Below are 72,089 nucleotides of genomic sequence, written 5' to 3' on the forward strand. Positions count from 1 at the left end.
AAAATTATGGATATTGAAATTAAATGCACAGATACCGCAAGGTATGAATTATAGATCAGATCTAATGTTTTTTTTATTAAATTATACATATATGCTTGCATTTATAATATTATATGCATGTTCTGTTTCTGTGCATTTATATGGCAAATCTATTACATATATAAAAAATTTATTTTATTTTTTTTTTCTCCTAAGTTTACATCTGAATATTCTATGAGAATTTTTTGCACGCAAATCTTTTCTAAGTAGGAGTTAATATCCTAATTTGTATATTAATCTATCACACATGTTTAGGGGTGGTCACCGTTTTTATTATAAATGTGTTGTTTTTTAATTCATTTGTATACTGACGAATAAGGGGCTGTGTCCTCGAAACGCGTCCAGTTGTTCCCCTCCTAGGGACATGTTGTGATTTTTCATTTTGAAATAAAAGGATTTATCGCATGTGGCACCGGATTTTACCTTCTTTATATATCCTTGCAAGTGTATGCTGGACACTAATCTGTGAGCCTGGGATTCCTGTGAGTATCAGGTGATATGAGCGAATTATCTTTTTTCAGTCTTTTGCTTTGATGACTGCTTTGCACACTCTTGGCATTCTCTTGATGAGCTTCGAGAGGTAGTCACCGGAAATGGTCTTCCAACAATCTTGAAGGAGTTCCCAGAGATGCTTAGCACTTGTTGGCCCTTTTGCCTTCACTCTGCGGTCAAACTCACCCCAAACCATCTCGATTGGGTTCAGGTCTGGTGACTGTGGAGGCCAGGTCATCTGGTGTAGCACCCCATCACTCTCCTTCTTGGTCAAATAGCCCTTACACAGCCTGGAGGTGTGTTTGGGGTCATTGTCCTGTTGAAAAATAAATGATGGTCCAACTAAATGCAAAGCAGATGGAATAGCATGACGCTGCAAGATGCTGTGGTCGCCATGCTGGTTCAGTATGCCTTCAATTTTGAATAAATCCCCAACAATGTCACCAGCAAAGCACCCCCACATCATTACACCTCCTCCTCCATTGGTCTAATGTCCATTCCTTGTGTTCTTTAGCCCAAACAAGTCTCTTCTGCTTGTTGCCTATCCTTAGCAGTGGTTTCCTAGCAGCTATTTTACCATGAAGGCCTGCTGCACAAAGTCTCCGCTTAACAGTTGTTGAAGAGATGTGTCTGCTGCTAGAACTCTGTGTGGCATTGACCTGGTCTCTAATCTGAGCTGCTGATAACCTGCGATTTCTGAGGCTGGTTACTCAGATAAACTTATCTTCAGAAGCAGAGGTGACTCTTGGTCTTCCTTTCCTGGGGCGGTCCTCATGTGAGCCAGTTTCTTTGTAGCGCTTGATAGTTTTTGCAACTGTACTTGGGGACACTTTCAAAGTTTTCCAAATTTTTTGCACTGACTGACCTTCATTTCTTAAAGTAATGATGGCCACTCGTTTTTTTTTACTTAGCTGCTTTTTTCTTGCCATAATACAAATTCTAACAGTCTATTCAGTAGAACTATCAGCTGTGTATCCACCAGACTTCTGCACAACACAACTGATGGTCCCAACCCCATTTATAAGGCAAGAAATCCCACTTATTAAACCTGACAGGGCACACCTGTGAAGTGAAAACCATTTCCGGGGACTACCTCTTGAAGCTCATCAAGAGAATGCCAAGAGTGTGCAAAGCAGTCATCAAAGCAAAAGGTGGCTACTTTGAAGAACCTAGAATATAAGACATATTTTCAGTTGTTTCACACTTTTTTGTTAAGTATATAATTCCACATGTGTTAATTCATAGTTTTGATGCCTTCAGTGTGAATGTACAATTTTCATAGTCATGAAAATACAGAAAAATCTTTAAATGAGGTGTGTCTAAACTTTTGGTCTGTACTGTATCTAATAAAAATATGAAGGCTGGAGACCAGCACCCGTGATGTCATCACAGGGGGTATGTGGGCAGGTCTCCCCTTAAAAGCATCCACGGAGCATTGATCAGCACTTATGTTGGAAGTTACATATTTTGTGTAGTACGGGTCACATTCGCTGAACGGCATCGGAGTGCTTCCCTCCAACTATACTGAGTCGTCCCTGCGAACTGTATAGAGTAAGTTGAGAATTGGAAGACAACAGTAATATGTTGCCTGACAAAGTGTGGTGTCCATTTTATAAGATGTTACTATCCCAGTCAGGAAAATATCCAGAAATGGAGTGGAAATCAAAGGTTCACCGACAGAGAATTTTAAATTTAAGGAATAAGAATTCAAATACAAAACAAATTGCGACACTAACTGGGGGTCACCTCTCCATACCAAAAGTACATCATCAACATATCTACCAAACCAAAAAAATGTGCTCAAAAATGGATTATCATCAGAAAAAATGTAAATTTCTTCCCACCACAACATGTACAGAATAGCCAAAGATGGTGAGAATTTGTAGCCCATGGGGGCTCCACGTACTTGTAAATAATATTTAGAATCAAACATAAAATTGTTGTGGGACAACAAATATTTTATGTTATAATGAACCTTTTTAAATTCACAGAATATCCACTATATTTATTTATGGTGTTGAACGGCAATGATGGCCAATGCGTGAGGGATGGAGGAATACAGGTTGACAACATTGCTGGTGACAAACCTATATTCTTCCTGCCACACGAACCTGTCAAAAACCCTCAGGACAGACGTAGTATCTTTCACATAGCCTGGTGTTTGAATAACCAGAGGATACAAATGTTCACCAGCCATTGGCTTAAATTCTCATTCAATGAACCCATACCCGAGATAATAGGGTGAAGGGTGGTGGGGGGGGATACCCATGTTTGTTTTGGGGAGCCCATGAAAAATGGGTAAAATTGGATAATCAGGTAACAGCCAGCGTTGAATTTTGTTATTAAACCCCGACAAATAAATGCCTTCCTCCACAATAGTGGACAACATTGTTTTATACAAATTGGTAGGATTCATAGAGACCACCGGAGCAGATTTCCAATATCAACAGTTCTAATAGCACATACTCCGGGGCATCAAAACATTTTGTGTCCATACGTAATACTGATCTCAAACATTTTTCTTTCTTTGGTCTTGTAAACGTTAATTATCCGATAAGGGGTGGGGAAACAGACAGAAACACCTTAATATGCGTGAAGCCTTCTGGATCTGACGTGTAAATACTAAATACCCTTCGGGTAATGAATTTCCGCAGTGACCTGTCTTACTTCTATTGATGAAATCCATACTGGTTTATTCCCAGCAGACATCTATATGGTGACATTCCAGGTTTTCTGAATTTATTTTGTGTTTTTCCGGTTATTATTTGCCGGTGTACTTATTTGCCTTTCTGTATATTGTGCTATCATCGCTGATTCATCTTCTCAGAACGCACATAAATGATGCAAATATCTTAAAGATTTTTCAGCAATGACTGAGTATTTCCATTGCAATGTTCTGCAGCTTATTTATCTTCCATTTCTCATATATTTATTTTTGTCCGTTTTTTCGCAATATAATTCAATGATTTGTTTTTCGTTGATACAGATAGAAATTCCCGCTACATCCACAGCTTCACGATTAAGTTCTGCATCAGATATTTGTTTTTGTCAGTTTTATTATAATGTAATTACCTGTTTTTCGTTGATACAGATAGAAATGCTTGCTCCATCTAGAGCCTCACGATCAGGTTCTCCATCAGACTCTATGCAGACGTCTCCCATTGCCATTGATCTGTTATACATCCAGCTCTTGGATACAATGGATTTGTACGCTCCATCTAATCTGATTCGCCATTACAATTCTCCACAGTAATCTGATTCGCCATTACAATGCTCCACAGTAATCTGATTCGCCATTACAATGCTCCACAGTAATCTGATTCGCCATTACAATGCTCCACAGTAATCTGATTCGCCATTACAATGCTCCACAGTAATCTGATTCGCCATTACAATGCTCCACAGTAATCTCACCAGTGTTCTGTACTTGTTCTCGTCTGTTTTACAATGATGCATCTATTTGCCTCCCGGTGATATGACAGATAATGCTCGGTATATCTGCGGCTCTATGATCCTTTGCCAGGATATTATACTTTGCACCAGATCAGATGCGGGTGGATTTCCTTGTAAATCTTCTACTATGTAATCAATTTTGATTTGCATATTTTTTCCCCCTTTATATGTTCATTGTTATAGGTTTATAGTTTCTCCATATTGGATATTGTGCATATTATTTTATATTATATTTTTACGTGTGTCAGATCAATAAGAACAATATTTCTATTCACAATTTAGACATTGATGCGTTTTCTCTGTTTATTGGACATTGTTATTGCGATGCTCTATATTGAATCTATCATCCATCCCATGTATACATGTTCCTGTCCCTCTATAATCAGTATATCCTCCCACCTTCCGTTGCTATAGTTGATGGCATTTGTGATGTTCGGACCCTGTGATCTCACACCTGTACACTTAATCCCGGTGTTGTGTTCCTATATGGGATAATCCCCTGGCAGCTAACACTGGTGGTCTTCACACAAATGTCCTGCAATAAACAGTTTATATACAGAGGGGGATATGGATATGCATGAATAAGAGTATGAGGTGTAATTCTATCTTATTTTTCACCATCATGGTGTTTTGCATTTCTGGCTTGTTGTGTGACGCTTGTAATGATCATCTTGTCTGTATTTGATCTCGTTGTCTTCAATGTGAACTGTTGCTGGGATTTTCTTCACACCTTTTGCATATGTAATTGATTTCTCATTTCATGTCATGTGGCTCCATTGTTCTTGTATATATATGACTTGTCCTTTTCTAATCTGCTATAACTAAGGACACAACCCTAGCGCCAGAAACGCGTAAGAATTTTACATTTTTTTTTTTTTAAATGATCCAATACATTTTTCTCATATTTTACCTGTTGGAGTGCCGATTTTCTCCTTTTTGTTTCCTTCATATGTCTGTGCTCACCAGCGGGACCGGCACCCTTCAGTGGACTATCTTCACCCTGTTTGGATTCAGCGTTGCAGCTCCCTAACCCTCCCTCCTGTTTCTTCACAATATTTTCACACGTGTCCTAGGCCTCGGTGTTCCCCATACAAACTTGATGTTAGAATTGTTGAGTCGGGAGAAAAAGGTCTGAGGAACGCAGACCGGAACGGTCTGAAATATATAAAGAAGATCTGGTAAAATGTCCATTTTGATCACACTAATACGACCAAACCAGGACAAGGGTTTCAAGTTATAATTCATTCGATATTTTACCATTTGTTCAAGGATGGGGGATATAATTTAAAAGATACAGGTCATCCAAGTTCCCCAGAATTTGTATACCCAGGTACTTAATTGTGTCTTTTTGCCACTTAAAGGGGAAGTTAGAAATTAGTTATTGTGTCAGTTCAGGGTTAAAAGTTATGTTCATGGCTTCTGTTTTAGAGTAGTTGACTTTAAAATTGCTTACATGGCCGAGTTATTCGAATTCCTTTATTATAGAGGGAAATGAGATCATTGGGTTTGAAACATAGAGCAACAGGTCGTCTGCATGTAGAGCTAGTTTATAGTGATGTGAGTTTATAGTAACTAATATCTGGATTTGTATTTAATGCTACCGCTAAATGTTCCATCACCAATGTGTATAGGAGAGGTGATAAGGGACACCCTTGTCTCGTCCCCTTTTTAATAGAAAATGTGTCATATAGAAGGCCGTTTACCCTATCACTTTAGGATCAGTGTAGAAGGATCGAATTTTAGATAACAAGAAAGAGTCCAACCTAATTTGTGGTAGGGGGCTCTTCAAGAAAGTCCAATGCACTGTGTCGAACGCTTTTTTAGCGTAGGCAGAAACAAGGCACATTGGGATCCCCTGTTTTTTGCATGTGAAATTAACAACGTTTTATTTTTATTATCACGAGCTTCTCTGCCCTTAATGAAGCCAACCTGATCGTTGCTGACAATTGAGGGTAGATAGTGGGAGAGCCGTGTTGTAATCATTTTAGAGAATATTTTGACGTCTACATTAATTAATGATATTGGATGAATATTAGGGCAGGTATTTGGTCCTTTTCCAGCCTTTGATGAAACCGTTATATGAGCCTTAAGTGATTGGGGGGCAAAAGGGGAGTCTTCTGAGATATCATTGAACACTTTGGCTAAAAATGGTAATAACTGGGGGGGAAACATGTTATAAAATCTATTATTGAATCCATCTGGCCCAGGGCTCTTCCCGATAGGGAATGATTTAATGGCCTGTCCTATCTGTTGTTCAGTGAAAGCTTTGTCTAGGGTCTCCTGCTCAGGGGTCTGTAAGGAAGGAACGGCAGTGTCCATAATATATTTGTCATTTTTAGTTTCAAGAATATTAGGTGGCATGTCGTGGTATTGTCCATGAATATTATATAGCGAACTATAAAAGAAACTAAATGCTTCCGCTATGCCAATGGGGTTATGAATTTGTTGTCCGGGTTCCCCTTTTATTTTGGATACGTATGTCCTTTACACGTGTCGATGTAACCTCCTTGCCAATGAGAGACCACATTTATCTGTGAATTCGTACGAGTACCTTCACATGTGATCTTGGCATTTTGTATACGTTTGATCTAGTAAAGACCTTCCCTCCTTTATTTTTTTCAATCAGATCATTTTTATTTAACGAAACAAAGAAAGACCAACATTTCTTTTTTTAAATAAACTTTGTGACAAAAAAAAGAAAAAGAAAAACCAGTAACAATACAAGAACCGGTTTACAATGATATAAATCCCAATATCGCTCTATAGTACAATGGTTTGGAATAGTAATTTTACATTTGTACATAAATATCTGAATACTTCCTGACGGCTTATTTTTTTTCCTATTGAGACATCAAAAGAAAAAGAATATATCTAAGAAGATACGCACTAGGATAGGGGATGGAGTGCCATATATACCAGTATTGGGCATGAGGCATGCATTGCATACCAGGATGAGCAATTGGGTGCCATGCATACCAGGTTTCTGAGATGAGAAGGCCATACATACCAGAATTGGGATGAGGGGTGCCATGTATACCAGGATGAGGGATGGGGTGCCATGCATACCAGGATGAGTGGTACCATACATACCAGGATAGGGATGAGGGGTACCATGCATACCAGGATAGGAATGAGGGGCACCATGCATACCAGGAAGAGGGATGGGGTGCCATGCATACCAGGAAGAGGGATGGGGTGACATGCATACCAGGATTGGAGGATGAGTGGTGCCATGCATACCAGGATGAGGGATTTGGTAACATACATACCAGGATTGGGATGAGGGGTGCAATGTATACCAGATTTGGAATGAGGGGTGCCATGCATACCAGGATTGGGGGATGAGGAGGCCATACGTACCAGGATTGGGGGATGAGGGGTGCCATACATACCAGGATAGGGATGAGGGGTACCATGCATACCAGGATGAGGGATGGGGTGCCATGCATACCAGGATTGGGAGATGAGGGGTGCCATGCATACTAGGATGAGGGATTTGGTACCATACATACCAGGATTGGGATGAGGGGTGCAATGTATACAAGATTTTGAATGAGAGGTGCCATGCATACCAAGATTGGGGATGAGGGGTGCCATGCATACCAGGATTGGGGATGAGGGGTGCCATGCATACCAGGATTGGGGTTGAGGGGTGCTATGCATACCAGGATTGGGAATGAGGGGTGTCATGCATACCAGGATGGGGATGAGGGGTGCCATGCATACCAGGATTGGGGGTGAGGGGTGCTATGCATACCAGGATTGGGAATGAGGGGTGCCATGCATACCGGGATAGGATGGTGGGGACAGGATGGAGGCAGCAGAAATACCAGGAGGGGGGCAGCACATACTAGCATGGGAGACTATATACCAATAAAAATGCTTGCCACCCGGGCATAGAATGGGTTCAATAGCTAGATACAATATATAGGAGCATGAGCTGACCATACAGCAGTTCCTACCTGAGATGTAGGTTGCCATGTAGGCAAGTGACGGCTAATTAAGAAAAGGACTATATAGCTATGCATATTGTGTAAAGGAGAATAATAGGTATAATCCTTTACGTCTGGATGTAGTATCCTCCATACATCAACCGGTTGAGACCAAAGCACAATTAGCAAAGCTTTTGTTTGTGTTTTAGATTGGTGACTCCAGCCCAGGAACGCGTCTAAAATGGATCCAAGACAAAATTAAAGTCACCTCCAATGATGATACGGTCCTCCGCAAAATATTTTAGTTTGTTTAAGTAATGACGGCATGTCTTAATTTTGTCACAATTAGGGAGATAGAAGTTTTGGAGTAGATGGAGATCTTAAAACACATACCTCCTCTCCGTGTCAGACAGAGTTTCTACAATAGTATGCAGCAGTGATCTGTGGCGGCCTATACTCAGCACCTTAGCCTTCAAAACTGCATTTTTCTGGGACGCCAAGATGAATAATATCTATTAGTAACCTGAGGTACAGTATATGATCGCCTCTAAAGTGTGACTCCTGAAGAAAGAGAAAAGACGGATTTTGGTAAGACCTTACCTGTAAAATTCTTTTCAGCGAAGGAAGGAAGGGAGACACAGATCCATTACTAGTGGGGGTTGGCGGAGCCCCACAGGATAGTTCACCTCAGATTTAGAAAAAGTGACAACCGGCCCCTCCAGCTTAGGATCCTCCTACTCCCATGTCCGTACACAAGCTAAGGAAGAGCAGACAACACCAGCAGAACAACACAACCCCTTCTGAAAATTCAGAAATGTGAGAGAACAGGTTATGTATAGAACAGAAAGAACACACAGTCCCAGGCACTACTCACTGGACCTGACAACTGCGATGAGCTGGCAATGCTGTGACAGAGCCCTAGCGCGCCGACCCCAGTCCCGATGACCGCCATCAGAAGGGAGTCGCGCCGCATCTGGAAAACAATGCACTTCTGCCCTGGGAGGGTGCTGTGTCTCCCTTCCTTCCTTCGCTGAAAAGGATTTTACAGGTAAGGTCTTACCAAAATCCGTCTTTCAGCAGCAGAAGGGAAGGAAGGGAGACACAGATCCATTACTAGTGGGACGTCCCAAAGCAGTCCAGAACTCAAGGGTGGGAAACAGTGGCAGAATCGCCAACCCCCCAAACAACTTAGGCAAGCGCGCAACAAGCGCCAAATCTAGATAAAGATATAACCTAAACCAGAGGTCCCCAACCGCCGGTCCGCGGACCAGGACCGGGCCGTTGGGGTTTTTCAGCCGGTCCGCGGCGCCGCGCCTGGTCAGAGCTCGCTCTGTGTGGATTTATAATGTTTTCTGCCATAGCCGTGACAGCTCGCAGCTCCCGGCAGAGAACATTATGCAGGACGGGGTGGGGCGTCGGGCGGGTCTTAGTGACGCGGCCCTCCTGCACAGCATGGTGTGTTCCTGACGGGGTGGGGCGTCGGGGGGGTCTTAGTGACGCGGCCCTCCTGCACAGCATGGTGTGTTCCTGACGGGGTGGGGCGTCGGGCGGGTCTTAGTGATGCGGCCCTCCTGCACAGCATGGTGTGTTCCTGACGGGGTGGGGCGTCGGGCGGGTCTTAGTGACGCGGCCCTCCTGCACAGCATGGTGTGTTCCTGACGGGGTCGGGCGTCGGGCGGGTCTTAGTGACGCGGCCCTCCTGCACAGCATGGTGTGTTCCTGACGGGGTGGGGCGTCGGGCGGGTCTTAGTGACGCGGCCCTCCTGCACAGCATGGTGTGTTCCTGACGGGGTGGGGCGTCGGGCGGGTCTTAGTGACGCGGCCCTCCTGCACAGCATGGTGTGTTCCTGACGGGGTGGGGCGGCAGGCTCTCCTCACTGACACGCCCCCGGCAGAACATGTTATGTGGGGCGTGCTGGGGCAGCAGACTGGCTTCAGTGACGCGGCTCCCGGTACCAGTGTTCAGTGTGTAGCGCTGCTAAGCAGCAGCGCTGTATACACTGACGCTCAATGTACAATGCTGCTACTTAGCAGCGCTGTACACCGAGGTCGCGCCAGCATCCTCCCCATACAGCTCCACCCCTCCATAACCCCACCCCCATATGACCAAAGCCCCGCCCCCACCCCCACCGGGCCGTGGAAAACTGGTCTTGCTTAAAGCCGGTCCCTGGTGCAAAAAAGGTTGGGGACCTCTGACCTAAACCACGGCCGCCTGCATGCCCTGCGTCCCAAGGCCGCATCGGCGGAAGCACTCATGTCCACTTTATAAAATTTAGTAAAAGTGTGAACGGAACGCCAGGTAGCCGCCCGGCAGAGCTGCGCTGCCGAGGCCCCCTGACAAAAAGCACACGACGAACCAACAGCTCTCGTGGAATGAGCTCGAACCTTAACCGGACAAGGCTCGCCTTTGAGCCAGTACGCCTCCAGGATAGCCGAACGTATCCACCGAGCTATAGTGTCCTTGGAAGCCCGCTGACCACGCCGACGACCAGCAGGAATCACAAAAAGAGAGTCCGACTTCCGAAACCCTTGCGTGATTGTAAGATAGAACTTCAAAGCCCACACCAAATCCAACGAGTGCAAGGCCCGCTCCTTTGGACTCTTCGGTTTCGGACAGAGGGAGGGCAACACGATGTCCTGATTGACGTGGAAACGCGACACCACTTTAGGCAGAAAATCGCAACGGGTACGAAGCACCACGCGATTCGAGTGGAACTCCAGAAAAGGGGGCGAGCAAGACAATGCCGCCAACTCAGAAACCCTTCTCAAGGAGGTGACCGCCATCAGGAAGGCCACCTTCCAAGAAAGCAAGTAAAGCGTAGCTGAATCCATAGGCTCAAACGGCCCATGCTGAAGAGCCTCCAAGACTAGATTGAGCCGCCAAGGAGCCACAAACGCCCTCCGAGGTGGAAACTGACGTGCAACCTCGCGAAAAAACGAACGCACATCTCTGCGTGAGGCAATAGCCTTCCGAAAAAGCACGGATAGTGCAGATACCTGACCCCGCAAGGTACTAACCGCCAGACCCTTGGCCAAACCATATTGCAGAAAAGCCAAGAAGTTGGGAATGGAAAAAACCCTCGGGTTCCTTGAAGATTCAGAACACCATGAATAGAAGGCCTCCCAAGTTCTGTGATAAATCCTAGTCGTAGCTGGACCTCTGGCCGCTTGCAAAGTGGCAATGACCTCGGCCGAAAACCCACAAGATCTCGGTCTCAAGTGCCACGCCGTCAAACGAAGAGACTTCAGGTCCGGATGGCGAAAAGGCCCTTGGGTTAACAGGTCCGGGCGAAGAGGCAGTGGAAACGGAGGCGCTGCCAGAAGAGACACCAGCGTTGAATACCACGCCCTCCGCGGCCAATGCGGCGCCACCAAAATCGTCGAAATTCGTTCGAGTTTGATCCGTCGTATCACCAAAGGAAGTAAGGATACCTGCGGAAATACATAGATCAGCTCAAACTGGTCCCACGGGGCCGCTAGAGCATCTACCGCCACAGCCTCCGGGTCCCTGTACCTGGACATGAACGTCGGGATCCTGGCGTTCAACCTGGATGCCATCAAGTCCACTTGGGGAGTCCCCCAACGGGAGCACAGCAGAGCAAAAACTTCCAGATGAAGGCTCCATTCTCCGGGATCCACCTGCTCGCGACTGAGGAAGTCTGCCGTGATATTCAGCACTCCTGGGATGTGAATCGTGGAGATGGCTGGAACCCTGGACTCTGCCCAAACTAGAATCCGAGATACCTCCATCATGGGACTGGAACTCCTCGTCCCGCCCTGATGGTTGATATACGCGACAGCTGTCGCATTGTCCGTCTGAATCCGGACCGGCAGACCGCTCAAAGAGACCGTCCAATGTCGGAGGCAGAGGAAAAATTGCTCTCAACTCCAGGATGTTGATCGGCAGAGACTACTCCTCTGACGACCCGACCCCCTGAACCCAGAGATCTTTCCAAACCCCCCCCCCAGCCAGTCAGGCTGGCATCGGTGGTAATGACAGACCACAGTGGGGGTAGGAAGGATTTCCCCAGGGATAAGGCCTCCGGACGCCACCATCCAAGAGACTCTCGCACCCTGTGGGAGATACCAACACAGTGATCCAGCGAAGCCGGCGATCGATCCCAACGGGTCAGAATAAGATCTTGGAGACCCCTTAGAGTAACAGTTCTCTGATGGGACCTGAACCCAAAGTTCTATGTCCTACAGCCAGTGCACTAACCACTGAGCCATTAACTCAGGTAAGTGAAACCTGTGTTTCATGAAGAAATACCCAGGATCGACTGAGATCTGAACTCAGATCACTGGATTCAAAGTCCAGAGTGCTAACCATTACACCATGGAACCACCGAGACTGGATTAGAACTCATGAACTCCTGTTTACTAGACAGGCGCATTAGCCCAGTAAGCCACTGGAACATCACATCGGAGGATTCAAACTCATGAACACCTGTTTACAGAATAGGTGCCTTAACCCAGTAAGCCACTGGGACATCACTAAAAGTGCTCAGGGGATTAGAACTCACAAACACCTGTGTACAAGGCAGGCGCATTAACCCAGTAAGCCAATGGAACATCACGGGTATGAGATTGTGCCAACGGTACCGTAGCCGCCAACATCAGACCCAGAAGGCGCATAAACTTCCGAAGGGACATCGCCCTCGCCGACCTCATAGCCTGGACATGGTGACGAAGGTTCGCTTGTTTGTCCGTAGGCAGGGAGGCCACTGCCCGTACCGTGTCAAAATGCATCCCCAAGAACAGGATTGACTGCAACAGCTCCAAAGACGACTTCTTCCAATTGATCAGCCACCCGAAGTCCTCCAGGTGCTGAAGGGAGAGATGGCGAGCCGTCACCGCCTCCTCCGCTGTGGGCGACACAATTAACAGGTCATCCAGGTAGGGGAGAATCGTAACTCCTTGCCTTCGAAGGAGCGCCATGAGTGGCGCCAGAATCTTTGTAAAAAACCCTGGGCGCCGAGGCCAACCCGAATGTAGGGCCACAAACTGGTAATGGGCCTGACCTATGGCGAAACGCAGGAAGCGCTAGTGAGCCCTGCCGATAGGGACATGCAAATAGGGGTCGCGGATGTCGATCGACACCAAGAAATCGTACTGCGACAGGGCCGCCCGACAGAGCGAAGAGACTCCATATGGAATTTCCGGGTCCGGACATGAAAATTCAATTCCTTGAGTCCAGAATGTGGCGAAACTTGTCCTCCTATTTGGGGACCACAAAAAGGTTGGAGTAAAACCCCCTTCCCCGTTCCTCCGGCGGAACCGGAACCACCACACCCTGCTGCAGAAGAGGGTCGACCTCCCGCAGCAGTGCGGCAGCCAGCTTGGGCTCGGACGGGATGCGTGACTGACGAAACCTGTCCGGGGTTCGAGAATGAAACTCTATGAAATTGCCTGCCGACATAACCCGCATCACCCAGGCGTCCGATACGTGGGACGCCCAAATCGACCCGAATTGTAGCAGGCGACGTCCCACCCGAGAGCCCTCGAGAGGGTTCCTGGGGTCAGTCCGCCTTAGCGGGCTTCTTGTCAACCTCCCGTTTGTCCTGACGGAAATTACGGGATTTCTGGGTGGTCTTCTTTCCGGAAGACGAAGGACGACCCGATTTCCAAGAGGGCTGACCGAACCGCCCCCTGGGCCAAAAGGACCGACGACCCCTACCGGCACTTGACTTGCCAGACGTAAAAGCCGCTGCTTTCCGCTGCGGCAAAGCCGTATCCTTGGCCTTGGCCTTAGCAATCAGCTCCGTGAGGTCCGAACCAAAAAGCTGACCGCCCTTGTACGCCAGACTCAGCAAACCTTGTTTGGATACTGCGTCTCCTCTAGCGGGTCCTGTAGACTAGCCTTCCCTTTGAAAGGAAGCAAAGAAAATTTGCTCAGCTGAGATAATGGTACGCCCACCTCAGGAGAAGGGACCGAATTAGCTATCGTCTCCGTGGAACAGGGATACAGGGCATCAAAAAACCGCAACCCCTGGAAGCATTTATCAGGGCACAGGCGTTCTTCTTCCACCGCCTCGTTAAGTTCATCGTGCGCCGGCAGAGCCGAACGAGCCCGACGCGACTCCTGATACAGCCGGACCGACTTGCCAGGCCTCGTCGCCTCTTCAGACAGCTGCTTCCCGCATGGCCCCATAAAAGCGTCCATGCGGCCCGAAAGCGAAGCCGAGCAGCAGAGCTTGTCGGTGATTCCGAGGCCTCCAATGCGCTGCGCGGAGGAGACAGCGCCATCACAGGCCTGTGGCGCTTCTTGCCCCGCGACGCCGGTTGGGACTTAGGTGATACCCAATGACCCAGGAGTTCAGACAGACTGTCAATGGAGAGTGAGAGCGCCTCCACTTTAACATCACTGAGGGTACAGTAACCGGGGATGTGTGGTCTGCAAACACAGCCTGTCACAAAAAATATACCAAGCACTGAAGGGTTAAAGCTTCTCCTTAGGGAGAAAAGCTACCCTAGCCCTGCAGACCAAAGGTTAAGTGCCTTGATGAGGCCAGACCCCGTCAGAAGGGGTTAATGCTGCTGACCACGCAATGCACCTTAGCCTCAACAGGACCAAGGAGAGCGTGCAGCAGAGAGACCGCAGCGCTCTGCGCTGTAATAGTGGGTAAACAGAGATGACTCACCAGCTTCCTGGAGTCTGTGTGTGAGAGTGGAGAGCAGGGGGGAGGGAGAGAGAGAAGCACTGAGCTCCGTGAGGCAATTGAGAACGAGGAAGGAAGGAGGGGGGTGGGGGCTGCCCAGCGCGTGCTTTTTCCTGACTGCAGAGAAGATGGCAGGCAGCCAAGAACATAAGTCATGCACCCCCCCATTAAACTAACGGAGCCCGCGCTCCTCTGTCCCGCCCCTCCCCCAACGGCAGTGGTGATGTGCATTCCTAGTAGTACACTGCCTGTAACAACAGAAGATGCAGTCACCATACTGACAGTAACAGTGGCTACCGCAGCCGCTGAATCACACACACATACAGGGCACTTACCCAGCTGAGCGACACAGGGACCCCCAGGGATGTGTGGTGCCGTGGCCCTTGCTCCCCCCCCACGGCGGAGCGCGCAGGGACCCCACATGAGCGGTGTGCGTCTCCGCCAGGGAGCGCCCTGTATCCCCCGGGGCCAGCAGGGTTCTGCGGGGACCTCCTTATGGGGTACGCAGATCTGACAGGGGAGGGTCAGGGGTCCCAGCAGCGCTGAGACCCCCTGAGACCTCTAGACCACGGGGGGTCCAGGTCTCCTGGTAAAAATAAAAAATTCTTCTGAGGAGCTGCAAAGGCAGCGACTATCCTCTGCGACCGCAAATTTTAGACTGAGGAACATGGGAGTAGGAGGAGCCTAAGCTGGAGGGGCCGGTTGTCACTTTTTCTAAATCTAAGGTGAACTATCCTGTGGGGCTCCGCCTACCCACTAGTAATGGATCTGTGTCTCCCTTCCTTCCCTTCTGCTGCTGAAATGTACGTGCTGTTTATGCCTATGATAAAACACTTGAGCTCCTTTCTCTGGAACATTAAGTCCTCTGACATTTAATGAACAAGTTTTGAGTTGTGCCAGATTATATGAAAAAAGGGGGAATCGAAGAGAGAAAGGTTAAGAGAAAAGAGGAAGTATAGACGGTAGATAGTAACGTCTACCTCTCAGTGTCTAAGAAGTATAGATTATAAATATATCAAAACAGTAGGAAATTGCGAAACGAGCAGATCCCAATGCAAGTCCCTAACTGGGGGTTGTCTCTACAGGCGCAAGTCAAACTTTCAGTCCTAGAGTTCCTATTAGGTGGAACCATAGAATATAAAGCAAGTAAAGTAATACAGCCTGATATTACAGTGGTATCATGTGAACTCAACTTATATCCTGGTCTAAGACCTTATATGAACTTAGACATTCTATATAGTGGAAGAGTGGCACCTAATGCTCTATTTAGATATATCTAATTATATGCTTAAAGAAATAAGTAAGCATCTGCAAACTGTCTCTCATCAGGGAAGACCAGATTCATTTCAGGAGCTCATATGATTGGCAGGTTCCTTTCCCATCTGGTTGCATCACCATCAAGTTCCTGATCCATTGAACACCTTCTGTGATGTGCTGAAACTCTCTGTGGCAATGGTGGAGCAGGTGGCCAGTCAGATACATGGAATGTCCAGGGCATCACAAATAGGTCTCATGTTGCTTGGATCTTTGAAAATATACAGCTGGAATGGGTACCCCCAGGAGTACATCAGGCCATTTTCCCGGATGGCATCAAGTAGTGGTTTCAATACCCTTCTTTTAACAAGTGTCATTCAGGATAGATACAGTACAAAGCAAAAGTTTGGACACACCTTCTCATTTAAAGATTTTTCTGTATTTTCATGACTATGAAAATTGTACATTCACACTGAAGGCATCAAAACTATGAATTAACACATATGGAATTATATACTTAACAAAAAAGTGTAAAACAACTGAAAATATGTCTTGTATTCTAGGTTCTTCAAAGTAGCCACCTTTTGCTTTGATGACTGCTTTGCACACTCTTGGCATTCTCTTGATGAGCTTCAAGAGGTAGTCACCGGAAATGGTCTTCCAACAATCTTGAAGGAGTTCCCAGAGATGCTTAGCACTTGTTGGCCCTTTTGCCTTCACTCTGCGGTCCAGCTCACCCCAAACCATCTCAATTGGGTTCAGGTCTGGTGACTGTGGAGGCCAGGTCATCTGGCGTAGCACCCCATCACTCTGCTTGTTGGTCTAATAGCTGTTACACAGCCTGGAGGTGTGTTTGGGGTCATTGTCCTGTTGAAAAATAAATGATGGTCCAACTAAACGCAAACCGGATGGAATAGCATGCCGCTGCAAGATGCTGTGGTAGCCATGCTGGTTCAGTATTCCTTCAATTTTGAATAAATCTCCAACAGTGTCACCAGCAAAGCACCCCCACACCTTCACACCTCCTCCATGCTTCACAGTGGGAAGAAAGCATGTAGAGTCCATCCGTTCACCTTTTCTGCGTCGCCCAAAACACGGTGGTTGGAACCAAAGATCTCAAATTTGGACTCATCAGACCAAAGCACAGATTTCCACTGGTCTAATGTCCATTCCTTGTGTTCTTTAGCCCAAACAAGTCTCTTCTGCTTGTTGCCTGTCCTTAGCAGTGGTTTCCTAGCAGCTATTTTACCATGAAAGCCTGCTGCACAAAGTCTCCTCTTAACAGTTGTTGAAGAGATGTGTTTGCTGCTAGAACTCTGTGTGGCATTGACCTGGTCTCTAATCTGAGCTGCTGTTAACCTGCGATTTCTGAGGCTGGTGACTCGGATAAACTTATCCTCAGAAGCAGAGGTGACTCTTGGTCTTCCTTTCCTGGGGCGGTCCTCATGTGAGCCAGTTTCTTTGTAGCGCTTGATGGTTTTTGCAACTGCACTTGGGGACACTTTCAAAGTTTTCCCAATTTTTCGGACTGACTGAACTTCATTTCTTAAAGTAACGATGGCCACTCGTTTTTCTTTACTTAGCTGCTTTTTTCTTGCCATAATACAAATTCTAACAGTCTATTCAGTTTGGGGGCCAGGGGTCATGTGGTAAGTGGGTCCTAACAGCCTTCCTGACTGGTAATAGCATGTAACACATGATTTGACAATGCTTACACCGCAAAATGAGGTAGTCTTGCTTGATTCAGTGAGGTGACACTAACTGGGGTTTGAGATTTCAGCACAGGGCAACTGTGTACTAGGTACAATGAGTACTGATAGTTTGCAGCCTGTATCTATGATTTCACTTGGAGCATAGACTGAGACATGTATATAATGGTGTGCTGCTAAACTGTGACTTGTTGCTTTTTCTCTGCCTGCTATTTGCTACCTCCCGTGGAGAGGGGAAGATAAAGCCCTTCTGATCACTAAAAAGACTGGTGTTAAGCCCCCGTCTCACATAGCGAGATCGCTAGCGAGATCGCTGCTGTGTCACGGTTTTGGTGACGCACCAGCGACCTCACCAGCGATGTCGCTATGTGTGACACTTTGCAGCGATCAGGCCCCTGCTGTGAGGTCGCTGATCACTGCAAAGTGTCCTGGACCATTTTTTGGTCGTTGCTCTCCCGCTGGTCAGCACACATCGCTGTGTGTGACCAGTGGGAGCAGCGATCAGGCTGGTAACTATGGTAAACATCGGGTTACTAGGGGCACACGCGCACCTAGTAACCCGCTGTTTATCATGGTTACGAGCCTGCTACAGTGAGCGGTAACCTACCGCTCACTGTAGCAGAGTGGTAACCATGATAAACTACTGGTTACTAGGAGCACGTGTGCCCCTAGTAACCCAATGTTTACAATAGTTACCAGCCTGCTCCTGCTTCAGCAGGCTCGTAAGCAGGAGCAGGACATCGTGGAAAGATTCTTTCCACGATGTCGCTGCTCCCCTGATCATTGGTGAGCCTGCCTGTTTGACAGCTCACCAGCGACCACATAGCGACGCAGCAACGATCTCTGACAGGTTGTATCGTTGTCGGGATCGTTGCAGCGTCGCTAAGTGTTACGGGGCCTTTAAATTGTTTACTGCAATGTGATTTGATTGATGCGAATACCACTCAGGATATATACTTGTTGTAACGGGTCTGGGAGGCGGAACCTCTGAGCAACTATACAAGGGGGCGGTCCTTGTAAGGAAGCGGGTGGCGACCAGGGAAGACAGGCAGGTAGTCACAGCAGGTGACCGGGACAGTCTCTGGATAAACGGGCAGGAGGTCACAGCAAGTGACCGGGGCAGTCTCTGGGTGAATGGGCAGGAGGTCACGGCAAGTGACCGGGACAGTCTCTGGGTAAACGGGCACGAGGTCACGGCAAGTGACCGGGACAGTCTCTGGGTAAAGGGTAGGTACGACCTGTGACGGCTGAGCCTCCAGGTAGGCTAGCAGGCAGATGGCAGATGTGTGCTCCCAGGTGAGCACGCGAGAGTCTCTGGATAAGCAGGTGGTCACAGCATGTGACGGCGGAGCCTCCAGGTAGGCTAACAGGCAGGTAGCAGATGAGCGCTCCCAGGTGAGCGGGCAAGAGTCTCTGGACTGGCAGGTGGTCACAGCACGTGACGGCGGAGCCTCCAGGTAGGCTAACAGGTAGGTAGCAGATGAGCGCTCCCAGGTGAGCGGGCAAGAGTCTCTGGACTGGCAGGTGGTCACAGCACGTGACGGCGGAGCCTCCAGGTAGGCTAACAGGCAGGTAGCAGATGAGCGCTCCCAGGTGAGCGGGCAAGAGTCTCTGGACTGGCAGGTGGTCACAGCACGTGACGGCGGAGCCTCCAGGTAGGCTAGCAGACAGGTAGCAGGTGAGCGGGCAAGCTGGTCCATAGACAGACTGACAGGTGTCGGAAGGCAGACCGTCGGACCTCAGGCTAGCAAGCAGGTAAGCGGATAACAGGCAGGAATCAGACAGCAAACTGGCAGGAAACCGGCAGGTAACTGGCAGGTAACTGGAAACGGGACCTGAGGGCTGAAGCAGAGTAGTGAACAGTGCAACAACATTGCTCGGGCACCTCCATTTTGGAGGAGGTGCCTTATATATGGTGAAGTCCTCCTTAGGACGGCGCGCGCGGCCCCTTTAAGAGGGGGGGAGCGCGCGCGCGCGCCCTAAGCACCGTAGCCGGGAAGGAGCGCGTGCTGCCAGCAGAGCGGGAGGAAGACGCCGGGCTCGGAGCGGAGAGGTGAGGGGAACAGCGTCCCTGCCTGGCAGGAGGCAGGGATGCCGACGCTACACTTGTAAACCTGCAAACAACCCCAATTGATCGGTTCATCACCCACCACGGTTCACTGTCTGTAAAATAATTGTTGTTTTTAATTGTCTGTCAGCATATATGTAAAATAAAAATGGATTTATACTTTTTTACAAAAATTGCTGCATGTGTAATTACTTTGTTTCTCTAAGTAAAATGTTCAATAAGTGAGTTAGCATGAATTATATCAAAAGCCGTTTTTTTTTGTGGTATAGTCTGTTCAGTAGGACTATCAGCTGTGTATCCACCAGACTTCTGCACAACACAACTGTTGGTCCCAACCCCATTTATAAGGTAAGAAATCCCACTTATTAAACCTGACAGGGCACACCTGTGAAGTGAAAACCATTTCCGGTGACTACCTCCTGAAGCTCATCAAGAGAATGCCAAGAGTGTGCAAAGCCGTCATCAAAGCAAAAGGTGGCTACTTTGAAGAACCTAGAATATAAGACATTTCAGTTGTTTCACACTTTTTTTGTTAAGTATATAATTCCACATGTGTTAATTCATAGTTTTGCTGCCTTCAGTGTGAATGTACAATTTTCATAGTCATGAAAATACAGAAAAATCTTTAAATGAGAAGGTGTGTCCAAACTTTTCGTCTGTACTGTATGAGAGCAATTATATGCGTTTTCCATTGAAATCACCAGGACCCAACTCCTCTGCTTTCCTCACAATGGCCTCTTTTACATTGAAAAAAATGTATACAACAGATAATGTCCCTTGGACGCTCAGGATCTGGGCCATGATTGCCTATTGTACGGTGCACCTTATAAATCTCCAGCTCCTTATCAATAGGATCACCAAGGATATTATGAATAATGATTGCAGTGTTGGCATGATCACTTGTGCATTGATGCTTTCAGGTATACCCCTTATCCAGATATTATTGTGATTTTCTTGATCATCAACCATATTAAACAGATGGTTTATTTACTGGCTGTGAAGATCCAGTGTCAGTTTCTGAGCATTATGATGGCCTCTAACTTGGACGACATTATCCTCTAATCTCTGTACCTTGTCAGTAAGCTGTGACAGGATAGAAGTGAGGGGACGTATCTCAGTATTGTATGTGTTCTCCAGCCTCTGAATATATTGCTCCATATCTTCTTTAGTAGAGAAAGACGCAATCTGATATACAAATGCAAATGATATAAAAATGCAAAGTACTACGTCTTGGCAATAAAAATTAAAAAAAGCATATACAGAATGGGAGGTATAGAGCTAAGCAACAGTACATGTGAAAAAGACTTAGGTATACTAATAGATCATAGACTAAACATGAGTCAACAGTGTGATGCAGCAGCAAAAAAGGCAAATACAATTCTGGGATGTATTAACAGAAGCATACAGACTAGATCAAATGAAGTCATTATCGCACTTTACTCCTCTTTGGTCGGACCTCATCTGGAATACTGTGTACAGTTTTGGGCACCACATTTTAAAAAAGACATCGACAAACTGGAGCAAGTTCAGAGATGAGCGACCAGAATGGTGACCGGTCTGCAAACCATGTCCTATGAGGAACGGTTGCAGGATTTGGGAATGTTTAGCTTGCAAAAAAGAAGACTGAGAGAAGACTTAATAGCAGTCTACAAATATCTCAAGGGCTGTCACATTGTAGAAGGATCATCTTTATTGTCATTTGCACAAGGAAAGACTAGAAGCAATGGGATGAAACTGAATGGGAGGAGACACAGATTAGATATTAGAAAAAACTTTTTGACAGTTAGGGTGATCAATGAGTGGAACAGGCTGCCAAGAGAGGTGGTGAGTTCTCCTTCAATGGACGTCTTCAAACAGAGGCTGGACAAACATCTGTCTGAGATGATTTAGTGAACCAGGGGTGGAGTCCTGAGGAGATAATTTGCATATTCTCACTGCATTTTGGGATAAGTGAAGAGTCTCCGCGAGCTCAAAGAACACTGGATTTTGGCCGTTGGAGCTGAAAGGAGGACATCGGTGAACCAGGGGTGGAGTCCTGAGGAGATAATTAGCATATTCTCACTGCATTTTGGGATAAGTGAAGAGTCTCTGCGAGCTCAAAGAACACTGGATTTTGGCCATTGGAGCTGAAAGGAGGACATCGGTGAACCAGGGGTGGAGTCCTGAGGAGATAATTTGCATATTCTCACTGCATTTTGGGATAAGTGAAGAGTCTCTGCGAGCTCAAAGAACACTGGATTTTGGCCGTTGGAGCTGAAAGGAGGACAACGGTGAACCAGGGGTGGAGTCCTGAGGAGATAATTTGCATACTCTCACTGCATTTTGGGATAAGTGAAGAGTCTCCGCGAGCTCAAAGAACACTGGATTTTGGCCGTTGGAGCTGAAAGGAGGAGATCGGTGAACTGCGCACCAATAGGCACGCAAATTTTGGAGCGTTTTTTACTGTTTTCATAACATATCAACAATAAGAACATGGAAGAGTCCAGGAGCCATTTGGTGAACTGCATATCCTGCTACATGTTCACAGACTTGCCAGTGGAAAAGCCAAACTTCACATGCCAGAAATGCAAGTTTGTGTCCCTCTTGGAGGAAGAGTTGCGAAATCTAGAAGAGAGGTTAACTACCTTGAAAATCATTAAGGAAGGTGAAGAGTTCTTAGACAGAGCAGAATTATCTCTTCATGATACAGAAAGATAAGAAATTCGAACTGCACCTGACGAAACAGAGGAATGGAAGCATGTGACCCAGAGAAGCAGGAGGATCGAGAGGCAGTCAGCACCCATACTGCTCTGGAACCAGTACCAGGCTCTCACGCAGGAGAACCATGAAGAAATACAGCAAGATAAGACTTTGCCTACAATGAATAACCTTGTAAGCCCTCAGAATGCTCCTGGATGGAGAAAGAAAAATGTTGTGAAGAAACAAAGGAGAGTGGTGGTCATGGGGGATTCCCTGTTAAGAGGAACAGAGGCCGCTATCTGCAGACCAGACATAACCTCAAGAGAAATGTGCTGTCTTCCAGGTGCAAAAATTAAAGATGTGTCTGACAGGATATCAAGACTCTTCAGACCTACAGATCACTACCCATTCCTGCTAATACATGTGGGGACAAATGACACCGTAAGAAATGACCTGGAAACCATCTGCAGTAACTTTAAAGACTTAGGCAAGAAAGTGAAAGAATTGGGAGCGCAGGTGGTCTTCTCATCCATCCTCCCAGTGGATGGCCATGGAACAATGAGGTGGAATAAGATTCTACAGGTGAACAACTGGCTACGTCGATGGTGCAGTCAACAAGGATTTGGATTTCTGGATCACGGAATGAGTTACCTATACGATGGACTACTTGCTAGAGATGGGGTGCACCTTACAAAGACTGGAAAACATGTATTTGGAAGTCGCCTTGCTACACTCATCAGGAGAGCTTTAAACTAGAACAATGTGGGAAGGGAAGCAAAAGGCCAGAAAAAGCCATACAGCTGACAAATACTATTGAGATCTCTGCTACTGGAAGTGGAAAGGAAGAACAAAGACAAAACAATTTAAATAATAAAAATATGGGAGGAAGAGAAACCAATCACAAACTAAAATGTTTTTATACAAATGCACAAAGCATGGGCAACAAACAAGGAGAATTGGAACTACTAACGCAGGAAGAGGAATATGATGGCATTGGAATCACTGAAACTTGGTGGGACCATACACATGATTGGAATACAAGACTAAAAGGATACAACTTATTTGCAAGAAACAGACTTGATAAACGAGGAGGAGGTGTCGCATTGTATGTTAGAAAAGCGTATATCTGCACAGAGATTGAAGGTTCAGAGACTGGGAGTTCTGTGGAAACTGTTTGGGTAAGAATACAAGGAGAGAACAACGGAAAGGACACCATTGTAGGCATTTACTACAGGCCACCTGGGCAAGCTGAGGATATGGATGAACTCTTTATGTATCAAATGACCAAGTTCTCCAAAAAATATGAGGTAGTGGTCATGGGAGATTTCAACTATCCAGACATTTGTTGGGAATCTCTCTCAAGTAAAACTAACAGGTCAAGCAAATTCTTATCCTCTCTTGCTGACAACTTTATCTTCCAAAAGGTAGGGGAGAAAACAAGGGGATCTGCTACTTTGGATCTAATCCTTATAAACAAGGAGGAAATGGTTGAGGAGGTAAAAGTGTCTGGAACCCTAGGAGGCAGCGATCATGCTATTAGAGAATTTTGGATAACTAGAGGAGGAAGACATGTGAAGACTCAAACTTCAAGGTTAGATTTCAGAAAGGCAGATTTTAAGCGACTCAGAAAGAGAATAGGAGGGATCCAATGGCTGGATGTCCTTAAGGACAAAAATGTCCAGGAAGGATGGGAAATTTTTAAAAATGAGATTCTCAAAGCACAATCGTTAACAATCCCGAAAAGTAGGAAGAATGGGAAGCATTTAAGGAAACCAGGATGGATGAACACAGAACGTAAACACATGCTAAAAAGAAAGAAAGAAATGTTTATCAAATGGAAAGGGGGAGGCATATCTAAAGAAGATTATAATGCAGTCTGCAGATCCTGCAGGGCACGTATCAGGTTAGCTAAAGCTGACAATGAATTAAGGCTTGCAAGAGATGTCAAAAGCAATAAAAAAGGATTTTGGGGGCATGTCAAAAGTAAAAGAAAAGTCAAAGATGCTATAGGATTTTTACAGGATGAAAATGGTGAAATGGTAAGAAAGGATGTTGAGAAGGCCGAACTTTTTAATTCCTATTTTGCATCTGTTTTCTCTCAGAAAGAAAATGGAACATCAACTGATCTTCACTGTCCTATTAAAGGAATAGAAGAATCCAAGTTATTTGTAAACAGAGAAATTGTGAGGGAATATTTAGCTAACATAAATGAGTTCAAGTCTCCAGGTCCAGATGAATTACACCCCAGAGTACTGAAGGAGATCGTAGAAGAAATTTTAGAACCACTCTCCATAATCTTTGAAAATTCTTGGAGAACAGAAGAAGTCCCAGAAGACTGGAGAAGAGCAAATGTTGTTCCTATCTTCAAAAAGGGGAAGAAGGTGGACCCAGGGAACTATAAGCCGGTGAGTCTGACTTCTATTCCGGGAAAGATCTTTGAACAAATTATTAAACAATATGTATGTAAGTACCTGGATATCAATGAAGTGATTAATCAGAGTCAACATGGGTTTGTAACTAACAAGTCATGTCAGACTAACTTAATTTCCTTCTATGACAGAATCACTGACTGGGTGGATCAGGGAAATGCTGTAGATATAGTATATCTTGACTTCAGCAAAGCATTTGACAAAGTATCTCACACCATCCTTATTGAAAAAATTACCAAGTATGGAATGGACAAGGCAACTGTTAGGTGGATTCATAACTGGCTTAGTGATCGGACACAAAGAATGGTCGTAAATGGCTTCACATCCAGTTGGATGAATGTCTCAAGTGGGGTACCACAGGGCTCTGTCCTGGGACCTGTATTGTTCAACATCTTTATCAATGATTTAGATGAAGGAATTGAGGGTAAACTGATTAAATTTGCTGATGACACAAAGCTAGGAGGGATAGCTAATATTAGAGAAGAGAGAGAGAGGATTCAAAAAGACCTAAATAAACTGGAGCACTGGGCAGTAACTAACAGAATGGTTTTTAACAGGGAAAAATGCAAAGTACTACATCTGGGCAATAAAAATGAAAAAAGCATATACAAAATGGGAGGAATAGAGCTAAGCAACAGTACATGTGAAAAAGACTTAGGTATACTAATAGATCATAGACTGAACATGAGTCAACAGTGTGATGCAGCAGCAAAAAAGGCAAATACAATTCTGGGATGTATTAACAGAAGCATACAGTCTAGATCACGTGAAGTCATTATCGCACTTTACTCCTCTTTGGTCAGACCTCATCTGGAATACTGCGTCCAGTTTTGGGCACCACATTTTAAAAAAGACATCGACAAACTGGAGCAAGTTCAGAGATGAGCGACCAGAATGGTGACTGGTCTGCAAACCATGTCCCATGAGGAACGGTTACAGGATTTGGGAATGTTTAGCTTGCAAAAAAGAAGACAGAGGAGACTTAATAGCTGTCTACAAATATCTCAAGGGCTGTCACATTGTAGAAGGATCATCTTTATTCTCATTTGCACAAGGAAAGACTAGAAGCAATGGGATGAAACTGAATGGGAGGAGACACAGATTAGATATTAGAAAAAACATTTTGACAGTTAGGGTGATCAATGAGTGGAACAGGCTGCCACGAGAGGTGGAGAGTTCCCCTTCAATGGACGTCTTCAAACAGAGGCTGGACAGACATCTGTCTGAGATGATTTAGTGAATCCTGCTTTGAGCAGGGAGTTGGACCAGATGACCCAGGAGGTCCCCTCCAACTCTACCATTCTATGTTTCTATGTTGAATCCAGCTTTGAGCAGGGGGTTGGACCAGTTGACCCAGGAGGTCCCTTCCAATTCAGAATAACCTGTGGCTAGGGGGTAAATGTCCCTGTGAAGCAAGCACTGCTCAGTATGTGGGCTTTGGTGAGAGTACAGGGAGATTTGTGGAGCTGTTTTCTTGTGAGGCCGACATTAAGAGAGAAGTTGGCGCAGGACTTACAGGCTGGAGCTGTCTGGCATCATGATGGTTAAGACTGCTTCTTTTTCCACGCTGAGGTGAGACAGTAATAGCTCTGGAGCAGGAAGATAAGACCTTCCATAAGAAACGCTGCATACCAGACATGCTGACAGAGGTGGAGGACCTCAGATTAACCTCTGATCTCTTCTTTCTTTCCCATATCGAAAGCCATGATTGAGGCTGTAAATTGCATATAATTCCCCCAAGAACACGGTCCAAAGAGAGTGTTTTCAGTGTGTGCATTCTCTTGGTGCTATGTCCAGGCCATGTCCTTCCTGTTGATGTACAATACGTCTGAAGGTGGCGTTGATTGGCAGCAGGATTGTGTGATGTAACAATCTTGTGTGATGTAACAGCCTTACGGAAACGCAAGTTGTGACACCAATGGAACGGCGCCAGAACAGTAAGTGGGTATGAGTGTTTTTATTTTAACAAGGCCAAACATGAGGAATGAGAAGGAGTTGTCCTAGTAGTGGACAACCCCTTTATGAAGATACAATTTTCGGTTAAAAATGTAAAAGGCTTCTCCCCTGTGTGACTTCTATGAAGTTTGTTAACAGCTGATTTCCGTGTAAAACCTTTCCCACATTAAGAACATGAAAATGGCTTCTCGTCTGTGTGAGTTCTCTGGTGCTTAACCAAATCTGATTTACCTTTAAAGCATTTCCCACATTCTGAACAGGAAAAAGGCTTCTCCCTTGTGTGATTTCTCTGGTGTATAACCAAACCTGATTTCTGGCTAAAACATTTCCCACATTCTGAACAGGAAAAAGGCTTCTCCCCTGTGTGAATTCTCTTGTGCTTAACCAAATTGGATTGCCGGCTAAAACATTTTCCACATTCTGAACAGGAAAACGGCTTCTCCCCTGTGTGAGTTCTCTGGTGCATAACCAAATCTAATTTCCAGCTAAAACATTTCCCACATTCTGAACAGCAAAAAGGCTTTTCCCCTGTGTGAGTTCTCTTGTGCTTAACCAACTCTGCTTTCCGGCTAAAACATTTCCCACATTCTGAACAGGAAAAAGGCTTCTCCCCTGTGTGATTTCTCTGGTGTATAACCAACTCTGCTTTCCGGCTAAAACATTTCCCACATTCTGAACAGGAAAAAGGCTTCTCCCCTGTGTGATTTCTCTGGTGTATAACCAAATCTGTTTTCCGCCTAAAACATTTTCCACATTCTGAACAGGGAAAAGGCTTCTCCCCTGTGTGAATTATCTTGTGCTTAACCAAACCTGATTTCTGGCTAAAACATTTCCCACATTCTGAACAAGAAAATGACTTCTGTGTGTGAGTTCTCTGGTGATTAACAAGACTTGATTTCTGGTTAAAAAATTTCCCACACTTGAAACAAAAAAATCTATTCTCTGCTGTGTGAATGCTTTGATGTTTAAGAAAAGACTTTTCAAGGGAAAAACTATTTCCATATTCTGAAAATGAAAATGGCTTCTTTGCTTTAGGAGCAGTTTGTTTTTTAATGCTTATTTTGTGACTTTGATTTTCCGTAGTAGTCGATAATGAATCAGAAGACAGAACCTGTTTCATAGGATCAGATGACAGATCTTTGCTGTGAAGGGATGATGGTAAATCTGGAGTAATGACATTCACTTCAATTGTATCCTGTGTGATCTCAAGATCATCTGATTTAAAAATTGAAGATGTCAGCTGTTCCTCTGATCTCCCGGTACAGTCATCTGCCAAGAATAAAACCAATTATTATTTATGAATAACATATCCTTAAAATTTATATTGATGAACATTTCTACTTAAACTATACGTAAAAATGCACTTTATGTAAAAGTATCATTATTTACCAAGAAAACAAATCACAGAAAAAAATCAGCCTTACTAACACCAAATCAGATAACAAATGCATTAGCATCTTAGTGTTGGTTGGGTGTACTGGGGTGTCTGTCCATGTGGGGTGCACTTATATGGTGCTGGGCAGCCCTCCTCATCTAATAGTATGGGCATCATCAGTATCCTATGTCAGACACTGTGCATCAAACCTACATGTGTGACTGGCGTCTTATGCAAGCTTCTTCTGTGTGCATCTTTAATACTAGGCAACCACCCCCTCCATGATTGTGAGTGGTTGTTCCACCAATATTTTGCACCTGCGCAGCCCCCACCTTTATCATGGGGGTCTGCAGCATCCTGCTAGTGCATTTGTTATATGATTTGGTGTTGGTAAGGCTGTATCTTTTTGTGTGATTTTTTTTAATTTTGCCCTATGTTAGCCGTCATTATTCACCAAGACAATAACAGTTCACAGTCTAATAGAAAACCTCATAGGATGAACCAGTAGAGCGTGGTGTTCACCTGTTTGTTAATTCTGCCTCCCAAATATGGAATAAAAAGCCACCAAACAATGTTATGTAGGGGAAAATAATATCAATAAAAACTTCTATTAATCTCACAAAAAACAAGTCCCCACTCAGGTCCATCATCTGTCAATGGAAAACCAGAGGCTTCCACATTATTAGTGGCTCAAAGGCTTTTGAAAAGCAACATGGCTTCCATAAACTAATCCAGCAATATCCGCTCCCGCAAAGTCAGATCTCCCCCTCACTTCGGAGCCTTGCAGTGCACCCAAACCACATTTAGCCTCCATGTATTTGGCATTACTATAGTGAGAAGAACCCACTTAATTGATGGTGTGTGTCCCCTGGAGCACAATCTGGGCACTATGTGTTGGGTAATGAAATTATATATTTGTAATTTTCACTCTCCAACATCCACTGTTTGCTAATTTCTGGAAAGTGTCTGTGGAGTCAAAATACTCACTACTCCTATAGATTATTTCACTGAGGGTTATAATTTCCAAAATGGAGTCACTTTATGGGGATTTCTACTGCTCTGGTTTTCTGCAATTTGGTCACATTAGGGCTTCTGCAAATGGTGGGTCCCATCTCCTCTGGGATCTGTTCCTGCGACGTCTCCTTCTGTCACCAGGAGCCGCCTTATTCATCCTGCAGGCGGCGCTGGTTATGGAGGAGCCGTCAGAAGCTCGGGGCGGCGCAGTCTCTGTCCAGCCACTAAGATTAGGGTACCTGGGACCGGTAGTACCATCCAGTCTAGCAGTGTTGGTGTGTGTGCTGTCCTGTTGGATTAATCTGCTCCCTACTTCAGCTAATTGGAAAGCACCACACCCTACTAAAGCTGGAAGCATATTGCCGGAAGCTGCCAGATACAGCCTTGTTCTCCTCTGGTTCAGTCCTCTGTGCTCAGCTAACGGCTTGTGTATTTGATTCCTGTTGTGACCTCGGCCCGTTTACTGACTACTTTTGTGTGATTTTGTATTTTCTCTGCCCTCATGGTTCTGACCCGGCTATCTGACTATTCTTCTTGCCAGCTCACTCCACAGAACAGCAGGTAACACTGTGGCCCAAGCTTAGGGGGTCTCTGTCTAAGTCCAAATCCATGTAGAGGGGTTAAAGGATGATGAGCAAGGCAAACCCTGGGATCTGGAAAATGGAGGAGATAGTGCCAAGCCTGTTTGTGGTAGCCATCTTTTGAGCTGCCAGGTGACAATGAACAGCGCCCCCAATACATTGTGTCTGCAAACTATCCCAGCAAGATCTGCATTCAAATAGCTAAATGGCGCTCCTTCCCTTCTTAACCTGCCATGTGCCCAGACAGTAGTGTACAACCGTATATAGGGTATTGTCGGATTCAAGAGAAGTTGGAATATTACTTGTAAGGTCCATTTGTTTCCTATTATCCTTTGTGAAGAATTCCAAAGTTATCACCATATACAGTGACAAACGTCAGATTTGAAGAATGGGCCCAGATAGGAACACAAAACTGGCAGCAGGAAGGGGTTAAATCAGAGTATTTTGGGCACTAACTACTATAGTCAAAACTGTGACTATAGACAATAACACATCTACTGAAATAATCAATCTCAACAGTCTCCATCAGTAAGTAGTGAGTAACTAGTGGTGAAACCTCTCTGGGGTAATTGGAGTATGGGGCTCGGTGGCTCTTGGGAATCTAAACTATCGTAAGGGACAATATTTTCTGTCAGATGAGTTTCAAGAAGAAATATTAGATGTTCAAAGAGAACTTTTTATAATAGTGCAGAGCTGAGGTGTCTTAACTTTAGCTTAGAGATATATCATGGCACAGGTGTAATGTATTTTATGTAGTTTATCATTATCCTGTTTGAAGTTAGTTGGTTTTAAAAGAAGCTGAAAAGTCAGGATAAAGGGAAACTCTGTTGTTATTGTACAGAAATTCACACTTGGCCTCACTGCACATCTGATGTTGTAGATCATAAAAGTGAAGTTTGGTCATAAAGACTGGACCTGGTCTTGTAGGGACCATATGAGGACATTCAGCAGCACCGAAGGCAGAGAAGGTAGATTCATCCAATAAGATATCAGGGATCTAGGAAGCCAACACCATCATTACCCTCCGCTTTCTCTTACAGGCCCAGCATAATATTTTTCTTTGAGTGATTTTCTAACTTGTCAGCACAATCTACGTACGCTGTCATTTGGTTTTGTAGTTTACAGATCTGGGCAGGTAATGGTCAGCATCTTCTAATTCCAGGGGGTAAGTGGATCTTCGAGGTTGTAACCTCTATAGAAAATGGCTTTCAAAGCCCAAAGTCATTTTAATAGTTTTGGGTGGAGGAGAATGTTGTGGTCTAGAGGCAAAATGGTGATCACACGATTGTGATACTGCCGGACTACACCACCGATAAAGCAGCCACAGCCGGTGACTGAGAAGAATCTGTGACTTCTCTGCATTTAGTGGTTACTACTCACCTGGGCGGTCATATGTAGGAATCTCCTCTTTACAGCGGTCATCACCCCTTACATATGTCTCTGTAGTATTAATATGGGTCAGATCTTCACCCTGAAACAAATATTATAAAAGTCACAGACAGATGAAGAAGTCCCATCTATGATCAGCTCTAATCCTGCCATCTCCACCGTTCTCATTACACAAGTATAAAACATAGAATACTGGTGGATAAAACAAGACTGAGCACAAGACCTTCACAGCCGTCTACACATCATAGGGGAGATCTCATGACACCTTCTCTCCATCTACCTGATGATCCTGAGGAACATTGGGATCTTCTTGTTTACAGTCCTGTGGAAGAAGAGGACGGGGACATCTCTCTGGTGTTGTCCTCTTACTGGATAGATCTGGAGGAAACACATAAAGGGACTGAATTCATTCTTTACATACAGATAATTATAGGCTGTGTGTATTTAGTCCTGTCTATTACCTGGTGATGTGAGGGGCTGGGGAACCTCCATCATGACGTCTTTGTACAAATCTTTGTGTCTTTCTAAATACTCCCACTCCTCCATGGAAAAATAGACGGCGACATCCTGACATCTTATAGGAACCTGACACATACAATAATACAGTCATCTCCCCGATCCCTCCATAGTGTTACTGTATAATGTCCCAGCATTCCCAGCAGTGTCACCTCTCCAGTCAGCAGCTCAATCATCTTGTAGGTGAGTTCTAGGATCTTCTGGTCATTGATGTCCTCATGTATCAGGGAGTGAGATGGAGGTCCTGTGATTGGGCTCAGGGGTCTTCCCCATCCCTCAGACACAGGGTCCTGACAGCGCTCACTAGAGGTCTTCACTAATATGTAATCCTGGTTACGAAAAGACGTATAAATTAATCTCACTCCAGACATTTCCAGAGTCCTCACCTCTCTAGTTCTGTCCATCTGTTATTCCCATAGATAAGAATGATGTAATGTGACGTCATCAGAATCTCTCACCTCTCCAGTAATCCGGAAGAGGATCTCTAGGGTGAGGTGTAATATCCTCTCCGCCATCTTGTCTCTATCCATATCCATCTTTGATGGGTCCATAAGGAAAATTCTCTTAAATAGAAGATCTTCACTGAGAGGATCTGATATTGTAGAGACCTGAATGAGAAGATGATGAGCTGATGTAACATCATAAAAATCCTGTGTAATAATACAATTACTGGAGATAATAAGGGGAAACATCTGAGGAGATTTATTATTTTACAGTATTTAGTTTTCTTCTTTACATCTAGTAATAAAACCTATATATTTTAGGCCACAGACAACAAGCAGTTTCTTCCTTGGAGTCTGCAGCTGAACACGTTTCTCATAGACTCATCTTCCATTAAGCTAATTCTCGTCTCATTTACCGACACTGGAATCGGCATTAGCAATACTGCAGGAGATATTCATTACATGTAACATGAGAAATAACTACTTCATGAGGACGACATCTTCATCTTCTACTACGGCTCTAGAAACATATTTAGCCAGAGTCCATCACTGACTACATCTCCACCGGCCGTCTATATGAATGTTTCCCGTCTTCCCTGCACTGTAATCTTCCATCACATTAGATCTCATGTCTGAACAGAAAAAAGTCTTCTCCCCTGTGTGAGTTCTCTTGTGCTCAACCAAATCTGTTTTCCGGCTAAAACATTTTCCACATTCTAAACAAGAAAATGGCTTCTTTGAGGGAAAAACTATTTCCATATTCTGAACATGAAAATGGCTTCTTTGCTTTAGGAGCAATTTGTTTTTTAATGCTTATTTTGTGACGGATTTTCCTTAGTAGTCGGTAATGAATCAGAAGACAGGACCTTTTGCAAAGGATCAGATGACAGATCTTTGCTGTGAAGGGATGATGGTAAATCTGGAGTAATAGCATTCACTTCAATTGTATCTTGTGTAATCTCAAGATCATCTGATTTAAAAATTGAAGATGTCAGCTGTCCCTCTGATCTCCTGGTACAGTCATCTGCCAAGAATAAAACAAATTATTATTTATGAATAACATATCCTTAAAATTTATATTGTTGAATATTTCTACTTAAACTCTCTGTAAAAATGAACTTTGTGTAAAAGTATCATTATCTACCAAGAAAACAAATCACAGAAAAAAATCAGCCTTACCAACACCAAATCAGATAACAAATGCATTAGCATTTTAGTGTTGGTTGGGTGTACTGGGGTGTCTGCCCATGTGGGGTGCACTTATATAGTGCTGGGCAGCCTTCCTACCCAGTATGGACATCATCAGTATCCTAAGTCAGACACTGTGCATCAAACCTACCTGTGTGACTGGCGTCCTATGCAAGCTTCATCTGTGGGCATCTTTAATACCAGGCAACCACCCCCTCCATGAATTGGTAGGTTTGTGAATGGTTGCTCCATCGGTATTTTGCACCTGCGCTGCCCCCACCTTTATCATGGGGGTCTGCGGCATCCTGCTAGTGCATTTGTTATATGATTTGGTGTTGGTAAGGCTGTATCTTTTTCTGTGATTTTTTTTAATTTTGTCCTATGTTAGCCGTCATTATTCACCAAGACAATAACAGTTCACAGTCTAATAGAAAACCTCATAGGATGAACCAGTAGATCGTAGTGTTCAACTGTTTGTTAATTCTGCCTCCCAAATATGGAATAAAAAGTCACCAAACAATGTTATGTAGGTGAAATAACACCAATAAAAACTTCTACTCATCTCACAAAAAACAAGTCCCCACTCAGGTCCATCATCTGTCAGTGGAAAACCAGAGGCTTCCACATTATTAGTGGCTCAAAGGCTTTTGAAAAGCAACATGGCTTCCATAAACCAATCCAGCAATATCCGCTCTCCCAAAGTCAAATCTCCCCCTCACTTCTGAGCCTTGCAGTGTGCCCAAAGCACATTTAGCATCCATGTATTTGACATTACTATAGTGAGAAGAACCCACTTAATTTACGGTGTGTGTCTCCTGGGGCACAATCTGGACACTATGTGTTGGGTAATGAAATTATATATTTGTAATTTTCACTCTCCATTATCCACTGCGTGCTAATTTCCGGAAAGTGCTGTGGAGTCAAAATAGTCACTACTCCTATAGATTATTTCACTGAGGGTTATAATTTCCAAAATGGAGTCACTTTATGGGGATTTCTACTGCTCTGGCTTTCTGACATTTTGTCACATTAGGGCTTCTGAAAATGGTGGGTCCCATCTCCTCTGGGATCTGCTCCTGCGACGTCTGTTTCTCTCACCAGGAGCCGCCTTATTCATCCTGCAGGCGGCACTGGTGATGGAGACGTCAGAACCAGAAGCTCTGGGTGGCACAGGCTCTGTCCAGCCACTAAGATTAGGGTGCCTGGGACTTGTAGTACTATCCAGTCTGGCAGTATGGGTGTGTGTGCTATCCAGCTGGAGTAATCTGCTCCCTGCTTCAGCCAACTGGAAAGCACCATACCCTACTAAAGCTGGAAGCATATTGCTAGAAGCTGCCAGATACGGCCTTGTTCTCCTCTGGTTCAGTCCTCTGTGCTCAGCTCCCGGCTTGTGTATTTGCTTCCTGTTGTGACTCCGGCCCGTTTACTGACTACTTTTGTGTGATTTTGTATTTTCTCTGACCTCCATGTTCTGACCCGGCTATCTGACTATTGTTCTTGCCATCTCACTCCACAGAACAGCAGGTAACACTGTGGCCCAAGCTTAGGGGGTCTCTGTCTAAGTCCAAATCCATGTAGAGGGGTTAAAGGATTATGAGCAAGGCAAACCCTGGGATCTGGAAAATGGAGGAGATAGCGCCAAGCCTGTTCGTGGTAGCCATCTTTTGAGCTGCCAGGTGACAACGAACAGAAGAATTCCAAAGTTATCACCATATAAAGTGACACACGTCAGATTTGAAAAATGGGCCCAGATAGGAACACAAAACTGGCTGCAGGAAGGGGTTAAATCAGAGTATTTTTAGCACTAACTACTATAGTCAAAACTGTGACTATAGACAATAACACATCTACTGAAATAATCAAACTCAACAGTCTCCATCAGTAAGAAGTGAGTAACTAGTGGTGAAACCTCTCTGTGGTAATTAGAGTATGGGGCTCGGTGGCTCTTGGCATCTAAACTATCGTAAGGGCCAATATTTTCTGTCAGATGAGTTTCAAGAAGAAATATTGGATGTTCAAAGAGAACTTTTTATATTAGTGCAGAGATGAGGCGTCTTAAATTTAGCTTAGAGATATATCATGGCACAGGTGTAATGTTTTTTATGTAGTTTATCGCAATCCTGTTTGAAGTTAGTCGGTTTTAAAAGAAACTGAAAAGTCAGGATAAAGGGAAACTCTGTTGTTATTGTACAGAAATTCACACTTGGCCCTCACTACACATTTAATGTTGTAGATCATAAAAGTGAAGTTTGGTCAGAAAGACTGGAGCTGGTCTTGTAGGGACCATATGAGCACATTCAGCAGCACAGAAGGGAGAGAAGGTAGATTCATCCAATAAGATATCAGGGTCCTAGGAAGCCAACACCATCATTACCCTCCACTTTCTCTTACAGGCCCATCATATTTTTCTTCAACTGATTTTCTGGCTTTGTAGTTTACAGATCTGAGGAGGTAATGGTCAGCGTCTTCTAATCACAGGGGATAGGTGGATCCTCCAGGTTGTAAGTTCTATGGAAAAGGCTTTTAAATGCCCAAAATCATTTGAACAGTTTTGGGTGGAGGAGAATGTTGTGGTCTAAAGGTAAAATGGTGATCACACGATTGTGATAAGGCCGGACTACACAACCGATAAAGCAGCCACAGCCGGTGACAGAGAAGAATCTGTAACTTCTCTGCATTTAGTGGTTACTACTCACCTGGGTGGTCATATGTAGGAATCTCCTCTTTACAGCGGTCACCACCCCTTACATAAGCCTCTATAGTATTAATATGGGTCAGATCTTCACCCTGAAACAAATATTGTAAAAGTCACAAACAGATGGAGAAGTCACATCTATGATCAGCTCTAATCCTGCCATCTCCACCGTTCTCATTACACAAGTATAAAACATATAATACTGGTGGATAAAACAAGACTGAACACAAGACCTTCACAGCCATCTACACATCATAGGGGAGATCTCATGACACCTTCTCTTCATTTACCTGATGATCCTGAGGAACACTGGGATCTTCTTGTTTACAGTCATGTGGAAGAAAAGGATGGGGACATCTCTCTGGTGTTGTCCTCTTACTGGATAGATCTGGAAGAAACACATACAGGGACTGAATTTATTCTTTACATACAGATAATTATAGGCCGTGTGTATTTAGTCCTGTCTATTACCTGGTGATGTGAGGGACTGGGGAACCTCCATCATGACGTCTTTGTACAAATCTTTGTGTACTTCTAAATACTCCCACTCCTCCATGGAGAAATAGACAGTGACATCCTGACATCTTATAGGAACCTGACACATACAATCATACAGTCATCCCCCCGATCCTTTCATAGCGTTACTTTATAATGTCCCAGCATTCCCAGCAATGTCACCTCTACAGTCAGCAGCTCAATCATTTTGTAGGTGAGTTCTACGATCTTCTGGTCATTGATGTCATCATGTATGAAGGGGTGAGATGGAGGCCCTGTGATTGGGCTCAGGGGTCTTTCCCATCCCTCAGACACATGGACCTGACAGCGCTCACTAGAGGTCTTCACTAATATGTAATCCTGGTTATGGAAAGACATATAAATAAATCTCACTACAGACATTTCCAGAGTCCTCACCTCTCCAGTTCTGTTCATCTGTTATTCCTATAGATAAGAATGATGTAATGTGACGTCATCAGAATCTCTCACCTCTCCAGTAAGACGGAAGAGGATCTCTAGGGTGAGGTGTAATACCCTCTCCGCCATCTTGTCTCTATCCATATCCATCTTTGATGGGTCCATAAGGAAAATTCTCTTAAATAGAAGATCTTCACTGAGAGGATCTGATATTGTAGGGACCTGAATGAGAAGATGATGAGCCTATGTAACATCATAAAAATCCTGTGTAATAATACAATTACTGGAGATAATAAGGGGAAACATATGAGGAGATTTATTATTTTACAGTATTTAGTTTTCTGCTTTACATCTAGCAATAAAACCTATATATTTTAGGCCACAGACAACAAGCAGTTTCTTTCTTGGAGTCTGTAGCTGAACACGTTTCTCAAAGACTCATCTTCCATAAAGCTAATTCTCGTCTCATTTACCGACACTGCAATCGGCATTAGCAATACTGCAGGAGATATTAATTACACGTGACATGAGAAATAACTACTTCATGATGAGGACGACATCTTCATCTTCTACTACGGCTCTAGAAACATATTTAGCCAGATTTCTTCACTGACTACATCTCCACCGGTCGTCTATATGAATGTTTCCCGTCTTCCCCGGACTGTAATCTTCTATCACGTTAGATCTCATGTCTAATTCACACACAGAAGTTTGAGGCTTTGATACATGGTAAGGTTTTTAATATTATACAGAGTAGGACTATTCCGAATGGGTTCATCTTGCCATGGTGGGATAGCTTTCATGCTATTTTTCATCAAAAACAGTGTTGCTAAGAACCCTATTTTATTTAAATGCACTTTTACTTTTTATTTATTTATTTACAGCAGGGTTTATGATCATTTTTCTTTTTATAGCTTTTTTTCTGATTCATGGCCATAGTAAACATGCATTTATGTGCTGCATGGATACCAACTTATACCAAGGTCAAATTCTGTGTTTTTTCACGGGCACCATAGTGGCCCTGTGGGCTGCTGATATGGATGATACACCCCTAACTTTCCAACTATCATATGGTAAAAATCTCGTAGGTCCTGGATTTATTAGTATCTGCATGAAGAATGGGGCTAAGTGAGTATTTATTAAAGGGAATCCACTCCACCGACTACCCCACGGCCAGCAAGCATCAGCATCTTCATTGAATAAAAAGCCATTTCACAGCAAACAGACCTCTAATATGAGGCATTCAGGTACAGTACAGACCAAAAGTTTGGACACACCTTCTCATTTATAGATTTTTCTGTATTTTCATGACTATGAAAATTGTACATTCACACTGAAGGCATCAAAACTATGAATTAACACATGTGGAATTATATACTTAACAAAAAAGTGTGAAACAACTGAAAATATGTCTTATATTCTAGGTTCTTAAAAGTAGCCACCTTTTGCTTTGATGACTTCTTTGCACACTCTTGGCATTCTCTTGATGAGCTTCAAGAGGTAGTCACCGGAAATTGTCTGCCAACAATCTTGAAGGAGTTACCAGAGATGCTTAGCACTTGTTGGCCCTTTTGCCTTCACTCTGCGGTCCAGCTCACCCCAAACCATCTCGATTGGGTTCAGGTCTGGTGACTGTGGAGGCCAGGTCATCTGGCGTAGCACCCCATCACACTCCTTGGTCAAATAGCCCTTACACAGCCTAGAGGTGTGTTTGGGGTCATTGTCTTGTTGAAAAATAAATGATGATCCTACTAAAAACAAACCGGATGGAACAGCATGCTGCTGCAAGATGCTGTGGTAGCCATGCTGGTTCAGTATTCCTTCAATTTTGAATAAATCCCCAACAGTGTCACCAGCGTCGGGTTCACCTTTTCTGCGTCGCACAAAGACACGGTGGTTGGAACCAAAGATCTCAAATTTGGACTCATCAGACCAAAGCACAGATTTCCACTGGTCTAATGTCCATTCCTTGTGTTCTTTAGCCCAAACAAGTCTCTTCTGCTTGTTGCCTGTCCTTAGCAGTGGTTTCCTAGCAGCTATTTTACCATGAAGGCCTGCTGCACAAAGTCTCCTCTTAACAGTTGTTGAAGAGATGTGTCTGCTGCTAGAACTCTGTGTGGCATTGACCTGGTCTCTAATCTGAGCTGCTGTTAACCTGCGATTTCTGAGGCTGGTGACTCGGATAAACTTATCCTCAGAAGCAGAGGTGACTCTTGGTCTTCCTTTCCTGGGGCAGTCCTCATGTGAGACAGTTTCTTTGTAGCACTTGATGGTTTTTGCAACTGCACTTGGGGACACTTTCAAAGTTTTCCCAATTTTTCGCACTGACTGACCTTCATTTCTTAAAGTAATGATGGCCACTCGTTTTTCTTTACTTAGAATTTGTATTATGGCAAGAAAAAAGCAGCTAACAGTCTATTCAGTAGGACTATCAGCTGTGTATCCACCAGACTTCTGCACAACACAATTGATGGTCCCAACTCCATTTATAAGGCAAGAAATCCCACTTATTAAACCTGACAGGGCACACCTGTGAAGTGAAAACAATTTCCGGTGACTACCTCTTTAAGCTCATCAATAGAATGCCAAGAGTGTGCAAACCAGTCATCAAAGCAAAAGGTGGCTACTTTGAAGAACCTAGAATATAAGACATATTTCAGTTGTTTCACACTTTTTTTGTTAAGTATATAATTCTACATGTGTTAAGTCATAGTTTTGATGCCTTCAATGTGAATGTACAATTTTCATAGTCATGAAAATACAGAAAAATCTTTAAATGAGAAGGTGTGTCCAAACTTTTGGTCTGTACTGTATGTATAGATTCACATTTCTATTACTTGTATGCCAATATTAGAGGTCAGATAAGTCCCAGGGGGTGATAGATTCCATTTAATCGGCCGTGGGGTAATCATAAAATCAGATATGTATCAAAGTATTGTAAGGTGGCTAATGGTTGCGTAGTCGATGGGAGGTATGTGTCACAGAGATGACTGGTCTCTGTGATGTAACCCGGAGTGTTTCTCTAGGGCACATAAGCACTAAGAGGATCGTTTGGTGCACCTGGGAGATGGGTTACGGGTAGCTAGGAGAGAATGGGCAGGTCCAGCTACCCACATACCTCACTTCTGGGTGTGGTTAACAGCCTATAAAATGGAGGCTGTTGTTTGGCACATGGTTTGTGTGTTTGGACAGAGAAGGCCTCCTGTGTATGTTTGTCTTCAGACCAAGCCAGGACACTAGACGCTACCCCAGCTTGTGTGCCACACAAGCCTGACTGAGCAGAGACCTGCTAAGGACATTTACTTTGTTTGCCTGATCTAAAGGCTATTTTCTTTTCTGTTTGGCTTCTGGGTTTATGAAGCAATAAACCCACATGAACTTTTAAAGGAACATGCCTCCTGTTTTCTTCCCGTCGCCACCCAAGTGAGTAAAACCTCTACAATTGGTGTTAGACGTGCGAGCAGTGTTCCCAGCAGAGACGCGTGACTGCTACAGGATGGACTGCATGCCCTGGGTGAAGTCTGTGGCAAGCCAGCAAGCATCGCCAACAGGCTGTAGTTACAGCAGATCCAGCAGCACTAGCAGGAACAATGGCAGCAGATGCAGCTTCTAGCAACCGCCATCCAGGGCATGATGAGCGCTCCAACCCCAGGTCCGACTGTTGACTCCCATGTCCGGAAGGCTGTATGATGGGCTTTGCAGAAAATGACCCCGGGGGAAGACGTTGAGGCCTTCATGACGGTGTTTGAAAGGGTCGCCGAGAGGGAGGAATTTCCGCAAGAGCAGTGGACAGAGGTACTGGCGCCATACTTGACGGGAGAGCCCCAGAACTACGCCTAGTAGGCTTACTATGATTTTGCTTTGCAGGACACCCTATTTAGCTTTGCATAGTACGCCCAAAAGGTGTACTATGATTTAGCTTTGCAGGATGCCAAAGAGTATGGCAAGCTAAAAACTGAGATTCTCGCACGCTTGAGGGTGACAATGACTATCAGGGAACAGCTGGTTCGTATCACCGGAACAAACCACCTCGCTCCAAAATGTTTGACCTGTTGCACCTGGTCCAGAAGTGGCTGCAGCTGGAGTCCTCAATGCCTGCGCAGATGGTAGAGTGGATGGTGATGGACCGGTTTGTGCACTCCCTGCCGAGGCACATACAGCCTTGGGTTGCCCAGGGTGACAAGGTCCAAAGGGACGAGGGAGGTGGTGCCCAAGGTCCTTAAGGGTGATGTTGTTTGCTGGAGGTGCCACGGCCCAGGCCATATAGCCACCTGTTGTCTCCTGACCCTTGAGCCGATGGACTGCAGTATAGGACACTGTTGTTCATATTAAGCTTATCCAGCCAGCAGTGTGAACTGTCCACCCAGCGAGGGGCCACAAGCATGTCCCGTGAAGGTGAACGGATGAGAGGTAACAGCACTACTAGACTCGGGGAGGGAAAAAAGTCGGCGTTCGGTGCATTCATAGTGATGCTAAGGACAACCCATGGCCAGAGTGGACATTGAAACGGCCCACGGTACTGAGTCTCACGAGGTCGGCATCATTCTGGACTTGTTGCACCCTATTATTATAGGCTGGGACTTTTGTATGCTTTGGGGTCTGTGGGGGAAGGGTTCTGGGTTCGCTGGCTCAGATAAGAAAACAGTTTATCCTAATGAGGTATCACCACACCCAGAGTCAGACAGGTTTCCCTTTTGTGTCCTTGTGGGGGATGAGGAGGTGGTGCCCCCTGTGGCTGCCATTCCGGAGTTAGGGGTGACCAGCGAGAATTTTCGGTCTGCCAAACATAGGGACCTAGCCCTGAAGGAAGCCTTTAATAATGTCACTGTTATAAATGGGGTTGCACAGGAGCTGAGGGTAACACAAGGTTTCCCCATTTTATGATGAGTGGGGAGTTGTTGTACCGGGTCAAGAAAGTGAGGGAGGAGCGAGCAGAGCAGTTAATAGTGCCGGGCCCGTTTAGACGGAAGGTGTTGGACATGGCCTATTCACATGTCTTGGGGGGACATCTGGGAATGGAAAAAATACAGGAACAGATCATGCAAAGGTTCTATTGGCCTGGATGTCACCGGGAAATATTTAAGTATTGCAGGTCTTGCCCTACGTGCCAGTTAACCGCCCCCACCTCTCACTTTCGAAGTCCCCTCGTGCCATTGCCCATTATTGAAGTGCCGTTTGAAAGAATTACTATGGACTTGGTCGGTCCCCTGGTTGACTCTGCTCGTGGGCATCAATATATATATTGGTTATCCTGGTCTATGCCACACGCTATCCTGAAGCGATTCCACTGAGAAACTCCTCCGCAAAGAGTCTAGCCCGTCAGTTGGTCCACGTTTTTTCACGAACAGGCTTACCAAAAGGGAAATACTCACCGACCAGGGAACTCCCTCTATGAGTAAGGTGATGAGGGAGTTATGCAAAGCCCTTCAAATCTCCCAACTGTGGACTTCAGTATACCATCCTCAGACAGATGGCCTAGTCGAAAGGTTTAACAAGAATCTGAAGAGTATGCTGAGGAAGGCCATAGAAAGGGATGGTAGAGACTGGGACTGTCTCCTACCGTATCGGTTGTTCTCTAACCGAGAGGTTTCACAGGCCTCTACGGGGTTCCCACCATTCAAACTCCTGTATGGCCTACATTCGCGGGGTTACCTGGATGTCACAAAGGAAACCTGGGAAGCCGAGGGCACGCCCCACAAGAGAGTCATCGAGCACGTTGCTCTGATGCAGGAGAGGATTGCGAAGGTGATGCCCATTGTAAAAGAACATCTCCTCCAGGCACAAGAAGCTCATGCCAGAGTCTACAACCAGTTAGCCAGAGTGAGGCAATTCAATCTGGGAGACCGAGTCCTCGTGCTAATTCCTACGATGGAAAGCAAGTTCTTGGCCAAGTGGCAAGGGCCGTATGAGGTGGTGGAAAAAGTGGGTGAAGTGAACTACAAGGTTCATCAACCGGGACGACGTTAGGCGTACCAGATATACCACGTCAACCTCATCAAGCCGTGGCAAGACAGAGAGGCTGTGGAAGCTCCATGCTTGCTGGGCAAGCCAGAAGGGGACGTTGGAAGAGTCGCAATAGCGGAAACGCTAATGAAGGCCCAGAAACAGCAGTGTCGGGAGTTGATACAGAAGAACAGGGATCTGTTCTCGGAATTGCCGGGATGCACAAGTGTCATAGAACACGAGTTTCTGACGGAGCCTCATGTGCGGGTAAACTTGAAGCCCTATCAGATACCTGAGGCCCGACGAGAGTTGCTCTCCAAAGAGGTAGCTTGTGTGCTGAAGCTCGGTGTCATTGAAGAATCCAAGAGCGGTTGGTCAAGCCCGATCATCTTGGTCCCAAATCCCGATGGTGAGTGGAGATTCTGAAACGACTATCGGAAGTTGAATGAGGTCTCCAAATTTGACGCATATCCCATGCCACGCGTTGATCAGCTGATCGAGAGGCTTGGGCCAGCAAGGCACATAACCACCTTGGATATGACGAAGGGATATTGGCAGATGGAAAGGGAAAAGAAAAAAACCAGCTCACCTCCATGAACCAGCTGGGTGTCTCCGGGATCCATGATCAGCGCTGCTGCTTGCGCTCACTAGACAGGTAATACAAATGACGATGATCCAGCTCCACAGACTCCAATGGTAAAAACAAATGTCTTTCATTTAGAATTTTTTTTAAAAAATATCCAGATGGCGATAATGTAACTCCAGCTAGTAGAAGAACAATATTAGAAGGGAAACACAGGGGCACCCAGGAGGGGTGCGCTACCAGACCAATATTGGCAGATCCCCATGGCATAGGTAGCCAAAGAGAAGACTGCGTTTTCTACGCTTGACGGATGCTTCCAGTATGTCCAGATGCCGTTTGGACTGCAGGGGGCCCCTTCAACCTTCCAGAGAGCCATGGATCGCATCCTTGCATCCCATAAGAAATATGGTGCAACATACCTGGACGATATTATTATCTTCAGTCCAGACTGGGAGAGTCATCTGGAAAAAATCCAGACTGTGTTTGATGCTCTGAGGAAGGTGGGGTTTTCAATAAACCAGAAGAAATGTGGCATGGGGAAAGAAGAAGCCAAGTACCTCGGATATGTAGTGGGTAGAGGCGAGATAAAACCCCAAATTACTAAAGTAGAAGCAATCCAAAATTGGCATAGACTGCTGTTGAAAAAGCAAGTCAGAGCCTTCCTGGGAATCGTGGGATACTACAGGAAATTCATCCCAAACTTCATCATGATGGCCGCACCCCAGACTGACCTCCTTAAAGGGACAAAATCAGCCATGGCCAAGTGGACTGCAGAGGCGGAGACGGCCTTTCAAGAGATGAAACTGGCTCTGTGTAGGCAACCGGTCCTGGTTGCCCCGGACTTCAAGAAAGAGTTTATACTCCAGACAGATGCCTCAGATGTCGGTTTAGGAGCAGTCCTTTCCCAGGAGATACACGGGGAGGAGTACCTCTGAGTAGAAAGCTGTCCTCCTGCGAGAAAAATTATTCGGTCATAGAGAAGGAATGCTTGGCCATAAAGTGGGCGGTGGACACTTTACGGTACTATCTGTTAGGTCGAAAATTTAGATTAGTATCCGACTATGCCCCACTCGGATGGATGAGGGGTCAACCTCTGTTTTTTAGCCCTACAGGACTTCTACTTCCATGTAGAACATAGAGCATGGAAGCTACATTGTAATGCCCATGCCCTCTTGAGAATCCCCTGTCTGGCAGTAGAAGATGCCAAGCCCCATGGCTTTAGGGTAGATATGTAAGGTGGGCGGGTCCAGCTACCAACATACCTCACCTCTGGGTGTGGTTAATAGCCTATAAAATGAAGGCTGTTGTTTGGCACATGGTCTGTGTGTTTGGAGGTAGACGGCCTCCTGTGTATGTTTGTCTTCAGACCAAGCCAGGACACTGGACGCTACCCCAGCTTGTGTGCCACACAGGCCTGGCTGAGCAGAGACCTGCTAAGGACATTAACTTTGTTTGCCTGATCTAAAGGCTGTTTGTTTTACTGTTTGGCTTCTGGATTTCTGAAGCAATAAACCCACATGAACTTTTAAAGGAACATGCCTCCTGTTTTCCTCCCGTTGTGCCCAAGAAAGTAAAACCCCTACAATATGTATAAAGGAAAGGGTAAGGTACTCAGAGAATGTTTCAATAATCCGCCTCAAAGCGTTTCCCCAACAGGTTCATTAGGAGGCTTTATACAGGGATGATAATTCATGATGTTCAGCATAGTGTGCCTAATAGCCAGGTGTCCATGTTTAAATATCACATTTCATCCAAAACCCCAGACTAGGAGGCCCATTCCCATTCCTAGAGGTGAATTGTCACAGGATATACTGTACCGCGCCTACGCTACTTCTCATGAGCAAGAGGTTCGATAATGTCCATCTCCTAGTGTGCATGTCCAGAAGTGACATGCTTTACGCTGAAACGCCAGATAAATTGATTGCCTCCGCGTCACTCGTACCTGTGACTGAGCGTGCCCGTAGTTATCATTCCACGACAGAGCACATCTAGGATCATTGTCCACAAATGCGCATGGCCAGATGTCTGCGTTCCACGCCGGAGCGCATATGGTATTGGATTGCATTCCACCAACAGAAAAATCCTCTCTCTGAGATCAGTATCATGGGAGACTAAAAACAAGTATTGCACATACTCCCATCATGCAATAGGCATGTAGATCTACTTTATCACTACAAAAAATATGGGATGGTGGCCCACAGTATATTCCTAGATGGTCATATTTGACCCCTATTGCATAATTAGAGATACACAAGGATCACCGCACTTGTTAGTTACTAAACAGTATAAGTGGGATATAACTGATAAGAAATAATTCTGATATAGAAGCTCAGATCTCTTGATGAAGTAAAACAATATGTGAACCTCATTCACAGAGAACTGAATAGCAATGGGTAGAGTATAAAATCCAAAAATGTAATCCAGATTGGGGCTGTATTCATACAAAACAAGCATAGGAAATCTGCTTATTCAGTCCCTTAGGGGCTCTCGTGAATCCAGTTTGGAAATCCACTCACTTTCCTTTTTGAGGATACATCTATTGAGATCACCCCCTCTCACATTGGGTTTAACCACCTCAACGATGCAAAAGGAGATGTCTCTTGTTTCACCTCAATGTGCACTGTTCATGTGTCTCACTAATGGGGTGTCCCGACAATGGCGTATTTCGCCCAAATGCCACCCCACACTCCTCCTAGACTGCCTATTGGTCGTGCATACATAATCTAGGAGGAAGGTGCATGTGGCCACATATACAAGTCCTGAGGTTTTACAGTTGGAATGATCCCTCTGGAAAAAGGTTTCACCTGTAGAGGAACTCGAGAAAGATTTAGATGGTCTCATCCAATTACATGTACAACTTTCTACACATCTAAAGAAACCACAGATTCTTCTATCTAGCCATGTCCCCTAGGGTGCAGGTTTTTATAGAAACTATGCACTAAACGGTCCCTAATTGACCAACCCGTTCTGAAAGTTATTGTGGGAGTAGATCCCACAGCACCCTCAGGTCCAGGTTGGCCACAAGTACATCCTAGTGTTTTCTGAAGATATTAAAGATAAGGTCACTCTGAATGTCACAAGTTTCTATTACTTGTGTTATCCCATCGTTTTCTTGGTCTCTTGGTTAGGTATGGAGGAGTGTCTGTCTATCCTGTTTTTCTGTAAACAATCGTGCGGAATCCAAAATGTACTGTGGGTACCTTTTTCCTTGAATCTGGTGTTTATGTCTATTGCCTCTTTATTAATATCTGTGACATTAGAGCAGTTTCTTCTCAACTGTAAAAATTGGCCCTTGGATATGGCTTGTTTTTTTTTTTTGTTTTTTTTTAGGAGGATGGGGTGGTTGCTATCCCACTTTAATAGTTTATGGTAGATGAGTGTCCCTAGGGTCCCATCCAGGGCTGTGGAGTCAGAGTCATGGAGTCGGTGCCCATTTTGATGGAGTCGGAGTTGGAGTCGGCATAAAATGGACCGACTCCTAAAATAAATAAATTGGGTATAGTAGTTCAATGTAGTTTGTGAGGAATATTTTTTCATAAGAATTTGGGAAAGTTATGAAATGTCCTATAAATGTCTGTCCTATTCCTGATCTAAGGGTCTAGACTTTTAGCTGAGAAAAATGTGTCCTACTGTAAATTTATGAGCCATGTATGAGGGAGTCGGTGTCATGAAAATTGAGGAGTAGGAGTCGAAGGTTTGGCTTACCGACTCCACAACACCGGCTCCCATCCCGTACTTTCTTGATTAGTATATCCAGGAAAGGCAACTGGTAATAATTAAACTGATATAAATCTAAGGCCCCACTCTATGGATATTGAGTTCCCTTACAAACTCAAGAAATTGTTCACTCGTCCTTGACCAGATGATAAAAATGTTGTCAATATTTCTATCCCATGCCCCAATATATGATTGCCACCACTTATGATCATCCCTGAATATTGTGGTTTCCTCCCACCAGCCCAGGAATAGGTTATCAGATGAGGGGGTACAGGGGCTCCCCATTGCAGTACCCCTGAGCTCGGGTAAGTACTTCCTGTCAAAAAGAAAGACGTTACGAGTAAGAGTGCATGTTAGAAGATCCTCCATGAAGTCATTATGTCTGCTACACTCTATTGATCTTGATTTCAATAAACGTCTTAGTCCTCTGATATCATCCTCATGCAGTATATTACTGTACAAAGCCTTGATATCTAGTAAGGCTTGCTCCCCTACATGCCTGTATACATGCTCGAGGGTATACATGTAGGGGAGCAGGCAAAGGGAGAACCACTGTCCGGAAGGAGTATTCCAACTATAAAACCTCAGGACTTATTCCAACTTCAGGACCTCAGCCGGTACTGTGGGAACATTATACTGTGTGTGGGGGGATGGTGGTACTGTAGGAACATTACTCTGTGTGGGGGGCATCATACATCCAGCATAATGGTACGTGACCCAACTTTTCCATCATGATTTCCATGCAGCCTTCTCTGTACCTCTCTGCTCCTATTTACTAATGGTATGTTCTTCAAGTTACACCAGCTACCCCCCACTTTCATTTATGACCTTGTTTACTTAGCCTTTGAGTATCCAGCATCTAGTTCAGCCTTAATCAGTTGATCAAGATGAGCACAGACCACTCCCCTCTGGTTCACAGCTGAATGCATTCTGTTACAAATATATTGTGGGCCAGGAGTCTGTGTCCATTACCTTAAGTGTGGCCATTGCTTAAGTGTGAGAAATATGAATTAATTCTGAATTGAACCTGAAAGGGAACTGAAGGTAACTGGATACTAAGTCACAGTCAACAATGTTTGTGTTTTGTTTTCACTCTCACCCCCTTAATCCTTCACCTTTTCCAACCACCCCTAATCCCTACACCTAGTAATGAACTCTTCATCTCTCCCTCCATTCTCCCCACCCATCTCACCTCCTTCTCAGAGCTATTCCTCAACATACAATCCTTTGTCTCCAAACACAGACAGCCACCTCATGCCCTCTCCTGCTCCCACCTACTAACGCTTTCTCTGGTCCTCCTCACTGCCGGCGACATCTCTCCACATCCCGGCCCTCCTCACCACATCCCCACAGTCACTTCCACCTCCTACCCACGATCTATCCCAAACTCTCGTAACCCTTCTAACCTTATACCCATCTGCCCAGCCCCCGCTTCCCCAGTCCCCCTAACAGAAGCTCTATGGAACGCTCGCTCCGTCTGCAACAAACTTTCCTACATTCACGACCTCTTCATCACTAACAAGCTTTCCTTCCTTGGCATCACTGAAACCTGTCTCACCCCCTCCGACACGGCCTCTCCTGCTGCACTTTCATACGGCGGATTCCACCTCTCCCATGCCCCCCGCCCCACCGGCAAGCACGGTGGAGGAATAGGTTTCCTCCTCTCAGATAACTGCCCCTTCACCCATATCCCACTGCCACCCTCAATTACTCTCCCCTCTTTTGAAGTGCACTGCATGCGCATCTACTCCTCCTCCAACTGGCTGTCATCTACCGCCCCCCAGGATCAGCCACCACTTTCTTTGACCACTTCACCACTTGGCTACTTCATTTCCTCTCCGTTGACATCCCCACTATCCTCATGGGCGACTTCAACATCCCCATTGACACTTCCCTCTCAGCTGCCTCTAAGCTTCTATCCCTCACTTTCTCCTTCGGTCTTACTCAGTGGTCTTACAGACCCACCCACAAAGACGGACACACACTGGACCTCATCTTCACCCGCCTCTGTTCCCTATCTAACCTCTCTAACTCACTTCTCCCTCTCTCTGACCACAACCTACTTACATTCTCTAGCCTCTCCTCTCCAGGGCAACAATCCCCACTCCACAAACTTGCATACCCTCGCAGAAATTTTAAACACTTTGACCTACATTCACTCTCTGAATCCCTCCTCCCTCTCACAGACATTAGGTCCTTACATGATGCAGATGTTGCTGCCACTTTATACAACACCACAACAGCTGCAGCTCTCTATTCAGTTGCCCCCCTCACATATACCAAAGCTCGCACAATCAACAGACAACCCTGGCACACCAGCCTAACTAAAGAACTGCGGCGGGCCTCCAGGGTTGCTGAGCGTAGATGGAAAAGGTCCCACTCCAATGAGCACTTCATCGCATTCAAACAGTCCCTCACTACCTTCAAGTCCACACTCACTGCAGCAAAACAAACATACTTCTCATCTCTCATATCCTCCCTGTCTCACAACCCCAAACAACTATTCAACACCTTCAATTCTCTCCTCCGTCCCCCAGTGCCTCCTCCCTCGCCTCTTATTTCAGCCGAAGACTTTGCCTCATTCTTCAAACAGAAGATTGACACCATCAGACAAAGCTTTTGCCTAAAGCCCCCACAGCCCCTTCCCACACCTACTCAACCCTCCTCCTCCAAAACCACATTCTCCACCATTACCGAAGATCAACTTTCCTCTTTACTCTCTAAATCACAACTCACCACCTGTAAACTTAACCCAATCCCGTCCCACCTCATCCGAAACCTTACCACTATCTTCATCCCAGCCCTAGCCCACCTTTTCAACCTGTCACTAACAACTGGTGTCTTCCCCTCATGCTTCAAACATGCCTCAATCACACCAATCCTCAAGTAGCCCTCCCTTGACCCATCCTCTCTGTCTAGCTATTGCCCCATATCACCTCTCCCCTATGCCTCAAAACTACTGGAACAACATGTCTGTAACATACCTGGCGGCGTCCTTGCATAGTGGTCCATCTCCCACTGTGCAAAAGCGCGCACTTGATCTCCAGTCCAGAATGTCTCTCTGGCTTCGCTCCATGCTGTCTGTTTGTGTCTGTTTCTGCTGCTTAAGGGCGGCGCCCGATCACTTCCTGCTTTTTGTACCTGCTGCAGGCAAACCCCTTGAACGTCCTCAGCCTATTGCTGTCTGTCACCTGGTATTTAACCCAGCTGCTCCAATCAATCCCTGCCTGAGCATTGTTTCATTCAGTGTGTTCTTTCACTCTGAATGTGCCAGGTCCCTTTCTGTATTTGCTTGCCTTTCTTGTAGGCTGTATTTCCAGTCCTGTCTGAACACGCTCCTTGCCTGTTCGTCCTGCCTTCTAGGGGCCGATTACCTAGACCCGCTCCTGTATCTTGTCTGTCCTGTCTGAACTCGCTCCTAGCCTGTTCCTCCCGCCTTCTAGGGGCTGCTACCTAGACACGTTCCTGTATCTTGCTACTGTGTCTGTTCTTGTCTGTATACTCTTCTAGCCTGTTTCCCGTGTTTCTCTATGTCCGTACCTTTCCTTTTTCTGCAGAGTCTGAACTCGTACCTAACTCCTGCTCGTTGTCACTGTACTCCCGTTTGTGAGTTTGTGGTTCACTCGCTACTTCACTGCAAGTAACCTGTGGGTATCTGGTTCAGCCTTTCCCTTCCTGTCTGTTCCGTGTGAACAGAGCCCTGTCCCCCCTGCTCTGCCTTTGCTCACCGCTCCGGCGGTTCTAGCCTGCTCTGCCTTTGCTCACCGCTCCGGCGGTTCTAGCCTGCTCTGCCTTTGCTCACCGCTCCGGCGGTTCTAGCCTGCTCTGCCTTTGCTCACCGCTCCGGCGGTTCTAGCCTGTTCTGCCTTTGCTCACCGCTCCGGCAGTCTCGCTCTGCTCTGACTCCTTTGCTCACCGCTCCGGCAGTCTCGCTCTGCTCTGACTCCTTTGCTCACCGCTCCGGCAGTCTCGCTCTGCTCTGACTCCTTTGCTCACCGCTCCGGCAGTCTCGCTCTGCTCTGACTCCTTTGCTCACCGCTCCGGCAGTCTCGCTCTGCTCTGACTCCTTTGCTCACCGCTCCGGCAGTCTCGCTCTGCTCTGACTCCTTTGCTCACCGCTCCGGCAGTCTCGCTCTGCTCTGACTCCTTTGCTCACCGCTCCGGCAGTCTCGCTCTGCTCTGACTCCTTTGCTCACCGCTCCGGCAGTCTCGCTCTGCTCTGACTCCTTTGCTCACCGCTCCGGCAGTCTCGCTCTGCTCTGACTCCTTTGCTCACCGCTCCGGCAGTCTCGCTCTGCTCTGACTCCTTTGCTCACCGCTCCGGCAGTCTCGCTCTGCTCTGACTCCTTTGCTCACCGCTCCGGCAGTCTCGCTCTGCTCTGACTCCTTTGCTCACCGCTCCGGCAGTCTCGCTCTGCTCTGACTCCTTTGCTCACCGCTCCGGCAGTCTCGCTCTGCTCTGACTCCTTTGCTCACCGCTCCGGCAGTCTCGCTCTGCTCTGACTCCTTTGCTCACCGCTCCGGCAGTCTCGCTCTGCTCTGACTCCTTTGCTCACCGCTCCGGCAGTCTCGCTCTGCTCTGACTCCTTTGCTCACCGCTCCGGCAGTCTCGCTCTGCTCTGACTCCTTTGCTCACCGCTCCGGCAGTCTCGCTCTGCTCTGACTCCTTTGCTCACCGCTCCGGCAGTCTCGCTCTGCTCTGACTCCTTTGCTCACCGCTCCGGCAGTCTCGCTCTGCTCTGACTCCTTTGCTCACCGCTCCGGCAGTCTCGCTCTGCTCTGACTCCTTTGCTCACCGCTCCGGCAGTCTCGCTCTGCTCTGACTCCTTTGCTCACCGCTCCGGTAGTCTCGCTCTGCTCTGACTCCTTTGCTCACTGCTCCGGCAGTCTCGCTCTGCTCTGACTCCTTTGCTCACTGCTCCGGCAGTCTCGCTCTGCTCTGACTCCTTTGCTCACTGCTCCGGCAGTCTCGCTCTGCTCTGACTCCTTGCTCACTGCTCCGGTAGTCTCGCTCTGCTCTGACTCCTTTGCTCACTGCTCCGGCAGTCTCGCTCTGCTCTGACTCTTTTGCTCACTGCTCTGGCAGTCTCGCTCTGCTCTGACTCCTTGCTCACTGCTCCGGCAGTCTCGTCCTGCTCTACTCTTGCTCACCGCTCCAGGAGGCCTTGTCCTGCTCTACTCTTGCTCACTGCTCCAGGCGGCCTCGTCCTGCTCTACTCTTGCTCACCGCTCCAGGCGGCCTCGTCCTGCTCTACTCTTGCTCACCGCTCCAGGCGGTCTCGTCCTGCCCTGCTCTCGCTCACCTCTCTGGGCGGCCTCACTCTGCTGTGTTTGTCCGCCACATCTGTGGTTCTGTTCCTGAGTCCCACTGTGTACTGGGTCCTATCCCGCCTGTGTTCCTACCTGCTAGTGCCTCCCTGTCTGCACTCTAGCCGTGCTTGCCTGTACCCCCCTGCCTGCATACCCGCCTGCCTGCCTATACCCACCAGTCTGTGTGCCAGCCTAACCAGTCTTCCTGTATTCCCCTGTGTGGGTCAACATCCGTGTCCGGGGTCTGTCCTGGAGTAGCACCTGGTCCCTCTGCTCGGTTCCTCCTTGGTGCACTGGCGTCGTATGCCGTCGTACGACCCTGGTCGGATCGGGTGAATACCTAGTTACGCCCCTCCAGGCATTCACTCTCCGGCACTGTCCAGTGGAATCACACGCACAAGCCGCTCAGCCCGGGCGTGTGCATTACAATGTCCATTCTGAGCTGTCCTCCCACCTCTCCTCCTGCTCCCTCTTCGGCCGCCTACAATCTGGTTTCCGACTGCACCATTCTACTGAAACTGCACTGACCAAAGTCACCAACAACCTACTAACCGCCAAATCTAAGCGACACTACTCTGTCCTCCTCCTCCTAGACCTGTCATCTGCCTTTGACACAGTGGACCATTCCCTCTTACTACAAACTCTCATCTCTCGGCATCACAGACTTGGCCCTATCCTGGATCTCCTCATACCTAACAGACAGGACATTCAGTGTCTCTCACTCACAGACCACCTCCTCATCTCGCCCCCTATCTGTCGGTGTCCCCCAAGGTTCAGTTCTAGGACTCCTGCTCTTCTCCATCTACACCTTCGGCCTGGGACAGCTCATAGAGTCTCATGGCTTTTATTATCACCTCTATGCTGACAACACACAGATCTACCTCTCTGGACTCGATATCACCTCCTTACTAACCAAAATCCCACAATGTCTGTCTGCTATTTCATCCTTCTTCTCTGCTAGATTTCTAAAACTTAACATGGACAAAACAGAATTAATCATCTTTCCGCCATCTCATTCAACCCCCCCAACTGACCTATCCATCATAGTCAATGGCTGCCCACTCTCCCCAGTCCATCAAGCTCGCTGCCTTGGGGTAACCCTGGACTCTGAACTCTCCTTCAAACAACATATCCAAGCCCTTTCCACTTCCTGCCGACTCCAACTCAAAAATATCTCCCGGATCCGCACATGCCTCAACCATGAATCTGCAAAAACACTAGTGCACGCCCTCATCATCTCCGGCCTTGACTATTGCAACCTCCTGCTCTGTGGCCTTCCTTCCAACACTCTCGCACCCCTCCAATCCATCCTAAACTCTGCTGCCCGACTAATCCACCTGTCCCCCCGCTATTCCCCGGCCTCTTCTCTCTGTCAATCTCTTCACTGGCTCCCCATTGCCCAGAGACTCCAGTTCAAAACCCTAACCATGGCATACAAAGCCATTCACAACCTGTCTCCTCCATATATCTCTGACCTAGTCTCCCGGTACATACCCGCACGCAACCTCAGATCCTCACAAGATCTCCTTCTCTACTCCCCTCTTATCTCCTCCTCTCACAACCGTATACAAGATTTCTCCCGTGCTTCCCCCCCTATTCTGGAACTCTCTACCCCAACACATCAGACTCTCGTCGACCGTGGAAACCTTGAAAAAGAGCCTGAAGACCCACCTCTTCCGACAAGCCTACAACCTGCAGAAACCACCACTCCACAAATACCGCTGCACGACCAGCACTACCCTCACCTACTGTATCCTCACCCATCGCTTGTAGACTGTGAGCCCTCACGGGCAGGGTCCTCTCTCCTCCTGTACCAGTCACTGTCACGTTTTGTTCAAGATTATTGTAATTGCTTGTGCTTTGTATACCCCTTTCACATGTAAAGCGCCATGGAATGAATAGTGCTATAATAATAAATAATAATAATAATAAGGGGCATAATGGGGGCATTACACTGTGTGGGGGCATCATACATACTGTATAAGGGGCATAATGGGGGCATTGCACTGTGTGGGGGCATCATACATACCGTATAAGGGGCATAATGGGGGCATTACACTGTGTGGGGGCATCATACATACTGTATAAGGGGCATAATGGGGGCATTACACTGTGGGGGGGCATCATACATACCGTATAAGGGGCATAATGGGGGCATTACACTGTGTGGGGGCATCATACATACTGTATAAGGGGCATAATGGGGGCATTACACTGTGTGGGGGCATCATACATACTGTATAAGGGGTATAATGGGGCATTACACTGCGAGGGGGCATCATAAATACTGTATAAGGGGTATAATGGGGCATTACACTGTGTGGGGACATCATACATCCAGCATAAGGGGCATAATGGCGGCACTACACTGTGGGGGCATCATACATCCTGCATAAGGGGCATAATGGGGACATTACACTGTGTGGGGGCATCTTACATACTGCATAAGGGGTATAATGGGGGCATTACACTGTGTGGGGGAATCATACATCCTGCATAAGGGGTATAATGGGGGCATTACACTGTGTGGGGGAATCATACATCCTGCATAAGGGGCATAATGGGGGCATTACACTGTGTGGGGGAATCATACATCCTGCATAAGGGGCATAATGGGGGCATTACACTGTGTGGGGGCATCATACATCCTGGATAAGGGGCATAATGGGGGCATTACACTGTGTGGGGCATCATACATCCTGCATAAGGGGCATAATGGGGGCATTACACTGTGTGGAGGCATCATACATACTGCATAAGGGGCATAATGGGGGCATCATACATCCTGCATTAGGGGCTTAATGGGGGCATTACACTGTGTGGGCATCATACATCCTGCATAAGGGGTATAATGGGGGCATTACACTGTGTGGGGGCATCATACATCCTGCATAAGGGGTATAATGGGGGCATTACACTGTGTGGGGGCATCATACATCCTGCATAAGGGGCATAATGGGGGCATTACACTGTGTGGGGACATCATACATCCAGCATAAGGGGCATAATGGGGGCATTACACTGTGGGGGCATCATACATCCTGCATAAGGGGCGTAATGGGGACATTACACTGTGTGGGGGCATCTTACATACTGCATAAGGGGCATAATGGGGGCATTACACTGTGTGGGGGGCATCATACTTCCTGCATAAGGGGTATAATGGGGGCATTACACTGTGTGGGGGAATCATACATCCTGCATAAGGGGCATAATGGGGGCATTACACTGTGTGGGGGAATCATACATCCTGCATAAGGGGCATAATGGGGGCATTACACTGTGTGGGGGAATCATACATCCTGCATAAGGGGTATAATGGGGGCATTACACTGTGTGGGGGCATCATACATCCTGCATAAGGGGCATAATGGGGGCATTACACTGTGTGGGGGCATCATACATCCTAGATAAGGGGCATAATGGGGGCATTACACTGTGTGGGGGCATCATACATCCTGCATAAGGGGCATAATGGGGGCATTACACTGTGTGGAGGCATCATACATACTGCATAAGGGGCATAATGGGGGCATCATACATCCTGCATTAGGGGCTTAATGGGGGCATTACACTGTGTGGGGGCATCATACATACTGCATAAGGGGCATAATGGGGGCATTACACTGTGTGGGGGGCATCATACATCCTGCATAAGGGGTATAATGGGGGCATTACACTGTGTGGGGGAATCATACATCCTGCATAAGGGGCATAATGGGGGCATCATACATCCTGCATTAGGGGCTTAATGGGGGCATTACACTGTGTGGGGGCATCATACATACTGCATAAGGGGCATAATGGGGGCATTACACTGTGTGGGGGGCATCATACATCCTGCATAAGGGGTATAATGGGGGCATTACACTGTGTGGGGGAATCATACATCCTGCATAAGGGGCATAATGGGGGCATCATACATCCTGCATTAGGGGCTTAATGGGGGCATTACACTGTGTGGGGGCATCATACATACTGCATAAGGGGCATAATGGGGGCATTACACTGTGTGGGGGGCATCATACATCCTGCATAAGGGGTATAATGGGGGCATTACACTGTGTGGGGGAATCATACATCCTGCATAAGGGGCATAATGGGGGCATTACACTGTGTGGGGGAATCATACATCCTGCATAAGGGGCATAATGGGGGCATTACACTGTGTGGGGGAATCATACATCCTGCATAAGGGGCATAATGGGGGCATTACACTGTGTGGGGGCACCATACATACTGCATAAGGGACATAATGGGGGCATTACACTGTGTGGGGGCATCATACATCCTGTATAAGGGGCATAATGGGGGCATTACACTGTGTGGGGGGCATCATACATCCTGTATAAGGGGCATAATGGGGGCATTACACTGTGTGGGGGGCATCATACATCCTGCATAAGGGGCATAATGGGGGCATTACACTGTGTGGGGGCATCATACATCCTGTATAAGGGGCATAATGTGGGCATTACACTGTGTGGGGGCATCATACATACTGCATAAGGGGCATAATGGGGGCATTACACTGTGTGGGGGCATCATACATCCTGCATAAGGGGCATAATGTGGGCATTACACTGTGTGGGGGCATCATACATCCTGCATAAGGGGTATAATGGGGGCATTACACTGTGTGGGGGCATCATACATCCTGCATAAGGGGCATAATGGGGGCATTACACTGTGTGGGGGCATCATACATCCTGCATAAGGGGCATAATGGGGGCATTACACTGTGTGGGGCATCATACATCCTGCATAAGGGGCATAATGGGGGCATTACACTGTGGGGGGCATCATACATCCTGCATAAGGGGCATAATGGGGGCATTACACTGTGTGGGGGCATCATACATCCTGCATAAGGGGCATAATGGGGGCATTACACTGTGTGGGGGCATCATACATCCTTCATAAGGGGCATAATGGGGGCATTACACTGTGGGGCAGTAAAGGGGTCCTGTACTATGAGAACAATACGTTTCCTCCCTTCCTGTCTCCATAGTTGGGTCGTATGTATCTATTACAGGAAACAGAACAAAAACCTTATGATTCTTATAAAGGGGCAACACAAGACCCCAAAAGAGTCTCCGTGCTGAAGGGGTTAATGCCCCCTGCGCCCAGTAATGGGTCTCCACATACCTCCACCTGCAGAGCCCCCACCACATATATGGCTGCTCTGTGCGCACAGGAGCTGTGATGAGGTCACAGGAGGGGAGGAGTCAGGGGTCACATGATCAGGGGCCTCAGTGGATGCAGGACTCTGCTGTGCTGGTTGTCATGGTGCTGGATGAGCTGAAATTTATGTGTGGGGTCAGGAGGGGTTTACAGTGTGGATGTAGCAGAGCCGCGTGTGTACGAGGTGTACGGATCGGAGCCGCGAGTGTACGAGGCGTACGGTGCGGAGCCGCATGTGTACGAGGCGTACGGTGCGGAGCCGCATGTGTACGAGGTGTACGGAGCAGAGCCGTGTGTGTACGAGGTGTACGGAGCGGAGCCGCGCGTGTACGAGGTGTACGGAGCAGAGCCGCGTGTGTACGAAGTGTACGGAGCAGAGCCGTGTGTGTACGAGGTGTACGGAGCAGAGCCGCGTGTGTACGAGGTGTACGGAGCGGAGCCGCGTGTGTACGAGGCGTACGGTGCGGAGCCGCATGTGTACGAGGTGTACGGAGCAGAGCCGCGTGTGTACAAGGTGTACGGAGCGGAGCCGCGTGTGTACGAGGTGTACGGAGCGCAGCCACGTGTGTACGAGGCGTGCGGAGCGGAGACGTGTGTACGAGGCGTACGGAGCGGAACCGCATGTGTACGAGGTGTACGGAGCAGAGCCGTGTGTGTACGAGGCGTGCGGAGCGGAGACGTGTGTACGAGGTGTGCGGCGCGGAGACGTGTGTACGAGGTGTGCGGAGCGGAGCCGTGTGTACGAGGTGTGCGGAGCGGAGCCGCATGTGTACAAGGTGTACGGAGCGGAGCCGCGTGTGTACGAGGTGTACGGAGCGCAGCCACGTGTGTACGAGGCGTGCGGAGCGGAGACGTGTGTACGAGGCGTACGGAGCGGAACCGCGTGTGTACGAGGTGTACGGAGCAGAGCCGTGTGTGTACGAGGCGTGCGGAGCGGAGACGTGTGTACGAGGTGTGCGGCGCGGAGACGTGTGTACGAGGTGTGCGGAGCGGAGCCGTGTGTACGAGGTGTGCGGAGCGGAGCCGTGTGTACGAGGCGTGTGTAGCAGAGCCGTGTGTGTACGAGGTATACGGAGCGGAGCAGTGTGTGTACGAGGCGTACGGAGCGGAGCCGTGTGTGTACAAGGCGTATGGAGGCGGAGCTTTGTGTGTACAGAGCTGTGTGTGTGCAGAGCCGTGTGTGTACGGAGCATTGTGTGTACAGAGCCCTGTATGTATGCTGTATACAGCTGTATACTCCCAGGTTCGGGCTGAGACACCGCGGCTCTTTATCAGACTGTAGAAGAACTGACACTGAACACTCGGTAAAACTGCGCTCGGACTTCTCTTGCTTCTCGCACAGATATTGATAACATAAGATGGAGTCAGACGAACCCTCCTACAAAACCTGATAACAAACTCATTACTACAGGACTGGATGAGAAAGGGATTTATTCTACAAGAAACGCTGGGGCCACAAATGAGAGAATCCGGGCCCCGTGGCTGGATACTCCAGACCCCCAGCGTGTTAGGAGGAGACGGGGTCTTGTGTTTCCCCCCCTCTACTAACCTAACTCTACCTAACATCGAAATTACCTTGGAGGGTTCAACCATATCTCCAAAGCAGCACGCCCGCTGCTTTGGGGTCATATTCGACACTAACCTCTCCTTTACTCCCTATATCCGATCACTCACTCGCTCTTGTCACCTGCATCTCAAAAACATCTCCAGAATCCGATCTTTTCTCACTTTTGAAACTGTTAAAACTCTTACTGTCGCTCTTATTCACTCTTGTCTGGACTACTGCAACTCTCTCCTGATCGGTCTCCCTCTTACCAAAATTTCCCCTTTCCAATCTGTCCTGAATGCGACAGCCAGGGTCGTATTTCTGACCAGCCGCTTCACCTATGCCTCCATCTTGTGCCAGTCATTACACTGGTTACCCATTCGCTACAGGGTCCAATATAAACTCATTGCTCTCACCCACAAAGCTCTCCACAGTTCTGCACCACCTTATATCTCCTCTTTCTTCTCAGTCTATCATCCTACACGTTCCCTCCGTTCCACAAATGACCTAAGACTAACATCCCCCATAATCCGAACCTCGCACCTCTGTCTCCAAGACTTCTCTCGTACTGCGCCAGTTCTCTGGAATGCTCTACCCCAGACGATCCGATTGATACCTAGCCCCGATGTCTTCAAGTGCGCTTTAAAAACCCATCTCTTTAAACAAGCCTACCACCTCTAATACTCAGTAAACTAACTTTCCTCTGTTCCCTCCTAAATACTATTCAGAATCTGCCCCCCACTGTTCATCTGTCTCTACACCCTCCATGCACACGATAACTGCACTCGGTAATTGAGTATTGCACTTGAACATACAGGCTGATGACCGGATCATACAGCCTTATATGATAATCCCGACCTATTATAATTGCCTGACCTGAAATAACAAGCACTTTCTACCTATTGTGTCCCCCTCATTTCCTTGTAGAAAGTAAGCTTGCGAGCAGGGACCTCACTCCTGATGTAACTGTTTAAACTGTCTCACCTTGTATTGAATTTATTGTTTGTACATGTCCCCGCTTAATTGTAAAGTGCTGCAGAATATGTTGGCGCTATATAAATAAAAATTATTATTATTATTTGTCCCTGGAGCTTCTCTACTCGGTATAATGAGACTCTTGTCTTGTTCTTATAAAGAAGGTTTGAGTAAAATAGAAGCTGCCTGAATATGAGGACCTTGTCTGATCTCTATGTCCTTGTGTACAGAGCTATGGAGATAGCGCTATTCTTCTGTATAATAGATGTGATGTCGCTGGAGCCCTAATATTCCTGTACAGGGGTCTCTGTAGAGATAATCTTACCCCAGCATTATGGATTGGGAGACGGAGAAAAAGGGATTGGGGGCATTTTATTGTAATTTACCTTTAAAAAAATGTGATAAAAAATAACTGATTATAAAAAGTGGTTCATTTTCCCACCATGTTGTCTGTAGGAAGTAAAGAGCCGAGGCTGAAGATGCTTTATCTCCACTAGTCTACAAAAGAGGGAGGATTGGCAACTCCGAATGTCCTTGTCTATTTTGGGATTGGGAGTTAGGAAAAGGGGCAGGAGAACATTTTGTGATTTGTTTTGTGGGGTGGGGGCAAGAGATGCAATAATTGTCCATATAGTGTACATATATGAATACAGGTAGGTCCGGAAATATTTGGACAGTGAATCTTCATGATTTCAGCTCTGCAGGCCACTAATCTGGAGTTAAAATGAAACAGTAGTGATGAACGAGCACTAAAATGCTCGGGTGCTTGAGTCGAGCAAATTGGAATGCTTTGGTGCTGGACCCGAGCAACGAGCCCAATGTAAGTCTATGGGAAACTCAAGCATTTTTCCAGCGTCTGCAGGGGACCTAAAAATTGCCCAAGTCGATGGGAACAGCATGGGGAAGACCCCTAGAAGCATTTCTGACTCCCAGGTCACTGCTGTCAACAATGTTGTCAGAGGTATTACACCACTTTTACAGACTCACAATAAAACATACAAAAACGAAACCAAAATGGATTTTCCTGGGAAATATGTTAAGGAACCCTTGGGCTATGTTCACACAAAGCGTTTTTGATGCGTTTTTGCATTACTTTCAAGTGTCAAAAATACATTCACCGGTAAATGACATTTTAACATTTTACAACCTTATCAGGCTATGTAGTGTGTGAGACATGATCAGACACATCCATACAGTGCTGAAAAGACATGGGAACAGCATGGGGAAGACCCCTGGAAGCATCTCTGACTCCCCAGGTCACCGCATAAAACCGTGGTCATCAGACGTGATCCTATATTACTGCGGTAATAATACAGACATTTTTGGCAACGTGACAAATATTAAACTCTATTTAAAATGGGCAAGGCGCGTAGCAAGGGAGGGGGAAGTGGACATGCACGGCAAAGCCGTGGGCAACATGAAACTGCTCCTGCTGAGGGAGCACAACAGGCACCCACATCATGTCAAACTACCTTCCTGTCCCAATTTCTAAGGGGCCGCGTAATACCACTCTTGAAGCCAGAGCAGTGTGAAAAAGTTGTTGGTTGGTGTTAGAAAAACTTACCCTTCCTTACTTTAGGTAAGGGTACGGTGAGAATAGAGAGGAAAACAATCTTGAATTGTGTGGATAAAACAAAAGCTTATCTAATGTTCATTCAAAAGTGGCTACAAAAATTAAGAAAAATATTTCATAGCACACAAAAAGAAGTATCAGGTTAGAAGAGAGAAAGGAAACAATTATAGGTTCTTACGTATCCAGTATAGAAGCATGATCCGTGTTGGAGATACTCGAGGAATGAGTGATCTCCTCCATTCATGTCTGGCTCTGCTTATATACCATCTCGCCTCATAGACATACATTGGAGAATATTTTTACAGTTTCATAACCCAATATGGCGACTTGCTGGTATATTAGTAGCTTCTACCATATTAGAACAAAACTAGTAACTTGTGACATATGCATTTTGGCTACGTGCACATCACCTCATGTTGGTATATTTTAAACATATGGCTAGTGACCTTTAAGGATCATTAGTTATCCCCAAATAACCCATATAGACAAGAGTCCTATAGGTTTGACAAACTGAACAGGTGTTTCTACCAAGGTCCCAGAATAACTCCAGTCTTTCTCTATATTTGAATCTAAGCATGGTTAGAGCCTAAGCATGTTAAAGCTTATGTATATTTTTCTATCATAAGAAATTAATATTTTACAGTCTCCCCTGATTATGATTTAAAAAATATCATAATCAATCCTAAACTCATTCTCTCACCATTCGTATCACATTCATTCTTTATTCTGATAACCTTGTATCAACATCTGTATTGAATGTCATCTGAGTTCCCAAAAGCTTCTAAATTAAAAATTAAAATCAAAAAGTTTTATTTTTTTATTGTAACATTTCTCTTAAAATATCATCGTTTTAATTTCTGTCTTTATCTTTTTTGTTTATTTTTTTAATTTTACACATAATAAAAATCTGATAAAAATACACAGCAAGACCAAAATAAATATGATTATAATTGGATTTGTTAATACATTTCCTGCTGCCATTTTTTCTGAAGACTGTGACCAACTAGTAACTGATCTTCCTAGATTTTTCCACCAAGATGAGCCTGACATACTTGTCCACTCATGTTCAACATAATTTAAGTTACCTTGTTCATGCTTGAATACAATTTCAGCTTCTTTTAGTTGTTTTGCTAACAAATTTAACAAACCCTTGTCTTTCTTTATCTCATTTGTCCCCATATCCCAAGGGAAATTATATATTTGTGACAAATTGAACTGTATCGGAAGGATTTTCATATTTCTTGTCCCTATTGATGTAATATTAATACTTCCTTCCTTCTTGGAGATAGTTTTCACATTTCCCTCCATACAATATAAACCTATTGCCAGATTTTCAGCATGTACACAAGATGAGAAGAATGCAGAAACAACTTCTTTTTCGGACATAACTTGGAAACAAATTTTGTTTGAGCTTATTGGGGTCACCAAGTCATGTATCGTGTGCACATTCTCAACTCTGGCATGACATGAGGTATGATTATGGAAACACGAGTTATAAATGACTTTATCCTGTCCAGGTAGACACATTACCTTACAAACAAAATGTAAGCATGAAGAAATGTCTAATTGTTCCGTGTTTGTACCATCAAATGCAAAATCTGTGTCCTGTAATTGATAATATAGTAATTGTGTATTACTAACAGGAATGCCCAGAACAGTTATAGGAACCATGGGTTCTTCTCTTCCCGATATTGGGATTAGTGATGTTCCTATACAAATGTTCTGTTCACATCCTAACCACTTATTTACCCACAAATCTGTATGATTTAATGCAAAATTATATTCTGTAGGCAAATTTCTCATTATTCCTAAAGGTGTAATTTCACTTTGCAATGCTTGTGCAATCATTTTCAGATTGGTGGAATATTCAATCTGAATTTCTAGACATGCTCTGGCCACTTGGGATTCCTGTTCACTTTCTATTAGCGCTAAAGAAGCATCTTGTAGATGTGACACTGAAGATCCCAACACAGCAGCAGTGTTCAAAACCATCTTCTCATGGAGTTGATGAAAACTTTTCTGAATTTTTACCCCTTTACATCCAATATAAATCAGATTTGGAAAATATTGGGTAAGTGTATGAATGTCCATAGTGTTAATTAAACTTCCCACTGTTACTGATCCCCCCAAAATACCTTCTAATATCCCCCTCTTACTTCTAACCTGTGTTGAGGTTCTTTTCTGAAACCATTTTTCTATGCCCATCTCCATGTTCATGAGATGTGATTGACCCTGGGGATATCTAGAAGAGATTTTCCAGTTAGACATATTAAAAGTCCAGACCATAGTCATCAACACTCCATCTTTTAATAGAGGTTTAGATTGGAATTGATTGATTTGGAAAGGAGTAGATGGTTGAAGGTTGAAACCTTGTCTGTGTACATACATTATCTACTCCTGACAAAACATTTACATCTTTACCTTGTTTATAATTATTTTTAGTTAATACACAACATTGGTAAAGTCCCGAATCCTTAGGAGATGGATTATCTAGAGAAAAATCAAAATTCTTATGCAACCATCTCATATTCCTGTATTGACTTCTGTGTATAACATTTGTTGGACCATTTGAAAAACTTCCCAAAAAATAATTTGTTTCTGGTCCATGTTAACAAAGACTCGGGAGGTAACTCTAACCTTGTGTTGCATTTCAATAAAAGAGGAGACATATTTTCTTGACTATGTACTGCTTGTGGTGCAACCCTTACTTCTGGAGCGATAGTATTTGTTACTGTAAAAACTACAGATACTTGTACTTGTGCTGATTCTCTGGTTATCTGGAAATTCCATGTTTTTACCCAATCTTCATCTCCTTCTGTAATAGAAAGTAATGAAGGATAAAACATTTTCCCCAAAAGTTGTGTCTTTAACACAATCTCTGTTTCGGATGTTCTAACTTTCCCTTTTGCGAGCATATCATTAGTAATATCACCCGACCATACAGCTTTCTCTTCACCTCTTATCTCTATATTCCAGTATAACACATCTGTAGGATTACATTCCCATATGCCTGTCATGCCATGTGATACATAATGTATCTAATAATGTATCTAATCTCCTTGTAATTGTGTAAATTTAGACTTAGCTCCTATTGCAGCATGTAATATTAAGTGTCGTGTATGAAGTGTAGCTCAATTCAGCATTTTACATCATAACCCATGCAAATGTTTCCAGTAATATCTACTGAATCGTCCAGTTTGTCTTCATCTATTAGATTTTGTATACTTGATCCTCTTGGTTTCCGTGAATGTAAAGTTCCTTTGATATGTCCATTCACTTCACTAGTATTTGTTCCATGATATAAAATGTCTTCTGCGTAGATCACAATTGAAATAGTACAAAGTAGCAGAAATGTAGTTCCATCAGATAATAGCTTTTCCTGGGAAGCTTTTTCTTTTCTTGAAGGATTGGTGTTGAATCCCTTCCATCAAGGACATGGTATTCCATATTCCAGCTCTTATTGGAATCCATTTCTTCCTAAAAGAAATGCAGTATCATTATTTTGCAATATACAATTTGCATTGATCAACGTGTACCCACAATTTTTGTTGTCTGTGGATATTTTTAACCATGTTGGATGCTGGTTGCACTAGGATCATAACTTTTCCCATGGTGTCGATTATTTCAAAGGGACCTTCCCAGTTACTTTCCCAAGGTCCACTCTTCCTGAAAGATTTAATCATGACTAGAGCCCCTTTTTTGAATTTGGATTCATATGGTGACTCCATCCTCTGCATTCACGTGGAAGAATGGCTTTCAAGTTTTCCTGCAACAATTGCAACCATTTGGACCTTGCAACAGCATATTTTTGAGATACGGACAAAAATGGTTCATGTGGGAAAATCAATGGCATTTTCCTTCCTGTCATTAGTTCAAAAGGAGTAAACTGAGTTGTGGAGGAAGTTGTTCCTCTAACACTCAACAGTACAAAAGGTACTGCATCCACCCAAGTATTACCTTTGTCCAATAACATTTTGGCAAATCTGGATTTTATTGTCCTATTCATCCTTTCCACAATACCAGCAGACTGTGGATGGTAAGGTACATGAAACTATTGTACCCCTAGAATAGTACAAACTGCTCGCATGATTCTTCCTGTGAAGTGACTTCCTCAATCAGAGGTAATCATTCTTGGGATCCCCCAAAGTACAAAAGACATGATTAACTAATGCTCTAGCTGAAGACAAAGCATCATCTTTCCTGACAGGTAAAATTTCAACCCATTTAGAAAAAACATCTACTACAACCAATGCATACCTGAGACCATTTTTACCTGATGGTAATGGACCAATGTACTCGATTTGTAACATAGACCATGGACCGTTTGCAGGTGCGGTTCACAGTAGTGGCCGCTTCTGTCCTTTTGGTCTTGGATTAATTTGGGCACAAATGAGACATGATTGAACAATACTTTGTACAGTCTCTTCCATCTGTTCCCAGTAAAATATCTCTTTGAGAATGCCTAACAATTCCTGTTGGCCCAAATGACCCAAGCTTTCATGATTATATCTCGTGAACTCATCCTGTAGATGTTTTGGTACAACAGGATGCAAGTCCCCATTTAAGTTATGACACAAAAGCCCGTTTTCACAAACAAAGGGAGGTTTTGGATCAACCCGGGAAGCAACAAGATATGTATCTTTTTCTTGTTCTTCCGCAAAAGAAGGGATATGCGTGTCTGTTCTTTGAACTGCTGAAACCTTCGAGAGGTTCAGGTTCAAACATTTCTTCTTCTGTTAGGGCTGACTCTTTGGCTAACATATCTGCGGTTGCATTTCCAACAGATCAGACTTCATCAGACTTTTTATGGGCAGGAACTTTGACAATAACAAAACCATTAGGGGTTTTTGAAGCTATCTCAAAAATTGTTTTCAGTGTGTCATTATGTACAAGAGTCTTGTTAGAAGAATCTACATAGCCTCTTTTTTCCCAAACTGGCAGGTAATCTGTCAGTGAACTCACAACATAGGAGCTGTCACTGTAGATTACAATGGGACACTGATCCTCAGCCTCATTCAGCTGTAGCACCATTCTTACTGCTTCTAGCTCTGCCTTCTGAGCTGAAAAATGACTCGGTAACTTGTGTTTTACCACCTGTCCTCTTGTGGGATAAAAAAAGGCATATCCTGTATAATAGTGCCCATGTGAATAGAATCTGGAACCATCTACAAAAACTGCTTCATCTGTTACCTCTGACTTCTTTCTGAAAAGTGATGGAATCAGATCCTGAAACGACTGGAGACAATCATGAATTTGCCCTTCATATTGCATCAACTGAGGAAGAACATATTTGGTCTTATAATCTACCTCATTTTGATTGGGAGACAATGACAGTAACCAATGGGCAAATCTCTGATGTGACACACCTGGGATATTTTTCTCAAAGAGAAGTTTTAATGTAGAATGAGGAGTTTGCAGAATAATTTGGTTGAAACCAACAATGTGTTCAGTTGCTTGACTGCAAAGTAGACACCTACCAAGTGTCTTGCACAAGTTTCAAAACCTCTTTCAGCAGGTGAGAGAAGCTTAGAAAAATAGCCCAAAATTCTCCACTCTTCTCCCTGCAATTGTGACAGAACAGCAGACACCGCTGTCTCTGATGGGTGAACTTGCAAAGGAAATGGAGCTGAAGAATCTACTGTGGACAAAGCAGGTGCATTCTGTAAATTCATTTTCAATTGTTTAAATGAGGTTTGTTGTTCAACACCCCAAGGACCAAAATAATCATTATTTTCACCTTTCAAAAGATCGTACAAAGGCCTGGACTTATCAGCAAAATCCTCAATGAAATCCCTAGAATAGTTTACAAGACCCAAAAAATGTCACAATGCCTTGTGTGTGGTTAAGATTGAGAAGTGATCGCCTCTATTCTTTCCTGCAATGGCGGTCTTTTTCCTGGACTCAACAACACTCCCATAAACCTGACCTCGGTCTGCATCAATTTAACCTTTTTAGTGTTCAATTTCAACCCTGCGTCATACAACAGTTCAAACAATTCTGTCAAAAGAGAAGCATGTGACTCCTTATCCTCAGTATACAACAGAATATCATCCACATATTGCAGTATGCAATCAGGCCTAGAAAATCTGGACAATACCTTTACCAACACCTGATGAAAAGCACTAGGTGACAAATGTGCTCCTAGAGGTAACCTGCAAAACAGATATTGCTCATCCAAGAAAGTAAATGCAAATCTGTACTGACAGCTCTTTTCAAGAGGTATACTGAAAAAACATTACTGATGTCTAGTACAGAGAAATACTTTGCATTTAGCCTTGCCATCATGTCATGAATATCGGCAACATTGGGAATATGTTTATTAAACATCCACAAATCCAATATCATTCCATATCTACCATCAGATTTCAATACACACCATAAAGGATTGTTACTTACAGAGTTAGCCTTAGTTATGACACCTTGAGCTAGCAATTCCTGTACGATCTTATACATAGAACCAATTGAATCTGGAGGCAATTTATACTGATGCTGTGGAGGAGGATCACGTCCTTCTACATTCACAATTACATCCTTCATTGTACCCACCTCATTTCTGAACTGAGCCCAAAGAGAAGGAAAACATTGTACAATTTCAGTCAGTATCTCATCACCACCAGTTTCAGGCCACAAATGATCTGATGACACAACATCATTCAAGCAAATACTTCCAACATGGCTATATTCACTAGGGTCAATGACTATGGGTTTACGTCTATTAGAATCTTTCCAGATCACTTGATTCCCTAGATCAATTACCCATCCGAATCTCTGCATAAAATCTGTGCCAAGTATATTCTCAGAATCACAACAATGCCAAATGTCAATTCCTGTTTTGAAAGAACCTGGTATTTCCAACATAACATTGGGAACGAGCTTTGCTTTTTTCCTTTTCCGCTGAATCCGATAATATTACAACTTGGAGATTCTGGTTTTACCATCAAATCAAGGTTAGTAACACTTAATTGTGCCCCTGTATCAATAAAAAACACAGCACTTTGTCCTGTCAAAATCACATTGAGAAATGGTCTTCCACAGTCATCCAATGTAACTCAAGTCACAAATTCCAATGGATGGGGTGTGGGAGCATTCTTTGCTAGTCAGAGAGATGGAGAAGATGGGAGCAGACCAGTGTGTCTTTTAAAAGCACTGTCCCTGTAATTTGACTCCTTCACTGTCATCTCTCTGATCTGTCTGATTAATGGAGCATATGGTGACTGTGTTTGTGTATTGTCAGTGTGAGGGTAAGAGAATTGAATGGAGGGGCAAAAGGTCTGTTGGATGATTTTGGAATAAGTCAGTTTTCTCTTCCAAGCTTACCTGTTCCCGGTGTACATGCCTCTGATTCTGCTCTCAAAAATTTCCTGCCTTGCCACTTTAAGTGTCCAGGTATACCACAAAAATAACAATGTATATTGTTCCTTTGTGTGATATTTTTACCTCTACGTTCAGTGTAATCTCTGTTCCTAGATGTTAATGTGGGTTTAGGGTTTGGTTGAATTTTCTCTGATGTCAGCTGTCTATCTTTTTTCCTCATGAACTACAGCTATTTTTGCCTTGACCTGGTTCCGCTTCATGGATTTCCTAATTTTGTCAATAAAAGGTGTTGCCTCCTGCAATAATGTCTGAACACTAGTCAATGGCACTGAAACAGGATCTAGGTACTTGAATTTTGTTACATACAATTTGATCATCAATGTTGGTTCCTCATTAGGCCCAACAGGCATCACCATTCTATAGGCCTGTACAAATTTGACCAAAAAAGCAAACGGGTCATCATGGACACTCGCTCTCAAATGATGCAAAATGTCAAGAGAGGGCGAGTCTCCTGTGGTAAATAATAGCAATTGTCTATGTGTCAGTTCATTATCCTCATTTAATCTGGGTGTGGTCTGTAATATTTTTGCCATATGTGAGGGTAACCAAACTCTGAATGTCTTGTTTTTTTTGTTCATCATTAAGATTGAATTTATTTATTTGTATTAGATTCAAAAATGTCTGCATTCTCCATCTTCTCATTGTACTTTGGAATGTCTTTTACAATTTTCATTAATTGGTCGTGTATTTTAAGATTGATTCGTGCTGCTCTGTCATGTAATTTTTTCCTTTGTAATTCATTTCCCTGTAAACCTTCTCCTGAAACATCTGGACTTTGTGTCTGGTACAAATGATGTGGAGGCATTATCTTCACTTTTACTACTGGATCTTGTATGAACAGAAACCTTTTTTATGTCTTGGTGTAATTTGGACAATAACTCTGTCCGAGTATCAATTTGATCCTCCAATTGTTCAATATGTTCTGCCAAAATCAAACAATTTGGACAATCAAAGTAATCCCCGTCAGCGTCTTGTGTCTCAGTATGACTGGTCTCTTGTGTGTCCACCTGTTTGTCAGTATGACTGATGTCCTGTGTGATAATGCATGCTTTCTATGTGTCAGTTTTTTCAAAAACCAAATTATTGAACACACGGACCATATGCATCACGTTTTGAAGCTTTCTCTGTAACTTTTTTACAGAAAAAAAACTTTTATCAATACTAAGATTCTCTGCTTCACATTGGCTATACAAATAGACCATAATTGTGCATCTGTATGGCTATGAACAAACTTAAACTGTATGTCACTTTTCTTAGAATAGTCAAGAATAAAATCCATTTCTCACCTATGGAATGGCTTTTCCTCTCCTGGATTGATTCAACCGTCAATGGATGGTCCTTTGTGGCTTTTCTGTGTTCCGCAGACCTCCACGTGGTTGTATGCTTTGGAGACAAACTCCTCACCGTCCTGTAGATTCCGTCTGATCCTTGTGAATATGTGGAATTCCTGAGACTTGTACAACATATACAGTACAGACCAAAAGTTTGGACACACCTTCTCATTTAAAGATTTTTCTGTATTTTCAGGACTATGAAAATTTTACCTTCACACTGAAGGCATCAAAACTATGAATTAACACATGTGGAATTATATACTTAACAAAAAAGTGTGAAACAACTGAAAATATGTGTTATATTCTAGGTTCTTCAAAGTAGCCACCTTTTGCTTTGATGACTGCTTTGCACACTCTTGGCATTCTCTTGATGAGCTTCAAGAGGTAGTCACCGGAAATGGTTTTCACTTCACAGGTGTGTCCTGTCAGGTTTAATAAGTGGGATTTCTTGCCTTATAAATGGGGTTGGGACCATCAGTTGTGTTGTACAGAAGTCAGGTGGATACAGAGCTGATAGTCCCACTGAATAGACTGTTAGAATTTGTATTATGGCAAGAAAAAAGCAGCTAAGAAAAGAAAAACGAGTGGCCATCATTACTTTAAGAAATGAAGGTCAGTCAGTGCAAAAAATTGGGAAAACTTTGAAAGTGTCCACAAGTGCAGTTGCAAAAACCATCAAGCGCTACAAAGAAACTGGCTCACATGAGGACCGCCCCAGGAAAGGAAGACCAAGAGTCACCTCTGCTTCTAAGGATAAGTTTATCCGAGTCACCAGCCTCAGAAATCGCAGGTTAACAGCAGCTCAGATTAGAGACCAGGTCAATGCCACACAGAGTTCTTGCAGAAGACAAATCTCTTCAACAACTGTTAAGAGGAGACTTTGTGCAGCAGGCCTTCATGGTAAAATAGCTGCTAGGAAACCACTGTTAAGGACAGGCAACAAGCAGAAGAGACTTGTTTGGGCTAAAGAACACAAGGAATGGACATTAGACCAGTGGAAATCTGTGCTTTGGTCTAATGAGTCCAAATTTGAGATCTTTTGTTCCAACCACTGTGTCTTTGTGCGACGCAGAAAAGGTGAACAGATGGACTCTACATGCCTGGTTCCCACCATGAAGCATGGAGGAGGAGGTGTGATGGTGTTGGGGTGCTTTGCTGGTGACACTGTTGGGGATTTATTCAAAATTGAAGGCATACTGAACCAGCATGGCTACCGCAGCATCTTGCAGCGGCATGCTATTCCATCCAGTTTGCGTTTAGTTGGACCATCATTTATTTTTCAACAGGACAATGACCCCAAACACACCTTCAGGCTGTGTAAGGGCTATTTGACCAAGAAGGAGAGTGATGGGGTGCTACGCTAGATGAATTGGCCTCCACAGTCACCAGACTGAACCCAATCGAGATGGTTTGGGGTGAGCTGGACCACAGAGTGAAGGCAAAAGGGCCAACAAGTGCTAAGCATCTCTGGGAACTCCTTCAAGATTCTTGGAAGACCATTTCCGGTGAATACCTCTTGAAGCTCATCAAGAGAATGCCAAGAGTGTGCAAAGCAGTCATCAAAGCAAAAGGTGGTTACTTTGAAGAACCTATAATATAAGACATATTTTCAGTTGTTTCACACTTTTTTGTTAAGTATATAATTCCACATGTGTTAATTCATAGTTTTGATGCCTTCAGTGTGAATGTACAATTTTCATAGTCATGAAAATACAAAAAAAATCTTTAAATGAGAAGGTGTGTCCAAACTTTTGGTCTGTACTGTAT

At 45.2% G+C, this 72,089-nt stretch overlaps 1 protein-coding gene across 1 annotated transcript; it reads right to left on the minus strand.

Annotated features, from left to right (window-relative positions):
• Nucleotides 1–25,758: 25,758 nt before the first annotated feature.
• Nucleotides 25,759–57,573, minus strand: LOC141178666 (uncharacterized). The gene is made up of 13 exons (XM_073660555.1): nucleotides 57,485–57,573; nucleotides 36,856–37,005; nucleotides 36,550–36,726; nucleotides 36,343–36,466; nucleotides 36,162–36,259; nucleotides 35,873–35,963; nucleotides 32,855–33,012; nucleotides 32,004–32,153; nucleotides 31,698–31,874; nucleotides 31,491–31,614; nucleotides 31,310–31,407; nucleotides 31,021–31,111; nucleotides 25,759–27,939 (listed from the first exon to the last, which is right to left on the minus strand). The coding sequence occupies exons 2-13, from the start codon at nucleotides 36,946–36,948 to the stop codon at nucleotides 26,837–26,839; spliced, it is 2,484 nt and encodes an 827-aa protein (XP_073516656.1). The 5' UTR covers nucleotides 36,949–37,005; nucleotides 57,485–57,573; the 3' UTR covers nucleotides 25,759–26,836.
• Between the last annotated feature and the right edge of the window lie 14,516 nt (nucleotides 57,574–72,089).

The sequence above is a fragment of the Phyllobates terribilis genome, unplaced genomic scaffold, assembly GCF_046119375.1.
Source record: "Phyllobates terribilis strain yellow unplaced genomic scaffold, ASM4611937v1 Scaffold_29__1_contigs__length_15306474, whole genome shotgun sequence".
Lineage (NCBI taxonomy): Eukaryota > Metazoa > Chordata > Amphibia > Anura > Dendrobatidae > Phyllobates > Phyllobates terribilis.

Bases quoted from the DNA above. Each gene is read 5' to 3' on its own strand.
- LOC141178666 (XM_073660555.1), bottom strand. From the start codon at position 36,948: ATGGACCCATCAAAGATGGATATGGATAGAGACAAGATGGCGGAGAGG. The intron at 33,013-35,872 runs GTGAGTAGTAAC...TATTCTTGGCAG, and splicing joins TCCTACATATGACCACCCAG to ATGACTGTACCAGGAGATCA. The intron at 31,408-31,490 runs GTAATAGACAGG...TGTTTCCTCCAG, and splicing joins CCAGCCCCTCACATCACCAG to ATCTATCCAGTAAGAGGACA.